Raw genomic sequence first — 72,089 nt, forward strand, 5'->3', positions numbered from 1 at the left:
CAGGCGGTTGGTCTAGATAGGACACGTAATCGGCACAGGCTTGAAGGGCCAAAGGGCTTGTTCTTGTGCTGTATGGTTCTTTGTTCTTTATATGCCCTCAACAACTGAAACATAACCGCCCTACTTTTGTAATAATTATTCCTCACAATAAATAATAACATTCTATTAGCTTTCCTAATTACTTGCTGTCTCTGTATACTGACCTTTTGAGATTCATGCACGAGAACATCCAGATCCCTTTGAATCTCAGAGCTCTGCAATCTCTCACCATTTAGATAATAAGCTTCTTTCTATTCTTCCTGCCAAAATGGACAAAATCGCATTTGCCCACATTTTACTCCATTTGCCATATTTTGGCCCACTCACTTAACCTATATATGCCCTTTTGTAGCCTCCTTACGTCCTCTCAACAATTTACCATCCTAATGAATAAGAGCATCCAGAATGAGACTTTGATGCTCTAACTGCTTTCCCTGAATTTCTGATAGATTATTCAATCCTGCACTGCAACGGGAGTATTTAATCTCACCCTATGTTGTTTTACGATCCAGGATTCTCCATTCTGGAGACAAAATGCTCCTGCCATGTTCCTGACATCGCTGCTGCTAGGGCGTGGCCCTGTATGTGAGTCTCTCATCTTCACCATGCTAGATTATGCATGGGAGAGAGCACCCCGGATTCTGTCAGATATCCGGTACCAGTCTGCCATTTTGATTGGGGCATCGTGCCCATTAATTAAACTGAAATGGATGCAAATAGGTGCACCCCCACCCACCACCACTCCCGGCGTGAGGCGCCGGAACATCACAAGGCGCTTTTTTCGGGGAACGCGCCATTCTCCGCCCAATTGGGATTCCTGATCGCAGCGGTGGAGAAAGGATAATCCCGGCCATGATGTTTTATCCTGTACAAGAATGACTGTATAAGTGAACGTAGTGAGTAAGTGAGATGGGGAAAAAAAAATAAAAATAGTGCTAGCCCTAATGTTGGTGAAGAACTCAGTTTCATCTTTCCCTAGGCCCTGCTATGCTCTCTATCCTATGCATTTGAGAGTGATCATGATTAAAAAAAACTGAAGAGCTTACAGTCTCTGTCCTTTGGAGACGTTCTCGGGGATACTGAATAAATCCAATTCTTCTCTCGCCCATTAATTGACTGGTGCTTCTTTAAATGGCTGCTGCAAACCCCTTTAAATTCTTCTCCAAATTGAGTGATGTTCCTTGAGCAGAGGGTGGGGTGAGGAGAGCTGGAGCTCATCATAAATGTTCAATGGAAATGTGGTGGTATGATTAGCATAGCTGCCTGCCGTTGGTGCAGAACACCGGCCTACCATTGGCCCTGGTCATGTGCCTCTCGACCGGTTGGTTGAGACCAGTCATGTGATGGTTCCCCGATTGGTCGAGAGGCTGAGTTAACCCCGCCTCTAGGGCAGGGTATAAATACCCAGTACTCCCGGCGGTCGTCATTCTACTGTAATCGACCACAGGGCTAACATCTAGTAGATTAAAGCCATACTTTTGTTCAGCAACTCGTCTCGCGTTCAATTGATGGTACATCAGGAACTGATGTCAAAATTTCTGCCAGGTGGGCTGCGGATGGGGAGGCTTGAATATTATGGAGCCAATAGGAGTGTGACAGGAGGCAGGATGGTAAATTAAGAGGGAGGTTGTGTTCTTACCCTCTATGGCATTTTATCAGCAGTGGATGGGCCCTCCACCACATGGGGGGACTCCCTGTTGGCTCAAGGAGGGACCCTCTTAATTGACCTCCCACCCCCAGCCCTCAACGGCAATGACTGATCCTGGACAATGCATGCCATTGCCATCGGCAACCACCCCTCCACAAACCCACAGTGGCACTGCTGGGACTGAAGAGCAGCCAGTCGTCTTGGCCAGCAGCTCTTGGAGGTGAGATGACCTCTCTTTCAGGGGCAGGAACACTGATGCACCTTGTTATGAGCTCTAAGAGTACAGCGCTTCCCGTACAATGGGCGGAATTTTACCCGAAAAGTAACAAGGTGTCATTTCCGGTGAGAACATAGATGCCATTCCCATTGGCACGGCAGTGCATTCTGGATCTCGATCTTAAGTCGCTTAGTCAAATATCTTTCTGCCCAGATGTTTGATTCGCCCACCCGGGGATCAGCTGAGAACTGCAATATAAATGGATTCTCTGCACTCACTCTCATTCAAGGCCGGAGATGGCAGCTTAAACCATTGCTGAGGGGCTTCAGAGCTTTGTCCAGACACAGAGATCCATCGCTGAGGGCTTTGCGCATACAATGGCAGTCCTCCACGACTGGCAGCATCAGATAACGTTGAGGCTTCTGGAGCTCACTCCAGCTGCCCCTCCATCCCATGGAGTCACCCAGGGGCCCATGAGCACAACGAAGGAGGAGGAGGTGCTGGGCCTTTTCCCAGGGCCTTCCACCAAGGAGATTCTGGCAGTCTTCAGCCCTTCTGAATCTGCCCTTCCTGACACCAGTGCATCCCAAGGGCAGCGGGTTGAACAGGGTGCTGCCGCAACACAATGACACCCGAAAGTTAGCCGGGTCGCTTCAGGTCTTGGCCCTCCAGAGGATACCCGCCAAGGGCATCTCAAACTACGGGGCGTGAAGGCAGCAGGCTGCCTCCATCTCTGATGTGCACCCTGATCGCACACCTAGACATGGTGCTCAACGTCATAAGATCAAGGAGTTCCAGGTGCACAAAGTGGGCACGGGGAATTACGGTTAAAATTGTGTGCCACTAGCCCTGGTCACCTAATTTAAAACATTTCTTCTTCAAAGCCTTAACACCACACCATCTTTGATCCCTCTCCCACAGGGAAAGGTCATCACCCCATCTGAACTCAGCCACTCTAACAGGGCCTCCAAGCAAGCCAATGGTGAGACCAAATGAAAGGACCAGTGACAGACATCTTGGAATGACAATGCCATCACTCATTGAACCCTTCACTTTGCCCTATTTCCTCTTTTGGAGCTGTAGAACAAATGAATGTGCCTCTGACACTCACTCAGATCCTCACTTAGAACCTGGGAGTCAGTGTGCAGTCAGCAAACAAACAGGAGTCAGACATAAGTAGAAACAGAGGAGCATTATAGCTTCCCTCACGATGAGCCATCATTAACCTCCTCCCTTGACAAGTGACTCCAGCACATGGACAACCCAGGCTCAGATGTAAATTAACCCTTTGGTGGGGGCAAGAGAGAGGCACGAATGTCTGGGGAGGGGGTTTCGTGGAGTTGCCGGACATCAAGCTGCCTGGTGGGAGAACCTGGAAGCGATGACGGCATTCCTGGTCCTCCTGCCCATGCCCACTCTGGCCTCCACCTGTCCTCCTTCCTCAGGGCCCTCCTCTGGCCCTCCCTCCACTCCCAACTGGTCCTCCTCCTCATCAGAGGGAGTGACCCATTCCTCATTGTCCGCCTCCAACATGTTGCCCAGTTACTGCGCCAAGTTGTGGAGGACACAACACACCACGACAATGTGGGAGACCTTCTGGGGACTGTACTAAAGGGCCCCACTGTACTGGTTGAGGCAGCAGTAGTGCATCTCCAGAACACTGGAGAACTGCTTGATAACCTACTGGGTGACACTGTGAGCTCTATCATAACGGAACTTTACATTGATCTCAGATCTCCGCACTGGCTTCATCAACCATGACCTCAACAGATACCCCTTGTCCTCCACGAGCCATCCTGGCAGCCGGGATGCTCCTCGAAGACCCCAGCGATCTGTGAGTGCCTCAGCACAAAGCTGCCATGCCATGAACTTGTGGTGATTACATATGAGCTGTACATTAAGGGAGTGGAAACCTTCCTGCACCTGTGGCAGTCCAGCGATGGGTGTAAATCCTGCAGTCCTCTCATCTTGATGGACCTGGTTGAGGTTAAAGTTTATGTAATCTGAGTCACGGGCATAGAGAGCATCGGTGACCTCATGGATACATTTGTGGGCTGATGACTGAGATATCGCACTGAGGTCACCGGTTGGGTCCTGGAATGAACCAGTCGTTGTAAAGATTCAGGGCTGCCATGATCTTAACGGCCACAGGGAGATGGTACCCTCCTCCTCCATGTGGTGTGAGACATGGGAAAATGTAGTATAGGTGCCACACTGTCTCCTTAATGAGGCGGAGTCCTCTGCAGCACATAGTGTCCGGCAACTCCATGTAGGTCACCTGGGTCATGTAACCCTAGGTCTCCTTCTCTGATGTTCCTCTTCGGCCTGTTGGGCGGCTGGCGATTGAGCCTTCCCAGTGGCTCCCTAGCCTCTTGGCATTGGGTCCTCCCTGGGTTGGGTATCCCTGAGCCGCTGGATCTGTCCTCCTCCAGTTCTGTCATGAGAATGATTGGGGGCTAGGGGTTTAGCTCAATGGGCTAGACAGCTGGTTTGTGATGCAAAATAAGGCCAGAAGCACAGATTCAATTCCAATACCAGCTGAGAATTCTGAATTCTCCCTCTGTGTACCCGAATAGGTGCCGGAATGCGGCGACTAGGGGCTTTTCACAATAACTTCATTGCAGTGTTAATGTAAGCCTACTTGTTACAATAAAAAGACACCGACACCAACGGCCAGCGCTAATTCAAATGTCTGCTTCTGAACCAAAATCATTGCTTGACTAGCCACGGTCACTGCCCTCTCCCTTCAGAATTGCCTATCAGCTCACGTTCTCTCCCTTAATATCAACAACACTGCAGCTGGCCAGTGGAAAATGTCCCCTTGTGAACCGTGTGGTACAAGGTGGAGACAGATATTCATGTGCTTCCCTGATCTCGGAGCCCATGGCACTTGGGCCCCACTTTTAAACAGCAAAAGCAATTCATGTCCGAGAGAAAGTCACCGGGTGGGCGGATTTGGTGATTCCTTTCCGCCTCAGTCTTTTCCATTTGACTGGCGATCATGTGTGTCCCCGTGTGTGCGTGGGTTTCCTCCGGGTGCTCCAGTTTCTTCCCACAGTCCAAAGATGTGCGGGTTAGGTGGATTGGCCTTGATAAATTGCCAGTAGTGTCCAAGTAGTGTCCGTAGGGGGGGTTTTTGGGTTACGGGTATAGGTGGATACGTGGGTTTGAGTAGGGTGATCATTGCTCGGCACAACATCGAGGGCCGAAGGGCCTGTTCTGTGCTGTACTGTTCTATGTTCTATGTTCTATGTGGAGATGATGTATCGTGTTGAACTTACCAATCTTTTGTGAAGCACCTAAATGTTTCACTTGTGAACTAAGGGCAATTGTCATTGATCACAATGTCTGGAATGCCGTAATGAGTGAAGTGTGCTTTCAAGCATAATAAAATCCATCCAGTAGCCATTGAAGTCAGCTGGTCTATCTTCCAGTAATCAGAATAGTGATCTACAGATCCTGCTGTAGTAAAGAGGTCTACTCCCAGCTTCATCCATAGTCTGTCTGGATGTCATGCATCATCAGCAGCTCTCTAGCTTGTTTAGCATGGTTCTCATTACAAGCACCGCACTGGCAGATGTGGGGCAGGATTCTCTGTTGGCTGATGCCGGAATCACGAGATGAGATTGGGCGGAGAATTGGTTCCGACTCCAAAATAATGGCAAACGACGATTTCAAGCCAAATCGCAATTCTACATCACCTCGACAATGGCGTCAATGTGTTCCAGAACGCATGGACAGTAAACATCATTTGCATATCATTAGCGGGCTCGACCCGGTATTCTCCGGGGCCTCCGTGATTCTCCGCCTCTGATGGGCCGAGTTCCCGACGCCAGGGATCATTTGTGCTTTTAAAAATTGTGAAACCATCGTCGTGGCTGATGAGGGGTAGAGAGGTGGTACAGAAAGTGTTCAGCATTGTCATAGTTTGCTGACAGTTGTGCCACTGGTCAGGGGGCTTCTGTCAGGGCCGGGGAGAGTTGCGGGCGTAGCTAGGAGATGGCCTGCTGGGTTGTGGTGGACGGGCACAGAGCACTATTGCTGCGGCCTGCAAGGCAGCCATGCCGCTGCGCATGCTGCTGAATACCCACTTTGAACTTAGCAGCACATGTCATCTAGGTGTTCCCTCCCCCAGAGCACCCTTCCTAGGTGCTCTCGGGCCCCAGCTGACCCATCAGTGGTATGGGCGTGCTCCAGTGCAACCAGTGCCATCTTGTTGGCTGGGATAGTGTGTGTGGGGAGTGCTGTATGTATATGCGGGGCGGGATTCTCCCGTACCCAGCGGGGCGGGAGGGGTCCCTGCGGGGCGGAGTGGCATGAACCACTCCGGCGACGGACCGCCCCAAAGGTGCGGAATCCTCTGTAGGGGCTAGGCTCGCCCCTGAGTGGTTGGCGCCCTGCAGGCTGGCATGGAAAGCCTTTGGCGCTGCTGACGTCAGCCCCGCGCATGCATGGGGGGGGTTCACCTACACGTTGGCCATGGTGGAGGCTGACGGCTGGCGCGTAGGAAAAGAGTGCCCCCACGGCACAGGTCCGCCCGCAGATCGGTGGGCCCCGATCGCGGGCCAGGCCACCATGGGGGCACCCCCCCGGGGCCAGATCGCCCCCCCCAGGACCCCGGAGCCCTCCTGCGCCGACAGGTCCCGCCGGTGAGGGGTGACCCGGCGGGGGGGTCGGAGAATCCCGCCCGCGGTTGCAGCTTGTCAGCCTCCCGAGTGTCAATCACGGACCCAGAGAACCTGCACCGTTTTTCATTGGAATCTATTATGTTCCACGTGGCGCCGGTGCTAGCCCCTCCACAATCACTGAATCGGTCCAGGTTCAGCTCCAGTTTTGTTGTCGTGGAGGTCCACAAATCCTGCCCCGGCGTCTTCTGTTGGTTGGTTCTGCAGAGCCATTCTTTAAAAACAAACACCATTAGCTGACAGATTTCAGTCAGCTATTTTTGGAACCTAAGAGGTTGAGTTTCTTTGGGGATGAGACAGATAATTTAATATAACCATATTGGATTTGTGAGTAAGCATCTTTTTTATTATTTGTTTGAATATCCAACAGGGTTTACTGATAAGGTGGATTTAGAAATGTAATATATTTAGACTACATTATTGACATATTATGATTAGCTTTAGTTATCATGTGTAAATATATAAGCTATAACCTATAAGGAGCTTCAATAAAATGCATATATTTTTGAAGCATATAGGTCGTGTAGTCTGAATTATTTATCATCTCAAAAATCCACATAAACATTTTACTCTCGAAGTGTAAGTAAGATTTCTAAGAGCTGATATTGGTAAACACCCAAAGAAATTCATCGAGTCAATGTATGTCCAATCCTAGAATAATTTTATGGGCTTAGAAACTCCTGGAAGAGAGTACTTTTATTTGAGGACCCAATCTAAGATAATGAGGTAATTTTTCCGGTCCCGCCCACTGTGGGAATCTTCACGAGATGGAAAATGTTCATAATTTTCTCAGATATTCAATTGTGGCATTGTGATGTGCTCTTGTCTCCCCAACCAGAAGACACACCATTGCAGTCACTTAATGGAGAATGTAGCTCTTGCTGCACTGGCAGCCGATTCCCTCCCACTGAATGTGCCTCCATGTCGTCGCTGACACACAGACTCCTGGCCCCTCTGCAGCAACCACACTGCAAGAAACTCTGTGGTTCTTTGTGTTGCTAAATTCAGGATGGTTGGCATAGTGTTCGCAAAGACCACAAATAGCTTTAAATTGAACAAAGCTATAAATTTATTTACACTACTAATTTTGATTCGACACTTACTCCTAGATAATACACAGTTGATAATGAACATATAATATATACTCATCTACTTCTAATCTCTACACTATTACATCAACTATGATCTTCTCTCACTCACACCATTTTCCTTCAGTCTGTTCTCTAGCTTTATCCTCAACCTCCCCCCCCCCCCCCCAACAAGGCTCAGTATCAATGTCTTATATACTTGTACATCTAGCTCCCTCTCGTGGTTAATTTAGACATTTCATTACCACTTGCAGTTCTTACATTTATGATAATGTCACACTCTGCAGAAGATTTTCAAGCTGTTTGTCTGCATGGCGACATCACAGACATACACACACAGGAGTTCCCTGTCCAGGTTTGTGCTCAATCACCAAGGGCTCTGACATACTCTGACTGTCAGATCTGCTGAGCTTGGCAGTGAGTTCTCGGATGGTCTTCTTTTGTTTCATGATGGCCTCTTTCTGCTGCAGGATGGTCTCTCAGAGAGGGGTATGGTCTGCTGTTGACATCGACTGGACCACTGTTCTGCATCCGGGCAGAGCACATGGGGTCCATATCCATGGGGGGGGGTGAAAGTGCAGATGGACCACGTCTGGACAAATTCTTGGGCCGCAGCTTTGGCCAGGAGAGGTGAGAAATCCCCCAAATGTTTCACGGCACATGATTTTCGAAGCAGAGTCACCGCCAGGACGTGGTTGGTTGTGGTGGGTTGGGGGGAACCGTATGACTTACAGGAAATCCGTCAAATAACTGCTCCCTCTGGAGAACTGAATTGACATTGTAGGCAGGATTTTCCCTGCAGGCCTCTGAATGCTGACCTTGTCAAATTCTGCATTAGCGGCTGATGGATTCAGAACACCATGACCCTTAGCTCCGCGACCCTTCTGACACCTACTCAGGACCCACCCACAAATCGTGACCCTGATTTATCACATAGAGACATGGTGGAGTCAACCTGTTGTAGGGTGTACAGTGATTCATCAGACTCCTCAGCTGATATCTCTCCAGTGGCCATCTGTATAGGCTTGTTTTGCTTCTTTCTTTCTAACCAAACACTTGTTTGCAAAATATTTTAGCTTCTTGCATTTTAAACGTTACTTTCTCCGCGCTGGACAAGCCTTTTTTTCCTTTGTGTGATGACCTCTACAGTATTTGCATCATGCCCTTTGTCTACGAGCCTTCTGCATTTTCAGCCTGGAGTGTCAATCAGCATGATGTAACTCCTGGTCTGTTCTGAAAAAGGGGCTGGTTTAGCACAGGGCTAAAGAGCTGATTTTAAAGCAGACCAAGGCAGGCCAGCAGCACGGTTCAATTCCCGTACCAGCCTCCCCGAACAGGCGCCGGAATGTGGCGACTAGGGGCTTTTCACAGTAACTTCATTTGAAGCCTACTTGTGACAATAAGCGATTTTCATTTCATTCATTCAAACATAGTCTCCAGCTGACATTTTACAACCTCTGCAATTCTGAACATGTCTATCGCTGTCTTGAGAGTAACTTTCTGATCTCACTGCAGAGTCTCTTATGTTTGAGACAATCCTATATTTGATGAAGTTGACCAGATTCACAGGATTCTGAGTGCTGTGTTACTGCAGTCACCTACCAATAAATAGACGTTTTGTCACCTTGACCCTTGTTGTTGAACATATATCATTCCTAAGTTACGTTCACTTGGGGTTCAAAGTGTGCTTTCAAGGCTTTCAAAATTTCTGCTGTCTGTTTTTACTGTTCTTCAGAGAGATTTAGGGTGGAATAAAATTTGTAGATGTCTCTCCCCAACAGTGTTAAAAGTGTTGCTCATATTGGCTCAAACTTGTTCATTAAATCCATTTCAACCTTATCGTTTTGCCATTGCAAGTGGAAAAACTGCCGGGAACTGGGAGAGGAAAATTAACAGCCATTTAGACTCACCCAGTTTGTTTGATTTCCTTTTCAATTACTTTCAGTGGCTTTTAGTTTTAGTAGCTTGCTGAGGCTCTGAACAGTCTGTGTTCCTCTTCCAGTGTCTGTGGCTTCATTCCAGCTCTTCAAAACTCAATCCCGCTCCACTTCTGACACCATGGGCGAAATTCTCCAACCCCACGCAGGGTCGGAGAATCGGCCGGCGGCGTCGATATTGCCGCTCCCGCCATGTTAAAAATTCTCCCACCCGCCATAAAACGGCGTTCTTCAAATCCCGCCGGCCGCCTCGGACAACGGCTGGCGCCGGCGGGATGCCATTGTTTTTTTAAGCTTTTTTATTCACCGGCCCGGATGGGCTGAAGTCCCGCCGACGTGGCCACGGGTCACGTCAGCGAAAATCAAAGTAGGTTTATAACGGCGTCGAGTGCGGGGGGGGGGGGGGGGGGGGGGGGTAGGGGGAGGGTGGAGGGGTAGGGGGGGTGGAGGGGATAGGGGGGATTGGGGTATGGCGGGGTGGGGGAGTGGGGGTAGGGGGTAGGGGCGTTAGGGGTGGGGGGTAGGGGTGGGGGGGTGGGGGGAGGGGTGGGGGTAGAGGTAGGGGGGTGGGGATAGGGGTAGGGGGTAGGGGTAGGGGTGGGGAGGGTGGGGGTAGGGGTGGGGGTAGAGGTAGGGGGTGGGAGTAGGGGTAGGGGGGTCGGGGTAGGGGTAGGGGTAGAGATAGGGGAGTAGGGGTGGGGGTAGGGGTAGGGGGCAGCGGCGTGCAGGGGGGGGGGCTGACGGTGCGTTGGCCCCGGGCATCCATTGGATGGGGGCATCAGCAGATCTTCCTCAAGGCTCCCCTTCCTCCCAGCTGCCTTGTCTTTGTTTGTTTGAGAGAGAGAGGGAGATTGTGGGGATAGACAGAGAGAGAGAGACAGAGAGAGGGAGTCCCGTCCGTCCTCTGGCTGAGAGCAGGGCTTTGGTGAGTATATTGCAATCTGCCTAAACCCAGGAATATTGCCTGGTTAGAATGCAGAGGGAAATGCTGGGATCCCGGGGTGGGAGATGTGTCTGGATTTGTCTATTTCTGCTTCAGCCTCTGCGATTTCAGGTCAGTTTCACAACAACAGGAAAAACGCGCGGAGAGAGAGGGAAAAACTTTTGGCAAAGTTTCTGGGTTCTGCCTTTATAATTCACAGCGCAGAACCCTGAATTATAAAGGCACCTTTTCTAATCCTGGGGAGAAACAACCTTTTGAAGAGTCTGAGGAAATAAGCAGGAATTTGGATTAATTCTGCCTCCCCACCCCCTGGGCCTCTTTCTCCTCCCTCCCCCTTTCTCCTCCCTCCCCCTTTCTCCTCTCTCTCTCTCTCCCATTCTCTTCATCCTGCCCTTTGTTCCAGAGCTATGTGATCCCCCTGTGCACTGGCACAGATTTACAGTGCGGTTTAGGTTCTGTGTTTACCCCAGGTGTGGGGGCGGGGAAAAGAGGGAGGGTTTGGCATTCCTCAGGGACACTGCATTGAACCACCCCCACCCCCCTCCCAAATCATCCTCCATCTAACCTCATCCACGTGGAGGGGAGGGGGTGATCTTCTATAATGCACCAATATAATTGTTCTTACGTTTGGGTCTGGGCATCAGGTACTAGCTAGTTGCCTTGGGAGGCATCACATCAGAGCCCCCCCCCCCCAACCCCCCACCCCCCCCCCCCCCCCCCCCCCCCGGCCCGCAAGTTTCTCCTTCCTGGAGTTTCCAGCCGGAGATGTCTTTGAGTTTGTCCACACCAGGTTTTAATAAAAGTTTAACGGTCTCTGACCAAATTGATTTTGTGGAGTTATCCATGTCACAAGGAAACACGTTTGCCGGTGTAACTGCCTGAAGGATTTTGCTGTCCCTTGGCCCCAGTGAGAGCGTTGTGAAATGCATTCAAAAGTGTGGCATCGGAGGAACTATAATGACACAATGCAAGACTGACCTTGCTTTAAGACGAGTGCTATTGCCATGCGCATAAAGTGGGGGGGGCTGCCTCTTCAGTCTTTGGGCATACAATCAAGATTTTCCCCGGGCATCACCAGACCTCTGCATGCCACTGGGTGGGGGTGCTTCAATGCAGTGCCCCTGAGGAATGCCAAACCCTCCCTCTTTTCCCCGCCCCCACACCTGGGGTAAACACAGAACCTAAACCGCACTGTAAATCTGTGCCAGTGCACAGGGGGATCACATAGCTCTGGAACAAAGGGCAGGATGAAGAGAATGTGAGAGAGAGAAAGAGGAGAAAGGGGGAGGGAGGAGAAAGGGGAAGGTAGGAGAAAGAGGTCCAGGGGGTGGGGAGGCAGAATTAATCCAAATTCCTGCTTATTTCCTCACTCTTCAAAAGGTTGTTTCTCCCCAGGATTAGAAAAGGTGCCTTTATAATTCACAGCACAGAACCCTTTCTGCGCTGTGAATTATAAAGGCAGAACCCAGAAACTTTGTCAAAAGTTTTTCCCCCTCTCTCCGCGCGTTTTCCTGTTGTTGTGAAACTGACCTGAAATTGCAGAGGCTGAAGCTGAAATAGACAAATCCAGACATATCTCCCACCCCGGGATCCCAGGATTTCCCTCTGCATTCTAACCAGACAATATTCCTGGGTTTAGGCAGATTGCAATATACTCACCAAAGCCCTGCTCTCAGCCAGAGGACGGACGGGACTCCCTCTCTCTGTCTCTCTCTCTCTGTCTGTCCCCACAATCTCCCTCTCTCTCTCTCTCAAACAAAGACAAGGCAGCTGGGAGGAAGGGGAGCCTTGAGGAAGATCTGCTGATGCCCTCATCCAATGGATGCCCGGGGCCAACGCACCGTCGCCCCCCGCCCCGCTTCTGCACGCCGCTGCCCCCTACCCCTACCCCCCTACCTCTACCCCTACCCCTACTCCCCTACCTCTACCCCTACCCCTACCCCGACCCCCCCTACCCCCCTACCTCTACCCCCACCCCTACCCCCCACCCCTACCACCCCCACCCTCCCCCACCCCTACCCCCCCCACCCCCCCACCCCTACCCCCCCCCCACCCCCTCCACCCCTACCCCCCTCCCCACCCCCCCTCCCCCCCACCCTTACCCCCTCCAACGCTGGGCGGCATTGGTGATGTCGCCCGATGTCAACCGACGCGCCACTTCCGCAGCGGGTGAAACTGACGCGTACAGCGTCACTCCGCTGCTGGCCCTTTCGGGACGGGAGATTTAGGCCTTATAAGCGGGCCCCGACGCCGGAGTCACCAGCGCCGTTTTTGCCCGCCGGTCAAGGGCGTCACGAAGGTCTTCGGTGAATTTCGCCCCATGTTACAAGCTCGAGGAGTACAATGCTTCACGTACAATGGGCGGGATTCTCTATCCTGCCAGCCAGTTTTCCGATGCAGCATGCCCACGCCGGCAGCTGGATCCTCTGTTCGGGCAGCCAGCCAATGAGGTTTCTCATTGTGGCCATCCCACGCCGTCGGGAAACCCACGGGCGTGGGCGAGCTGCCAGCGAAGGGGAGGATCCGCCGTCGGAGAATTCCGCAGAATGTCTTTATTAGAACTGAATGTGAAATGGCAGACTAGAGCCTGTGCCTCATGGCAGAGGCTACATGAATACGGCAAGTCAAGTAGGACCTTTTATACTTGATTGCATTTCTATCCCAATCAGGCTGGGGCTCCCAAACAGGCAAGATGGGAATCTTTCTGGCTGGAACCACCCTGTTTAAATACAATCTAGAATAGCTGCAAAATCTGACACTCTAAACTATACTTTGAAAAAGCCAAAATCAGAAAAATTCCCGTATTTGGGACCAATAGTATGTTCCAAAGCACAAGCACCTTTAGTCACACTCTGGCATTCAGCATTTTAGCTTTTCTAAGGTTTTGCTCAATAAATGTTGGTGCCGGGTGTCTATCCCAATATTTACTGTTATATCTTATGTTCCTAGATATTTCAAATAATCACACTTTTTGACTAAAATACTTGAACTTCATCGAATGTATTTATCAGATTGCACTGTGTGCTGCAGACTGATTCATCGGGTGGGATTCTCTAGTCCCCTGTTTCTCGGCGGTGCACCATTTGGTGGTGACAGGATTCACTCTTCCCGTTGCTTGTCCATGGGATTTCCCTTTGAAGTCAGCCCACACTGCTGGGAAACCCACAGGCGTGTGTACGCTGCCGGCGGGAACAGGGGGCAGGATTCTCCAATCGGCAACGCCAAAATCATGTTCGGTGATCGGCCAGAGAATCTCCATTTTTGCAGAAACCAGGCAGCAGCACCGGTTTTGCGAGGCTCCGCCCTCTCCAAAACGGCGTACTTGAGGAGTATGCCGCATGCCATCGGAACGTTCTCAGGACGTCACCTGAGGCCCTACCCTGATTCTCCGCGCCCGATGGACCGTGTTCCCGAAGGCACGGAACACTTAAGGTATATTTTTTCATGGACCCCGCATGGTGGCTGCGGACTGGCGAGGGGGGTTACTGGGGATTGTTGTTTGGCAGGCCGAATCCGCGCGCGGCCAGGCCATGTTGCATGGCGCCGTGCGCATGCGCGGCCACAGACCCGGCCATTCTCCAGCCGCTTTTGGTGTGGGAGGCTGGAGCTTTACCTGACACGGCTGCAAGCCCTCCAACGGTCCCGGAATCAGTGCAGCTGTTGCACCGTTTCTTCTGCCGTAAAAAGCCACTGTTCCCACGCCGGCACCAGCACTTAGTCTGGAAATCGGAAAATCCAGCTCAGAGATTTCCAGCCATTTTTAGTTCAATTCCCGGACTGTAGTGCAGTAGTGAATGATGTGGCAACCTGGATATTTCTGTATGAACATATCGTTCTAAAGTCATTTTGAAATAATATGACAGTATTGCATCCGTCATTCTTTAAACAATGACTCTATATATATCAATATAACTGCTCCAATCTTGAACTTATGTTTTTTATTTTATGTGGAAACTAAAGATTGACTTTGAGAATTAAATTGAACAACTATGCCCAGATTTTACCCCCGTGTTCGCCCTGAGTACAAATGAAGGCGTGTGCACAAAATATCATGAGAGTTGGAAAGCAGGAATCTTGAGGAACATGATTTAAATAAATTAAAATGTAATTGAGGTGTTTCCCAGCTGTATGTTCTTCCCACATTGGGAGCTTTTCAGAACAGGAAACAGGCAGAGGGAACTCGCCTGTGGCACACAGGTAAGTATAGCCCCTGGGGGGAGAGGATAATGGCCGGTCTCTACCCTGCCACTGCCCCAAGAACTTCTCCTGGCATTGCCTCTTGGCATCGTGGCACTGCACCCTGGTACTGCCCCCAACACTTCCCGCGGTACTCTGGTGCTAAACCCTGGCACTGCCCAACACTTCCCCGGCACCTTTGCACTTCCTTCGATAGCCAAGCACTGCCCAACACTGCCCCAGCATTGCCCCCTGGAACTGCCCTCTGGTACCCTGGCACTGCCCCTTTGTCAGTGGGTGTTCCCTGCGTTCATGCGAGGGGTACCCCATTTCCTTTAGGGGAACGGTTCCCCCTGTATGTGTGTAGAGGAGTCTCTGTGTTCTTTCAGGGGGATGTGGACAGAGATTTTGTTTTATATTGGAGATTAGGTGCCCTTTAAAAGGGGCGCCCAGTCTCAGGATTCCCGGCATTGCCGATTGTTCAAGCCCTGCCTCCGTCTGCATGCCGGCATGAGCCATGCCGGCAATTGTTTTGCCATCGTCTTTTATAGCTCCTTTTCTTTTCTCAAAACATTATTCACCATATCGCTTATGTGGTAAAATGTTGCCTCTTTGAGCTAAGCAGCAGACCACAGTCAGACTGTGGCCTGGCAGTACTTCTTGTCAAGCTCTGCATGATGATTCTGCAGCTTATATTTCTCTACCAACCATAGCCTTGCATCAGTTTCTCAGCTCCTTTAGCTGTGAGAGGATGTAGAGATGCTTCAGTGGGATTTGGATCGGTTGAGTGAGTGAGCACGTGTATGGCAGATGCTGTATAATGTAGATAAATGTGAGGTTATCCACCTTGGTAGCAATAATAGGAAGGCAGATTATTATTTGAATGGGTATAAATTGAGAGATGAATACTCAGCAAGACCTTGGTGTCCTCGTGCACCAGTCGCTGAAAGTAAGCTCGCAGGTACAGCAGGCAGTAATAAAGGCAAATAGTATGTTGGCCTTCATAACATGAGGATTTGAGTATCAGAATAGGTGTTTACTACAATTGTATAGGGCATTGGTGAGGCCACACCTGGAGTATTGTGTGATGTCCTTATCAGAGGAAGGATGTTCTTGCTATGGAGGGAGTGCAGCAAAGGTTTGATTAATGGCTTGGTGGGATTGTCACATAAAGAGAGACTCAGTCGGTTAGGATTATATTCATTGGCGTTTTGAAGAGTGAAAGGGATCTCATAGAAACTTATAAAATTCTATCTGGATTAGACAGATAGATTCAGAAAGAATGTTCCCAATAGTGGGGGGTCCAGAACTAGGGGTCATAGTTTGAGGATAAGGGGTAAAGATTTTTGGACTGAGGTGAGAGGAGGTTTCCTCACCCAGAGGAATTCACTATTGCAAAAAGTAGTTGAGGTGAAAACGTCGTTTAATTTCAGGAAGGAATTAGATATAGCTCTTGGGGCTAAAGGGATATGGGGGAAAGGCGGGATCAGGGTGTTGAATTTGCATGATCAGCCATGATCATAATGAATGGCGGAGCAGGCTCGAAGGGCTGAATGGCCTACTCCAGCTTCTATTTTCCATGTTTCTTTGGAAACACTCCAGCATTTCTCACCATTTTGTTATTGGTCTCCAGTAATTCATTCTGTGACTGATATTGTGTTAAGCTGCATCTACAGTTCACCAATTTACTTTGTCAACTCAGTGCTGTCATTAATTTAGTTTTGAAGTTCTTCTAAACACGTGCTGTTAAGGTTTTGAGCTGAGGTTTAGGTTCTCTCTCTTGGACGCCCCCTCAGCTAATTGTACAGCTTGCAAAATTGCTTTTCCATGTGTTTCTTTTTCAACATGCCATGTTATGTCCAGCTCAGCCTCCAGTCTTTCCAGGTCAGTAAATTTATTCACTCATTCTAATTTTTCATCTTGGAGTGCTGTAAGTTCCTGGAAATGTTCTTCTTTGTCTGCCTGATCTTTCCAAATTAGGACTCTTTCCTCGCCTGTCAAGAGCTCTTCATATCTTTCAATACTGACCTTGAGAATTTCAATGTCTGACTGTAACCCATTCATTTGGCTTTGCACATTATTTCCGTTAATTATGGAATTTATCCAATTTGTGACTCTGACAATCACTTTTAATGAGTTTACACTTGCTGGCTACATTCCTCAAACTCATTAAGAAATTATGATCAGCCTCAAGCTTTGAAATTCATATTGGTGGATCCAATGGTTTGAATTTCGCTGGAGATGCGTGCTGAATTTCTCAAAGAATTGTTTCGGGGCTGGAGTCGCCATTTGGGAGGTTATGTTCTCCTGCCAGAGGAGAATTGGACCTGATTTACGCGCCCCTTGGGAGTGTAAATCGGTAAGCAATTCTGCATTCCTTGCCATGAAAATTTATGCTCTCTAGTTTCCACAGTAAGAAGTCTTACAACACCAGGTTAAAGTCCAACAGGTTTGTTTCAAACACGAGCTTTCGGAGCACGGCTCCTTCTTCAGGTGAAGAAGGAGCTCATTCACCTGAAGAAGGAGCAGTGCTCCAAAAGCTCGTGTTTGAAACAAACCTGTTGGACTTTAACCTGGTGTTGTAAGACTTCTTACTGTGCTCACCCCAGTCCAACGCCGGCATCTCCACATCATCTCTAGTTTCCAGACAGGGGTCTTTTTTCTGGGGGTAGGGGGATCTGTGGAGGGAGGATCTGTTAGAGGATCCCTTTAGTCGGGTAGGGTTCCTTTAATCAGGGGGTCTCTGTGGGTGGACCCTTTAGTCAGGGAGACTCTATGTGGGTCCCTTTGTCAGGGGGACACTGTGTGGGTCCCTTTAGTTTGGGATCTCTGTGGGGGTCCCATCAGTTAGGGGGTTTCGGCAGGGGGCTCCATATTAAAGGGGTCCCTGGGGGGGGGGGGATCTCCCTATTAAAGGAGTCCCTGGGTGAGTTTCCCTATTAAAGATGTTCATGGGTGGGGGGGGGGTGGGTGAAGTCTGGCAGAGGAGGGGTGGGCAGGTAGTGCATTGTAGGGTGGAGGGTGGCCCTCGAGTGGGCTTTGGAGGCATCTCCCCAAAGGAGTAACCCCTTCGGCCAACCGTGAGGTCCACTACGTCAGGGCCACGCTGGTAAATACCAGAAGTGATCCGCACCCACATGATTCTTGGCCCAGGAGCCCGGAGAATCATGGAGCGCCAGAGAATAGGGTGCTGGACCCGTTAATTAAGACCCATTTGCATTCATTTACATCCTTTCCCCCAACGTCCAATTCTCCATCTCATCGGCAAACACACTCGGGCGTCGCAGGATTGAGAATCCAGCCCTTGGTTTTTACTGTCATCCTGAGCTATTAAACTAATCTAAACCTTTCTCTCTTGCCCATACAAAGATGTAGCCCACCCTTTTGTCTTCACTAGAGCCGTTTAGAAAACTACGAAAAGTCAATCTGCACTTTTGTTTCAGCTTCTCAAATGCTTCTACATCACCAGCCCTAGCCGGAGATGTGCATTCACTACTGTGAGCGAGGCCATTTCATTTTCATGCAACTTGCTCAGTTCTTGTCTCTCTCAAACCAAATAAGTAATTTCTCTCAATATGGCTCAACATATAATGTGTTAAGAAATCCATTTGTTCTGCCTCTCAGTGTAAGCTTGTAGTCTGTGGAGATTATAACATTTAAGATCGAGGATATTCCACTGTGATTGCATTTGTTCCTGCCTAGTAACAAGGGTGGGACCCGCTTTGAGAGTTGTGATAGATCACCAGATCAGTTCAAGGATCGGTGAGCAGTCAGTTTTTAGTCAGTCAGCCAACAAGTGATGCAACTGAGGGACAAAGACAAAAGTCCCAGTAAAGTTAAAAGAAGCAGAGAAACATGCTCCAATTAGAGAAAGGGCTGGGGGGAGCAGACTTTCAGTGAAGTAGGCTCAGGAAAAGTCCAGAAGCTCCATAAAGGCAGCTGAAGGTTGGTGACTTTGTGCTGTCAGTCATTAGGGCAAAGGTACCTCTTTTGGGCACTGCTGTTCTGCTTAGCACAGCCGAAGATCTGAATTATAAGTTGATGCTTGATTATACTGGGGAATACTGATCTTGGAAGTGAGATTGAAACCTGCCGTTTCAATCTTTGAAGCTGCCCAAGTTGGACTAATCTTTGGAGAGTATTCCCGGGTGAAATCTTCAAATGTGGATATTGACAGCCCTCGTGAGTAAGACAAAAGTTTCAGTGAGATTGTTTAGTTCACAATGTGACAAAGATGTGTGTGGGTTGTTGAGAAATCCATGAAGTTGGGTTTGGTTGGATTTGGAATTTATTCTGTCGTGTGGTGTGTTCGACCACAATTTTCCAGTCAATTCACATGTATCACATACTTACTCTAAATGCTAGAGTATAAGATAGATATTGGGCGGGATTAGCCTTCCCCTCCTCAGCAAGTTCTGCAGCGGCAGAGAATGGCTTTCCAGTGGCCAGTGGCAGGATCTTCTGCTCCCGCCATTATCACAGGGTTTTCTGTTGAATACGCACTGTGAAACCCACGGTGGGGGTGCACCTTCAGCAGGAGAGTAAGACCCAACCCCCATGAACGGCCAGAAAGTCTCATCTGTTGTAAATTGTTTTTTTCTTAACTGGTAGAATAAAGTCTTTTTTTATTAAAACTCGTGAAATCTTGCAACTTTATTCACTTGTTAAGCATCTTGAATCTCAAACTTTGTCTACTTTAAACAAAACTTTATTCATTCCTAACCGGGTCTCAGGAGCAACTTGGGGTCTGGCCAAGGATCGTAACAAATATTTGGGTTTTACTCATAGATACCTGTTGCAACCATGGATGGGATTCTCCGAGTCTGCACCGGGTCGGAGAATCGCCGGGGGGGGGGAGGTGGGGGAAGGCACGAGAATCCCGCCATGCTGCTCCGATGCCAGGCCGCCGATTCTCCGCCGACCGGAAAATCAGCGGCAATCGTGCCCACGGCGTCAGTCGGGGGCCGCTGAAATAGTCCCGCGCGGTGATTCTCTGTGGGCGACAAGCCGAAATCCCGCCGAGTTCCACCGAGTCCTGCCGGCGTGTTTCAAACCTGGTACCACCCGGCGGGAGCCCGGACCCACGGCCTCCTGGTGGGGGGAGGGATCTGACTCCAGCAAGGGAGGGGGGGGGGTGCTCACGTGGTCCAGGCCCACGATCGGGGGCTTCCAATCGGCGGACAGCCGCGATCTGGATGGGGCCTACTTCTTTCCGCATGGGCCCGCTGTTCGGTTGCTGACATGTTGCTCCTCACCGGCTCGGAGACGGCATCGAAGTGCATGCGCCGTCGCGGATACGGCCGTTGCGCGCATGCACAGACCCCGTGCCAGCCGTCACGCGCATGCGTGGACCTGCAGCGCACAGCATTCCGGCTATGTTCTAAACCCCGAAGAACAGGAGAATTACTGGGCCTGGAAGCCCGTTGATGCTGGTGTCGCTTGTGCCAGTTTTGACGCCGGTGTCAACACTTGCCCGCGATATCGGAGAATCCCGGTCAATATGTCTTGTGGTTCCCAGAAGTACTAAACAACCATACTTTTTGATGAAATTGTTGCAACTCTGTTTAATGTATTTCTTGGATTTCGCCCTGTGTCACTGATACATTGAGTTCAACACACAGACCGTATTGCAGTTGTGAGTGATGTGGCACTCTGGGTAAATTTGGATACATACACATGAACATATAGTGCTGAATGTTTCGACCATCAGGCACACAATGGTGGGTCCAGAAGGGCCGTGAAACACGCTTCCAGCCTCAGAATGTGATTTCACACAGGCGGACCAATTAACGGACAGCCTGCATGAAACACACGCTGTGAAAGGCTGAGTGTTTCCGAGGAGGGTGGGGAAAGGGTGAACGAGAAAAGGGAGGGTGCGGGCTGTGTTGTTCCTCGTGTCTTAATAAAGCTTGCAGTCTCAAATGTGGAGAAGATGCTTTATTGTGGGTTCGTTCAGTTTCCAGAGCTCAACCTAGAACTACCTTCCAGTGCTAACTACCAGCTTTGCTTGCTGTGTCCTGCTTACCAGCCCGCCTGCTGTGAAGAGTGTGTCCTCACTTCTTGTCCTGATCTATTTATATGGCTCTCCCGTGCTCCCTCTAGTGGTCGCTCAGTTGTGTTGCATCTGGTTAACTTGTGATCACCACACGGGCTAGTGTTTCGAATGGGCTCTCTCAGGGAGACAGCACTGCAGAGTTGCCTCAGGGAGGTACAGGCCTGAGAAACGATGAATAGTGACAGAAAAACTATGCAAAAGAGTATCTTGGCAGAAAATTCAAATACAAACGTCAGTCCCCAGCCAAGTTTCTAAAAATTTTATTTCTCCCCTAACGTTTCATCCCACCTTGGACTGAAGTTGCAGTGCGAAAGTAAAGTCTGCCTGGCCAATCGACCCGCACAGCAACAATAAGAGCAGACGAACATGTAAAATTACATTTGGTTTGCCCTTTAATGGGCTAAATTGCTGTTTGATTGTCAGCGGCCGCATTACCGACTCCCACGCGCACCCACTGATTGAAATATTGCTCAAGTGCGCGATAACGTCGGGACACGCACCTGACATCTTCCCGCACGATTTCATGCACCTCCGAGTCGGGCGCGCGCCCACCCAAGCAACGTAGAACTCCTAAATCACATTGGAATAATACAACAATATAACATTTACCACAGTACATATAAAACAATTGGCAGATTTAGACGCTATTAAAGTACAATATTGGAAACAAGAGGATTTTAAGATGTCATAAATTGCACAAAAAATTATTCCATAGTGTATACTTGTTTCCTGAACATCACCAATTTATTGCGGTTGTTAACAGCTTCTTACCTGTATGTCAGTTTTTTTGAATAGTGCATACACAACTTTATTATCCGTGAAAGTGGAAATTCCATGTAAATTATTTTGTTCTAAGCTGTTTCACAACATCATGAAGTCATCTGCATTGATTGTAATCAACTGATGTCAGTCTTGTTGCTGGAAAGCGAACACCATGATTCATAACCCACAAATGTTGTGTGCGCAAATAAATTCCAGTGGTTGTTTGCACAACTGAAAGGGCACATGAGACTGGCATGTGTCATTGTGGGAAGACCCGTTGATGCAATCAAAGGCAACCTTTGAATTTAATTAGCTGCAGGGTGTTGTGCTAAAATACCATGGCAGGATTCTCTCAGCCCGGGGCCGGGCCGGAGAATCCCCATGACCTGTGCGAAACGCGCCACGCCGCCCCGATGCCGGCACGCGATTCTCCACAGGTGGAGAATCGGCGCCATTGGCGCTGGCGTGGTTGGCATGGCGGTGGTCGCGGGCCGCTCTATGCGGCCTGCCCGCTGATTCTCGGGCCGGGATCGGCCAAGCAACCATCGTGGAAACGCAGAGTCCTGCCGGCGGAGTCCACACCTGCTCAGCGTTGAAGGGTTGGGTGGCGGCCTGTAGGGGAGGAGGGGGAATCCGATGTGGCTTGGCCCGCAATCGGGGCCCTCCGATTGGCGGACTGGCCTCTATGTCTCCCGGCCTCCTTTCTTCCGCGCCGGCCCCAACTCCTGCGCCATGTGGCGTTGGGGCTGGCGCAGACAAGGGAAACACCGCGCATGCGCGGAAATCGTGCCTGTGGGACTGCGCGTCCGTGGGTTCGTGCCGGACCCACTGCGCATGCGCGCATCCCTGAGTGGCCGGATCAGCAGTCGGAACAGCGTGAACCACTCCAGTGCCGTGCTGGCCCCCTGTACGGGTCAGAATTGCTGATCCTGGGGCCAGCGTGACGCGTTTCCGACGGCGTCAACACTTAGCCTCAGGATCAGAGAATCACATGTCAGGTGTGAACTCATGTGCGGTATTCTTTTTTGTTTTTCAGATGATCTATCATCACTCTATTAGACAAGCAAATGAGCACCTTTGACTTGTGAAGTAAAATAAAAAAATATATTTAATTCGGAGCTTACATTTTTCCATAACATAATTTTGCCTATGAGAATGTGTGACGCATATCTAACGGCTATCTTTACGTTCTTTTATTCGTCCATGGACTCTGCCAGCATTTATTGCCCATCTCTAATTACCATTGAGTTAATCACATTGCTGTGGGTCTTGGGTCACATATAGGCCTTGGGGTATCCCGGTGATGGTGGAGAATCCTGCAGCTCGGGCATATTGGTGGGCTTGGTCCAGTTCAAAGTTGATTAAGTCTCTTGCCCGGGTATACAGGGCATCTGTGACCTCACGGATGCACTTGTGGGTTGTATCTTGGGAAATGCCGCACAGGTCCCCACTCAAGCCCTGGAATGAATCCGTTGCATGAAGGTTCAAGGATGTGGTGACCTTCATGGCCATCGGGAGCAGGTGTCCTCCTATTCCACTGGGTGCCATGTCGGTGAGGACATGACACAGGTGCCATACTATCTCTTTGTTGAGACGGAGTCTCCTGCAGTACATGCCGTCCATCAGCTCCTCGAAAGACCAACACCGCCTGCGCACCGTGGGCCATTGCTGATGTCCCCCTCTGGGTTCCTCTCAGCCTGAAGGGTGGTCAGGTCTTCAGGGTGTGCAGCAGACCCTTGTGCATGGAGTGCTGCCACCAGCTCGCGGTGACACTGCTGCCTTCTCCAGTTTCTGACCACCTGGGCTGCCACCAGCTCGCGGTGATGCTGCTGCCTTCTCCAGTTTCTGACCACCTGGGCTGCCACCAGCTCGCGGTGATGCTGCTGCCTTCTCCAGTTTCTGACCACCTGGGCTGCCACCAGCTCGCGGTGATGCTGCTGCCTTCTCCAGTTTCTGACCACCTGGGCTGCCACCAGCACCACGAGGGCATTGTCTGCGGACCAACAGCACAATCCATTTTGCTGCCTGTAAAGAATTGGAGAAGGAGAGAGACCAACAATCAGTTCAGGCTTCCACCCCATGACCCTCAAATTCCCCAAGCCTCTCCCATCAGAACGCCATCCAACAAGCCAGCAGTGCTGGAAACCATACTCTACGTACTCACCCCCAGCCACATCAGAAGCCCCTAGACCCCAGACATCAGCCGGGAATATTAGGGAAACCATGCATAGGTTACTTCCCCTGGTACACACACTCACACTTTGCAAGAATATCCCCAGTGCTGAAACCCAGCTCTTGAGCGTTTGATTGTTGTTTGCTGTCTCAGTGGTGCTGATGCTTACAGGGGTCAGGCAAACTGTTCAGGCTTCAAACTTTGATTGAAATATGATGCAATAACCATCGTCTGAGACATGGCGCGTGTACCCACGAGAAGCCACTTGAGAGCTTGAAGTGCCCTCATCACTAACAAGGCAAATTCCTTCTTAGCAATAGCCTTCAACTGTGAAGCTAGAGGCTGCTCACTGTCAAAGTATATAACCAAGTATATAATAAAGTATATAACAGCATATAACCAAGAACAGGACTCTGTCCTGGACGATTTTGGTAAGACAGAAAGGCAGCAGCTGTAGATTCCCCTGTTATGGGTCTCCACAATATTTAAAGATGACTTGAAGGCCTAATGGATGAAAAGGGTAGACCCTCGACCTGGAACGCTTCAGCACCCCAACCAAGCTCAACCCCCCTGAGCGGTCCCCCACCCCCCAGAGCACCGGATGTGCAATTCCAGTGCCCTTGAGCTGCATGCCCAAAAATGGAAATGGCTGCTCACCTCCTCAGTTCCCCTCAGCAGCCATTTTCCAGATTCATGTTTTTAAAAAGGAGACTAAACGTCGCCCGTGTGATTTCTTGCTGGCGAGCCGGTTAATTCCTGGGAGGCCGTTGCATTCAACTTCAGTCTCGTTAATGAGATTGAAATTAATGCAAATTAGGGTTAATGATATATGCACCATATTTGGGCGAGTTCTGGAACTCTCCATCGAGAGCCAGTCGGTTAAATAGCAAACTGATTCGCGCCTGTCGCCATTCTCATTTTTGGCCTTTTGCGCTATTTAATCGGCGCGCTCAGACCCGCGCCAGGTGCAACATGGTGGTTAAATTGCGGCCAGTATGTGAGATGTCCACACTTCAATAAGGGCATGCTCCCTGAGATATGCCACCACCAGCTGCAGTCATAACTGCAACCTGAAAGCAAGGCAAGGACCACATTGTCAGTGGCTGTGACGGTGTTATGTCCATGAATCTTGGTGCTTGGCACATTCAGGCTGCAGCTGGGGATATTTGCAACATCTCTCAGCTTGTCATTCAAACAAAGAACAAAAAAAAGTACAGCACAGCAACAGGCCCTTCGGCCCTCCAAGCCTGTGCCGACCATGCTGCCCATCTAAACTAAAACCTTCTACACTTCCTGGGTCCGTATCCCTCTATTCCCATCCTATTCATGTATTTGTCAAGAATTGTGGTCTTCTGCATGTTACACACCCTTGCCATTATGAGGACACAGCCCTTGCTCCCAGCTGTACAGAGACCGCCTGAGGAGGATCAGGAGGGGGAAGAGGAAGATAAAAGATGAAGCCAACTTCGACAGTTCCTTTGTGCTTCCTCTGCTCATGAAAAACTCATCCAACAGCGATGTAACCAGTAACTGTAACCTTGGTTCCCCAATCACCACAGTCCCCTCCCTAGCTTGCCTTCCCCCTGTCACTGACCAGCACAGTGTCCATTTGGCCACAATGCAAAAATAAATGTCGCAACCAAATAAACAGTCCAAATCAATTTAATAAATGCCATACTGCTTACAAATGTCAATAAATCACCCTTGCACAATCCCTTTATACCTGCCTCCCGCACACTTTCACCTGTCCTAGTGTATCTACTCAATGTTACCTCAGTGGCTGCAGCATGGTTGGTGGAAGATTGCTGACTTTCACTGGGGGTGACTGCAGATGGCCTTGCAGGATGATCTCAAAGAGCTTTGATGCAAGAATGCCTCGCACGGGTGACAGCAGTCTGGGCTGGCTTGCTGACAGTCAATAGCAAGGACACTGGCAGAGTGGGAGTGGTGGATGGATAAGAATGCTCTCATCTTGAAACAGGATAGAAAGCTCATGCTCCACTTGAGGCACCGCCACTCCTCAATCATGGATTTTCAATAAGTCTAGTAATCCAGTGGAGGTCAAATCACTAGGCTTTCCTGGTAGCCCCTTTGAGCAGTGGTGGTGGACGCCATGGACACAGCAGTCTGTACCCGCATGGCTTCCATGAGCCTGAGCATAACAACACTGAGTGCAAAGGCTTTTGTTTTAACTGCAATGAAGCTGAGATATCTGCTACCAACCTCTCCATCAGGTTTGAGTCCACTAATATGTTAATGGAGTTCCCCTCCTTGCTGGAAAGCATGGGCTCCAAGCTCTGGACAAAGCCCTGCGCTAAATTGGAGTCAGGTTCCTCTATGCTCCTTGATATTACACACGGGCTTTCTGTAAGTCTTCGCAGTGCACCCTGCATTTAATTGTGCATACCCATCAGCTTTCTCCTGTAACTCTTCCCATCGAAGTGTTCACCTGTCCTGTGGGAAAATCCATTTGCAACCTTGCCATTGAAGTACCTGGCACTCGCTCCAACCTTCCTTCCTGTCCTGACTGCAGGCCACTTGCACCTGGTGTCTCACTACATGCAAGTCCCACCTCTTTGCTATCCTCTAATGTTGTAAACTTTGGCAGCATCTGAGCTGGTGACTATGAAGATCAGATTGAGTTGTGCTGTTTCTTCATCATCACCATCTTCTTGAACTTACATTTGTTGCTCTTCTACTCCTAGGTGCCCAGGTTCTTCAGTATCTGAAAAGAGAAAGGCACAAGAGTCGGGATGTGGGGGTGGGCTGCGGGAAAATCTAAATTGCATGTTTACATCATCTACAGCTCGGAAATCTGAAGAGTTTGTGCATATGAGGGAGAAATTGGATACGGGAAGGATAAGTAGAAACAAGGATAGCATCATCTTTTATTTCAGCTTTACCATTGACCATGGCCTCAGTAATAGTTGCTCCAATGATGAAGAGCACGACCTCCTCCTTAGGGGTAAGGTACATGCAGCAATACCTGTCACTTGTCGGTTAGTACCTGCTGCCTGCAGCTCTGCATCACGTTGTCCTGCGAGAGAGAGGGAAATGTGTTAGTGAGTGTGCTGCTGTTTGAGTGATGCAGCTGTCACGGTTGAATAGCTGGCATTGTGTGCAAGCTGTTAAGTGTTTGTGTGAGGATAAGGTGAGACTATTGGTATGTGTTGTGGCCAATAGAAATTAATGGTGGATGGGTGATTTGGTATATTGAGCAGTGTGTAAGGCTAGTGATGTGGTCAATGGGGTTTAATAATGTATTTATCGGTCTTCACCTCTTTTATAAGATTATTGAACCTCTTGTGGCACTGCATTAAGGTTCCCGGATTTTCGCTCTTGCCATTTCCCTTAACAGCTATCTCATACCACTGCCTTCTGAGAATGTCTCAGGGCCTCCTGTACCCCAGGGCTACTCTCTTTCTATGTACCTGCTTCATTAAGGTCTAAATGCACTGCATAAAATTTATCATTCAGTCCTTCCTGTGTTGAGCTATTATTATGTCTTCAACAACTCACTAACTGTTCCAGTCACAATTCATCTCCCCCTTATGAGGTGTAGGTGAGTTTGAGGTAATCCAGGTTTATTTAAAGGCATGTTACCCTCTGTGATTTTGGGCCACTTGATGAAGTTGCAACCATTCAACAGCGTGGCTGGCACTGGCTGAACAGTGCAACCATGTTAACTAGCAGGCAGCAGGAAGTTGGCCTACTGCCTTCATTGGGAGCAATGGGTGGTGATTAATTCCACATCACAGTCCCCAGCCTCATTTCAAGGGCTATTGAATTTAGCACCGAAGGTCCTGCAAATGCTTAAATATTCTGTCAGAATTGTGACAGGTATGATGAGTCTGTTCAGGGTAATACTAAAAGTGCAGAATGTGACAACAGTCCAGAAAAAAAGCAGCCAGAATAGTTCATACGAAGCAATGCACTTAATAGTTTTAAGAGATTAATAAATTGTGTTCAGAAGTAACATGAGGCATCTCTGCCACCTGGTGTGGCAGAACTCAAACTGCAGCATTGAATCTTCGGACATCCAGACTCCCTCTTGTGGAAGAATATCATGGAAAAGTGCCATTTTTCCATTTGAAAAAAAAATCTCTGTGATTTATTAGTTTAATCTAGTTAGCTATGCATTCCACTTTAAAGAACATGGTTAGTAATGTACTCTGCAAAAGCTTATCGCAAATCTGTATTTCATCAAAAATCATCTTTGCTATAATTTTTGCCTGTCGACAGTATTATCCCTGCAATATTTAACATCAGTATTTAAGTACCATTTTTGGATGGCTTGCTTTTCTCTGTGGAAATGCAGTTTACTTTTATTCTGTGTTCCACTGTTCAATTTGCAGGAAAAGATAGTGTATTACTGTGATTCTATTTGTACCCCATTAGAAGATTTTACTCATTTTCTGTGGTGAGATTTTTATAGAAAAGCTTTCTGTGTGAGAATGGTAGATTGCAAACTATCGAAAAGCATGACAAACACGGAGAATTTTCAATTCCCCCTGCCCTCCTTCATACTGTTGTTTCCATCTAGAATGTAGGGCTCATCCGTGAGAAATTCCGGATGAAAAGATACATTGTGTACTAGAGGAAATATCAGGAGAAAAGTGGATTTTATGGCTGATTAATGAATCTACCCTACAGCATTGTCGACTGCAATTCGCAGCCTATGTCTGTCAGTGCAGAAACTTGCAGAGTAGTGTTGGAATGCGGTAATTGAGCATCCCATCAGTCAGAAGCTGGATACAATAACAAAACAACAAAGGTTTTAACTCCTGTAATTAACTGCCCATTTTCTGTTCCATCTGTACAGATCAGCAGAGTCCTTCATCTGAAGGGAAGAATATCAGCTCCTCAAAAAAGCTTTCGAAATTCACTTAAACTGCTGTGTAACTGACTTTGTTGCGTTTCTTTCAATTGGAAAACTACATAGCTCAGTGTCAAAATTAAATTGATTAATGTTTGGTTTTTTTTCTCTCTGTTAACTGGGTATCATCAAAAAAAAAATCTCGCTTATATCCAAGCAGGGAAATCGGACTGCAAACATCTTCGGAAAACCATTTTATATAAATGAAATGAAATTGCCATCCTTATAATAATCTGGAACAGGCACAGGATGCTAATAAAATCATAAAATGCACAAGCAACCTGAGAATACGTTTTATTTCCTAGCTGCGTTCAGTGAATTCTATCCTTACCGAAAATAAGTGAATCTTTATCAATCTCCTTTATCAATCCTTTAAAGTGTATTATACATCAGTCGACAGAAGCTGTGATTAACTTCATGAGTGAGAAAAACTGTAGAAGCATAAATGAAATAAAATCTCTGTTGTGTTCCTGGGTATATGGTTAATCCTATGAACACAAGAGCAAAAGAAAATAAATGGAGTTGCACCTATATTTAATATTTTAAAAGTGCTGCTGGTTTTGACTACTTGGAGAATTCAGTGACATTTAATCGGGTATTTCCATGTTATACCACTGTAATACTTTGAAAATATCAATATTCCAACTTATACCAGTTTGAAAGCCAATAATAAAGTCACTGTGAAAGATACATTCTGAAGATGGTAGCCTACTATCTGATAAATGCAGTTCACGTTTCACTGGAGTGAATTCTGAACTGCATTCATTAAATATCATACGAAGAATCCCAGCAGTTGCCATATATTACGAGTTTAAATGTTTTTTTTTGGGGGGGGGTAATATTCCACTATTGACAATTCAATAAAGGAGATTGATAAAGATTCACTTATTTTCGGTGAGGCTCGATTACATCTTGTTAAAGACCATATTCTCACTCCTGTGAAAGTCACATGAGACCTATTCAAATGGACTATAGACAGTCTTAGACTTTTGCTCATAAAATCCTGCCCCTTATCAGGGATAAAATCCGATTCACACAGAGCTAAAGACAGAGTTAAGCAGTCACAAGCATGAGGGACCTTTAGGATTTACAGGCAAGTATGATCATACTAGTAATGAATATGGCAGGGTTTAGGATGTGGACTGTGATGCACGAGACGTTTGACAGCGTTTGTTAAGATATATTTATTAGAGGAGTTGTCGTTGTTGAAATAATTTGTTTTTTTACAGTATGATATTTTCAAAATCCTATCCTGATGATATGAATTCTGCAGCCACATTCCGCAATCTCTGGAACACTGCCTGCACAAAGTTCACAGTGACCATGATCCTAAAGAATCCACAAAACGTTGCAAATTGTCTGTATATGGGAAAGTGACTAGCAGGGATAGAATTCACCACAAACCCTGTGGGAAAGGAAAGCAAACATTAAAATAAAATGTGTTCACGCTCTTGCTGATTACAAGATAAGTGTATATATCAATAATATAAATAAATGCATGTTTTTTTACTTTCAACCATGAACAATGTCGGGAAAGCGGCTATTGATTTGTTTTCTTTAAAATTGTGCCTCCAGAAAACATTTTTTAGTCCTTTGAAAGGGCCGGTTCTAACTGGCTGAGAATTGAGCAGCAGTGACTGGAAAATTACTGTGCTGTACTCGTTGCCTTGATCCTGCTGTCCTCCCATGAGCACCATCTTCCTGGCAGTTCCGAGCACTCCCCCCCCCCCCCCCACCCCCCACCCCCCACCCACGCCCCGCTCTGTTTCAGGCAGGAATCTTATTCCAGTATGTTACTCATTGTCCTATGAAATCAGAATTTAACATTGGTGTTTTTGTATACAATCATCAGTGCATAATTTGTTAAAATGATCTAACCACCAGTAAATTATGAGCTCAAATGGCATGTTTTGGCCATCAATTCCCTCCCCTTTTCTGCTGCCCTGATCTCTTCTGAAGGTATCCAAACTCACCTGATTCAGTGAGAATTGTTATCCTAAATGGTTTCTCTGTTTGACATTGCTGATGTACAGTGCTCAGGAATCAATTGCAAACAGAGATTACTTGGGACTAGGTCAGTCACTTTTAAGATGTTAATGGGTGTGCGTTTTCAGACTAGGGAATCAGATGAATTTATTATTGTTAATCTGATCTATTAAAATTGCCTCACAGGCGGGGTAGCATTTGCAAAGTATCTGCACCATCAGTGAGGCCTCAGCAGCAGTTATCTTATCACCAAATCATGGGACCAAGCACCTAGAATATTTTGCTAAATCTCTCACGGTGTGAGAGGCCCCACTAGTGGTGTGGCTATCTGAAAATGTCTTCCTTAATATCACACTATCTGCAACAATAATGTTTCTTCTGACTCAAAGGCACTGTGATTACCAACGCCAACCACGGCAGCACCAACCACGCCGGCGCCAATGGCGCCGATTCTCCGCTCTGCGGAGAACCGCGTCTCGGCATAGCCAGTCACGCGGATTCTCCGGCCCGGCCCTGGGCTGAGAGAATCCCACCCTGGGTTCTCCAAAAGTTTTGTCTTCTTTACAAAACATGCGACTGTTTAGTTATTTGGCAGCTTTTGATGAAACATAAACATTATTTTCTGTTTACAGGTCCCAGGTATTCACAGCAACAGACGTCATTTGAGATTGCAAGAAATGATAACATCTTGTCACTTTATTTCACACTAAGTTAGACTGTAAAACCGTCATGCTTCCTGCGTACATACTGAAAGATAGTTTCAGCTATTGGCACCTTTCCAAGATTAACAGATAATTGTTGAGAGAACGGCACCCACAATTTTAGATATTGTACTCATTGATACAACAGAAGCGGTTTGACCACTTTGAGCCTATTTAATATCTCAATACCAAAGTCCAAATGAGACCAGATCCTATAAATGCAAGCTAATTTGATATAAGATATAAGCAATGCACATAAAGAGAACTATAAACTGAAATTCATATTTATTTTAAAATTATACATGAAATAAATTTAGAGTTTAAAATTAGCCACAGTACTGGATTTTAAGGGCACATTAAATAAAAAATTAATGATTAAAATCAGCATTTCTACAGAATTCACAAATACCCCCAAAACAACATCTTACTTCAAGTTAGCAACACAAGAAGCACAATCAGCTGAAATTCAATCTCCAAGAAATGATGGGTTTGAGAAGGGTAGAAATCGAAGAACCCAAGCCTAATTCGTTTAAGATGCACCTTGGTGGATAGTGGATAGCACAATCGCTTCACAGCTCCAGGGTCCCAGGTTCGATTCCGGCTTGGGTCACTGTCTGTGCGGAGTCTGCACATCCTCCCCGTGTGTGTGTGGGTTTCCTCCGGGTACTCCAGTTTCCTCCCACAGTCCAAAGATGTGCAGGTTAGGTGGATTGGCCATGCTAAATTGCCCTTAGTGTCCAAAATTGCCCTTAGTGTTGGGTGGGGTTACTGGTTATGGGGATAGGGTGGAGGTGTTGACCTTGGGTAGGATGCTCTTTCCAAGAGCCGGTGCAGACTCGATGGGCTGAATGGCCTCCTTCTGCACTGTAAATTCTATGTAAATGGATCTTCCATAACTGCCCTATATGGCAGTGCTTTGTTTGAGAGTTTCCACATTACCGTGGACAGTTTCATCCGTCCCTCTCTCTCTTAGGATCTCTCGGAATGCGTGCTGCCTGAGAAAAGTACGGAAGCTCAGGAGTAAGCAATCAGTTACAGAGCAGAAGACGCGGAGAGGATTTTTGTCTGGCCCTTCCAGGGTTCTCTCTTTACCATGGGGGCAGCCAATCAAACCAGTGATTCTGGACAGGCACTGCTGAATCTCCCCTGCAGGCATGATGTAACCGCACATATCTGGGCAATGGAACATGGGTGGTGAAGGGGTCCACTCCACCACACTTACACTCGTGGAACTCCAGTGACTTCAAGACCTCAGTGTTTTTCCACAAAATGTGCTATCAAAGCAGATTTGCCACCATATAGATGTTAATCTAAAGGCATTGGATGGATTTTAAAAACAACTTGTCCACCGACACCAAATATTTTACAGTGACTGGAAGAATAATGGTGACCAGAAATACATAGGGCATAATTCCCCCAAAGGGAGACAAACAGCCGATGCCGGAGTGAATCCCGGAGTGTTTCACTCAGGCGTCGGAGACCGCTCCTCGCCCCCTAATCCCCCCCCCCCCGGGGGCGCGAGGAGCGGCGGTGCATGAATTCCGAGCGCCCGGCCTTGACGCTTGCGTCAAAGCGGCGCGCCGGGAATGACGCGGCCGGCGGCGCCGAAGTGATGTCAGCCGCGCATGCGCAGGTTGGCCGGTGCCAACTCGCACATGCGCGGTTGCCGTCTTCCCCTCCGCTGCCCCGCAAGACATGGCGGCTTGAGCTTGCGAGGCGGCGGAGGCAAAAGAATGCGTCTTTTAGAGACGCCGGCCCGACGATCAGTGGGCACCGATCGCGAGCCAGACATCTGCTGAGCACGCCCGTGGTGCTCGATCCTCCCTCCGCCCCCCACAGGCCCCACACTCACCGGTCGCTCTCTCTTCACGTCGGCAACGACCAGGTGTGGTTGGCGCCGGCGTGAACCGGTCGGGTTCGGCAGGCCGCTCGGCCCATCCGGGCCAGAGAATTGCCGGTCGCCGTGAGAAACAGGGAGCGGCGATTCTCTGAGCGGCCTGTCGCAAAACGCGACACGCCATTTGGGGGGGGGGGGTGGGAGAATCGCGGGGGGTGCCAGGGCGGCGTGGCGTGATTCGCCCGGCCCTCCGCGATTCTCCCACCCAGCGTGGAGCGTGGAGAATCGCGCCCATAGTGTGAGATGCTGGGGAAATTTGTTTGAACATGCAAGAGCTCGGACAACCAATGATTCTCACTGAAACAAGGCCACCTGAAATTCTCCACGTGTGGTGTAATTGAACATGATACAAGCCATTGGCAATCCGTTCAATTATTAAACGGAGATCGAATTGCCTGGCCTGCTCAAGCATTTGATTGTTTGGCAACCAATAAGCTTCTGTACTGAGTAATAGGATTGTTTGTCACTCTGATAGCAGTGTGGCTGCCTATCAGTTTAAAATAGAAATGAAAATGCTGGAAAAACTCAGCAGATCTGGTAGCATCTATGGAGAGAGAAAAACAGAGTTAACGTTTTGAGTCCAATAGGATTCTTCTTTGGAATCACCCTAATCCTGTTATGCTACAGCAACATGGGGCTGAACGCAGGTCACTGTATGTGTAAATTTAGCATCAAATCACGAGGATCATATCATGGTGTCCAATCCCTCAAATCCCCGTGTGTTTATACTTCAGCCAGAGCCAAGCACACATTTCCAACATTTCAGGACTGATATAACACCTGGAACCAACTTCAAGTGTTTGAAAAGTAGTCAATCATCAATAGTGTGAATCTGAACATCACAAGCACAGCCAGAATTACACTTTGTACCCATTAAATAACCCAGTCTCATAAGAAACTTGGTACCGAACATTGTACTGTGATATCTCTCGTTCCAGACAAATCCACGAGCTTGTTGAACTAAAGTGAAGTAGCATTTCTTTAGTGTGTTTCTTCATTCGCCTGAATTACAACAGCACCACAAGCTTCCTTCAACTAAACTAAGCTCTGTCATTTCTCACCTGGGCCAGTAGATGGAGTGCCATAACAGTCAGGGAAGCTTTTGGGAGAAAGGGAAAAGCAACGGTGTTTAATCACAATTGACTGATCTGTTCTCCAAACATGGCTGACAGGATTTCTTTTTAAATGGAGCCAAATCCAAGTAATGATGGTAGAGTGCAGTTGTAAATTCAAAAAACTGCGAAGAAAATATCAAAAACAAACCATACCGATGTAATATGTGGTGTGGATATTTTTGTACGTTACTTGTTGTATTGGCTTCAAACAGGATGAGTGTATTAAACCTACCCTTGGAGCAAAACTAGTTAGGTGGGCAGTTAAGTCCTCGGAAGTTAACCACAAAGGTCCTGTGGGTCTTAAACCACTCTTCTGAGCAAGGATTAAACAGACCAGGCTGGAAGCCTGAGGGGATCTGTAAATATTGGGATCTGAAGTCGGCATTGGGACCGAACTGCAATTGTAACCTGATGTTTGTGCAGAAGGTAATTGTGCCCTCCTCCCCCCACCACCACCACCACGACTGCCTCATGCTAATCTAGCAAAATGAGGAGTCAAGGACAGAAGAGGCCTAAAAAACAAAGTTAATTTGATTTTTTTAAACATACGTTGAGGGGCCATCGTTGCACAAGAAAAGCCTTGTCCTGCCCTGCTGCATAATTCCTCCTCCTTCTCAACCACTTATTTGACCTTTTGGATCCCCAGGAAAGATCTCCTGCTCCCCGACACTCTGCTCCTGCCAGCTGTCCCAATATCATTTCACCAGGCCTCTGGCCCTTTACACCATCCACTGACTCCTGCTCCGAGATAAAAATCACTTCAGTCACATCACTTCTTTCCACAGAATATTCTACAGGAAATCTACACAGAATAGACCTTTTGGGCATATGTTTGAATACGTCTGAAGTGATATTGAAGCTTTTAGCTGACCTTCAGCAATGTGAACATGGTACTACAAGCAGCAGTGGCAAAATATGATGACAGTTTTATTAGGAATAATACATTTATATCAAAAAACCTCATGAATTTACATGATTTTAAAATTTTAAGATCAAGTCACCTATCATAAACCACTATGTACGGTAATCATTACACCAGGTTAGATCTCTATCTGGTAGAGCAATAAAGCACCTTAATAAGGCAATCTAAAATATTCTCTAAAGGACTCTCATTTTACATCGGCCCAATTCAGTTCACTTTTTTGAACTTCGCAGTTTAAATGAGAGTCCTAAATTTATATATAATTAATTCTCAGTGCTGTCCTCATGTAGTTTAGAAACCTTCTTTCATTTACCATTATGCTTAATGTGCTAATACTCTTTCAATCGCCAGTAGAAGCAATTTCTTCATCACTAAGAAAAAAGAAATAGCAGATCCTGTCATAGACCATTACATGTGAAACATTTTTACTGAGAATTGACTTTGTGACTAACACAAATGTCAAAAATCTTCTTGTCTGCCACTGCTTCCTTCAGCCATAATTCATACCAGGTGACATACATGTTACAGATGTTAGACATAGTCTACAAGAATGAAATTCGTGCCAGGAAAATGTGAATGGCTGTGATAAAAATCAAGCATTACAGGATTAAGATCAGGCAAAATATTTTATGAAGAATGTGAGAGTCCAGCCAAATCTAGGGCAGCAACCCATTTATCTCCTGATAATTGTGTGAGATTAAATTTTCACAAGAATCACAAATGCTTTTCAATACAAAGGGTCGTGTAGCAAATGGGCTGTCAGGAAAAGCAGGTGATATTTATGGATGTATACGATAGAATATGTGTACAGTCAGTAGAATCCTACCAATGAGGACGCCATTGTGGTGAGTAATTATCCCTTATATCTGAATAAGCAAACAAATAATTGATGCTTGAGCAATGTGTATGCCATCGCCATATACACTTAAATCTTATTTGAAATTTTATAGCTGCATGCACTTCCTGACTATACAACTTAACTTTCTGTTGTCACATTTTGTTATAGTTTTTGTGTCAAGTTTTTCCACAATAAAATCCTTTATCCACATTTTTAGTGGTCTTTGCCAAAAATGTCTTCGGTCTAATTGCACAACCTGGTCCAGTGGCTTCCCACAAAAAATGATTTTTGCAAAGAGTTTAACTGGCATTTTTATGTTAGCTAAGCAACCAAAATATCTGAAATTCCTCATAAAAATTCAAAAAAATACATTATTATCAGTAATAATGATATTATCACTAATTATTCTATAAATACATATATATCATTAATATTGGTTAGATGTTGTCCATTTTAATCCCTTCATTAAAATTTTACCTGAAGCCTCAGCCTCTCCCAAAAACTCAGGCTTAGACTTGATCATTTTGCTCTGAGCTGGGATTTGGAGCTGGCTTTGAATTATGTAGTTTGAACATGTACAAACTTCCAACTTTCCTAATTTTCCCAAATTGCATGAATACTATTCAGTCAGACGTGCAAATGGAACACCTTTCTTCCCCTTTTACTACACTTTGCTCAGTACGTTTTCTTCAAATAATTTTGAAAATCAGAAAATTAAATTCAAGAGCAGTGCGGTCAAATTTATACATTTCCAAAGAAAGTGTTTATAACTACGCAGGAGCGGGGGTGAGAAAAAGGAAAATTCTGATTGCATATGTGTTACAGCTTTTGTTTTGTATTCTATAAACTTTAGAAAGTGTATTAAGCTGAGGGTATCACTGAATATGAGTAAGAGGTTATGAGGTTCAGAGGGGGATAGAGAGAGGGAGTAAATGAAGGTCTACAAGACAATATAGGAGTGAGGGGTGAAGGGAAGCAAAGGGTACTGGGGGAGGAGACAAATGAGAATTACCAAGGAGCAAATTTTTGCCACAATACCACATTTTTTTTCAGTCTGCTGCTATTAGATCCTTCCTCAGCCACCATCTGCCAGCCAAACAGTACGAAGAAAAATACAAAGTGAGGGGTTAAAAGAGATAAGTGAGCTAAGTGGAAGAGAAGAGAAGTTGAGAGAGTTGTCATTTTTCTGAGCTTCCATGTGTAATAGTAACAGGTACATAATATTTTGTAGGCATTGACAAACTAATTCAGCAATCATTTATCCTTGTTGTATAACTCTAATTCTATCTCGTTTTTATTATCCATCATGACCTGAATGCAGTTTCTTGACTACGTTATTGGTCCATGCCTGCCTTTGTCAACTAATGCATTGGGGGGTGGGGGGTGCCAATAGAAAGAACAAACTTGACTTCCGGTGGCGGCCACAGAGTGAGTGGTCGCACACAAGGCAGCTCTGGCTCAAAGGCATTGGTTTGACACTTTGTACCTGTTAGTGAGGTAACAGGAAAGTGGTTCAGAAGGTGTAGAGGGAGAGATTCTCCCCAAAATTGGTGTGTCTATTGGCATACTGTCCAGACCCGGCAAAAAACAGTCAAAGACCTGGCTAAGGAATTGGAGGGGACCTGTGGCGCAGAAACAATTAAGAAAATGGCAGAGGGGGAAGGATCGTGCCAGTGGGAAAAACTCGTAGAACAGTTGATGTTCACCGCCAAGGCGGTGTTGTATCAAAGGCAGACCCGGTTTGGGTTGCTGTACTTGCCAAAACTGTGGGTCACGTTTGAAGGCCGTGAGTACCATTTTGAAATGCCAGAAGAGGTAAATGAGAACCATAAGCTGGGGAGAACTGAGTGTTGATCTGAGATGGAGGAGCTGCAACTGTAAAGGTTGGAGGTTATGGCCAGAGTGTGTGTGTGGAGGGGGGGTTTGTTTCTTTTGTTTGTTGATGTTAATGAACTTTGGGGAGTTCTAAGTTTGAAAGTTTGTATGGGGTAGCTAGCCTCCCTCCCGCCCCTCCCCCACCATCTGTGGTGTTTTTCATTTGGAGGGAATGGGTTATGCCTTTGGTTGTTTTTTATCTACGGGTGGGGAGGAGTGAAGGGGTGGCCTTCGAGCGAGAGCTGCCACATTGGCTGGTAATGCTGGTGAATGGAGGTGAGGTGGGGGAGGAGGCCCGAGAGGTGGCCAGGTGCACGAAGGGGGAGATGGGGGGAGGGGCAAGGGGGGATTGTGACATGGCAGTGTTGGAGAATAAGCGTGGTCCTGGGCGGAGAGGGGGGCCATCTTGAACGGGCCCAATTTAGTATAGTGTGAGGGTAAATTCAACCTCCTTTTGCGCGAGGATGAGCTTGATTCAGTTCAAGGTAGAGCATAGGGTACATATGATGCAGGCGAGGATGAATGTGTTTTTTCAAGGGGTGGCCGACGAGTACGAGAAGTGTGGGCACGGGCCGCGAATCATACGCATATGTTCTGGGGTTGTGAGAAGTTGGAGAGGTACTGGGAAGTGGTGTTTGGGACATTGTCTAAAGTTGTGGGGGTCGAGGTCAGGCTGGAAGCAAAGGGGGCGATTTTTGCAGTATCGGAATAGCTGGAGTTATGTTGTAGCCTTCCCTTCTCTAATTGCCCGACGAAGGAACTTGCTGAATTGGAGGGCGGATACGTCTCCGGGGCTGGTGGTCTGGCTGGGGGATCTGTACAACTTCCTCAAGTTGGAAAAAAAATCAAATTTGAGTTGAGGGGGACGGAGGAGGGCTTAGAGACGCAGCAGGTGTTGTTCATGGCAACGTTTGAGGAACTGTTCGTTGTGGGGGATGGGGAGGCGGGAGGATAGGGGTATAAAGGGGAAAGATTGTACACACTGTGGATTGTGAGGTTGTTAAGTGTGTTGTTGCATTTGTTACTGTTTTTGCACATGTTTGCAATAAAATACACTTAAAAAAGAACAAACTTGTATTGATATAAAAGCAAATGACTGCGGATGCTGGAAACTAAAACACAAGTAGAAAATGCTGGACAATCTCAGCAGGTCTGACGGCAGCTGCTGTATTCTCCAGCGCCGGTTTTCGGGTGGGGGCGGGGATCACGCCATGCCGGTCGGGGGCCGTTGGCAGCAGCCCCTTCGGCAATTCTCTGGGCCCCGATGGGCTGAGCTGCCATTGGTTTCTGGCCAGTCTTGCCAGGGTAGATTAGACATGGTTCCACATGGCGGGACTTGGCAGTTAAGTTGGCTGGGGGGGTCTTCGGGGGGGGGGGGGGGGGGGGGGGTGGTGGGCTCCGACCCCGGTGGGGGGGCTCACAGTGGCCTGGCCGGCGATTGGGGCCCACCGATTTGCGGGCGGGCCAGTGCTGTGGGGGCACTCCTTCCTTCCACGCAGGCCCCTGTAGGGCTCCACCATGGCCGGCGCAGATAACACACCCCCTGCGCATCAGAATACGCCAGCCGGTCTGAGAATGCGCTGAACCACGCTGGGCAGTCTGCGCATGCGCTAACTCGTGGAATCCCTTCAGCGCCGGCTGGTGGAGCGCCAACCCCTCCGTTGCTGACCTAGCACTCGGAACTGCGGAGAATTCCGCAAATTCTGATCGGCCCAATGCCGCAGTGGTTTGTGCCGTTTTGTACGCCAGTATCGGGCCAACGCACCGATTTGGGAGAATCCCGCCGAACATCTTTTGTATTGGCAGGATGTCCCAGAACATTCCATAGCCAATGACTTCTTCTGAAGTAGAGCGCTAGTTAGTACTGGTCTCCACAAATTGTGGGGGGGGGGGGGTCTCCCAGGGGACCAGGCTGGGTTCTGGGGAAGTACCCTGGTACCTCTGATGCCACCATGCCAGGGTGACCAAATGGCACTGCCAGCGTGCCAGGTTGACAGCCTCTGGGTGCCATTTTGCCTGCGCTGGGAATCGGGCCTGAGGGTGCACTGCCCATATTAGGTGGGCTGTGGGGGCTTGATGACCCCCTTATAGGTGAGATGGGGCTTTGGGGTGGTCGGGTTGGGGGAATCCCAGATCAGTTCCTGCACTGACGAGCCAGGAAACACCCGACGAAACACGCTCGACACGAGACTCTGTTTCACTTCCGTTAAATCGCGCCCTGTAACATTGACAACCTCTGACAATGTCGCCCTGATGTAAGGTTACTAATCCCGATGAAGGAGGTGGCACAATTCACCACCTTTTTGGATTGGAGTGACCTCAAGCATTGCGGCTGTCTGAGACGGGGAAAAGACAAACAGCAGTCGATAGGGCCTTCTGTAGAGGGCCTCCTTGTTGTTTGGAGAGCTTCAAGTTTCATTATGCAGTCAGATTGCAGTCCTAACCACAGCCCATAATGGGTGGCCAAATCCTCTGCCACTCTGAATGGATCAATCAGCTTACCTACAAACCTCCAAAATCAACCACAGTTTTCCCAAAAACCTCTCCAAACCAGCAATCACTCAGAAGCACCTCACCTACAACTTAAATACAACAACTTTTAAATAATTCTGAAGTAGAGAAGGGTTTGGGGGGGCTCCTCAGGCAGCTGTGCACATTTTCACTGGGGAATGGTTAGAACAAGCATTCAACTGATCCACACAGTTCAAGTTTAAAAAACATGTGTCGAATCAGCAGGAGTATCTGACTGCAGCAAGAATCCAATCACTCCTGATGCCATGACTCATGGATGGTACACCGGCACTCACATTCTTCCCAGCATGGGCCCGGACAATATTCCGACAATAGTACTGAAGACTTGTGCTCTGTAACTTGCTGCGCCCCTAGCCAAGCCGTTCCAGTACGGTTATAACACTAGCATGTACTCAATAATATGGAAAATTACCCAGGTGCACCCTGCACACAAAAAAACAAGACAAATGCAACTCGGTCAATTACCACCCTATCAGTCCACTCACGATAATTAGTAAAATGATGGACAGCGGTATTAAACAGCACTTACTCAGCAGTAACTTGCTCACTGAAGCTCATTTGGGTTCCTCCAGGGTCACTCAGCTCCTGACCTCATTACAGCCTTGGTTCAAACATGGACAAAAATGCTGAACCCCAATGGTGAGATGAGAGTGAGATGAGAGTGTCTGCCCTGACATCAAGGCAGCATTTGACCAAGTATGGCATAAAGGGGCATAATAGGAATACTATGGGCAGATCCACAAGAGATGAAAGACCATAGGACCATAAGACATAGGAGCAGAATTAGGCCACTCGGTTCATCGAGTCTGCTCTGCCATTCAATCATGGCTGAGAGGTCCTAAATGAATATTTCTCATCAGTATTTATTGTTGAGAAAGGCAACAATGTTAGGGAAATTGGGGAAATAAAAAGTGATGTCTTGAGGAGTGTAGATATTACAGAGAAGGAGTTGCTGGAGGTATTAAAGCGCATCAAGGTAGGCAAATCACCAGGACCTGATGAAATGAACCCCAGGACATTGTGGGAGGCTACGGAGGAAATTGCCGGCCCCCTGGCTGAGATATTTAAATCATCCGCAGGAGAGGTGCCTGAAGATTAGAGGGTAACAAATGTTGTGTCCTTGTTTAAGAAGGGCTGTAGGAATAAGCCTGGGAACTAGCGACCGGTGAGTCTTACTTCTGTAGTGGGTAAGTTGTTCGAAGGTATTCTGAGGGACAGGATCTACAGGCATTTAGACAGGCAAGAGCTAATTAGGGAAAGTCAGAATGTCTTTGTAAGGGGAAAGTCATGTCTCACCAATTTGATTGAGTTCTTTGAAGGGGTAACCAAGATGGTAGATGAGGGCAGTACGGTCGACGTTCTCTACATGGACTTTAGCAAGACCTTGACAAGGTACCGCATGGTAGGTTGTTGCAAAAGATTAAATTGCACGGAATCCAGGGCAAGGTAGCCAATTGGATACAAAATTGGCTTGGCGACCGAAGTCAAAGGGTGGTTGTGGAGGGTTGTTTTTCAAACTGGAGGCCTGTGACCAGCGGTATGCCTCAGGGATCGGTGCTGGGTCCACTGTTATTTGTGATATATATAAATGATTTGGATGAGAATGTAGGAGGCATGGTTAGTAAGTTTTCAGATGACAACAAGATTGGTGGCATAGTGGATAGTGAAGAAGGTTACATAAGATTGCAACAGGATCTTGACCAATTGGGCTGATGAATGGCAGATGGAGTTTAATTTGGATAAATGTGAGATGATGCATTTTGGTAGATCAAATCAGGGCAGGACCTATTTGGTTAATGGTAGGGAGGTGGGGACAGTTATAGAATAAAGAGATCAGGAATACAGGTTCATCGCTCCTTGAAGGTGGAGTCGCAGGTGGACAGGGTGGTGAAGAAGGCATTCAGCATGCTAGGTTTTATTGGTCAGAATATTCAATCCAGGAGTTGGAACGTCTTGTTGAAGTTGTACAAGACATTAGTAAGACCATACATGGAATATTGTGTTCAGTTCTGGCCACCCTATTATGGGAAGGATATTGTTAAACTGGAAAGAATGCAGAAGAGATTTACGAGGATGCTACCAGGACTTGATGGTCTGAGTTATAAGCAGAGGCCGGATAGGCGGGGACTTTTTCCCCTGGAGCGTAGGAGGCTTAGGTGTGATCTTATAGAGGTCTATAAAATAATGAGCAGCATCGATAAGGTAGATAGTCAACATCTTTTCCCAAAGGTAGAGGAGTCTAGAACTAGAGGGCATAGGTTTAAGGTGAGAGGAGAGAGATACAAGAGAGACCAGGGGGGTAATTTCTTCTCACAGAGGATGGTGAGCATCTGGAATGGGCTGCCAGATGCAGTGATAGAGGTGGGTACAATTTTGTCCTTTAAAAGGCAGTGAGACAGTTACATGGGCAGGGTGGGTATAGAGGGATATGGGCCAAATGCAGGCAAGTGGGACTAGATAGAAACTGGGTGACATGGACCAGCTGGGCCCAAGGGCCTGTGTCTATGTTGTAAACATCTATGACTCTATGAATCAGGGGGAAACTCTCCACTGGTTGGAATCATGACTTATACAAAGGAAGATGGTTGCGGTGGTTGGAGGTCAATCATCTCAGCCTTGGGTTATCACTGCAGGAGTTCCTTTAGCGAGTGTCACAGGCCCAACCAACTTCAACTGCATCATCAATGCCCTTCCTTCTATAATATGGCCAGAAGTAGGGATGTTCGCTCCTGCTTGCACAATGTTCAGCATCATTCACAACTCTTCAGATACTGAAGCAGTCCATGTCCAAATTCAGCAGGTCCTGGACAATATCCAAGATTGGGCTGACAAGTGTCAAGTAACATTTGTGCCACACAGGGGGCAGGCAATGGCCATCTCCGACAAGAGAGGATCAAACCATCGCCCCTTGACGTTCAATGGCATTACCATCACTGTATCACCCACTAACAACATCCCTGGAGTTACCATTGACCAGAAACTGAACTGGACCAGCCTTATGTGGCTACAAGAGCAGGTCAGAGGCTATGGGCATGATCTAATGGAAATAAAATTAAGCAGAGTCCCGTGTCGAGCGCGTTTAGCCGGGTGTTTCCCGGCACCGGCAGTACCGTGAATGACCCTGCTATCGATCGGGACTCTGCTTCATTTTGGAGGCTCAGCGCGGGACGCTCCACTGAGGCTGCACTCAGTCAAGAGATTTTTAATTGCCACCCCTACCTCAAGACCCCCCATCATGGCCTCTGACCCCCACAATGCCCCAACTCACCTATAAAGGGGGGTCATCATGCCCACCCCCCACCCCCGCACTCCACGTCATATGGGCAGGGCACCCCCAGGCCTATCCACAGTGCAGGCAAAATGCCACCCAGGCACCGCAATTGGAAAAAATGAATTGGGTACTCTAAATTTCAAAAAAAATCTCATGAAGCATAGCAAGACGGGTAAATCTCATGCGTGGCCTCTAGCGAGATTTACTGGCCTCGTCGTATCCCGAGTCAGGCACGGTCATTAGATTTCGCCCAGGTGTCCCACAGCAAGTATCTCATTCCTGACTTCCCAAAGCCTGCCCACAATCTACAAGGCACAAGTCAGGAGTGTGATGGAATATTCCCCACTTGCCTGGATGAATGCAGTTCCAACAAGACTCAAGAAGCTTGACACCATTGAGGACAAAGCAACACGCTTATTTGGTATACCACCCACAAACATTCATTCCCTCCAAAACTGGCATACAATAGCAGCAGTGTGCACCATCTACAAGATGCGCTGCAGGAACCCACCAAGGCTTCTTAGGCAGCACCATCCAAACACTTGACTACTACCATCCAGAAGGACAAGGACAGCAGATACATGGAAATGCCATCACCTGCAAGCTCCCCTCCAAGTCACTCACCATCCGGACTTGGACATATATCACCATTCCTTCACTGTCACTGCGTCAAAATCCTGGAACTTACTCCCCAACAGCATTATAGGTGTACCTACATAACATGCACTGTAGCAGTTCAAGAAAGAAGCTCACTACCACCTTCTCAAGAGCAATTAGGGATGGGCAATAAATGCTGGCCATGCCAGCGATGCCTATACCCCATAATTTTTATTTTAAATGGGGCACCGCACAGTCAGTGTTGGAAGTGGCTTGCAGATGTTATTCTTTTTACGCGTAACATAACTGAGTTTGGGACCAATTTGTCTTCAAGACATTGGCTGAGGGATAATTGTTGGCCGGGACACTAGAAATACTCTCCAACTCTTCCTCAAATAATGCCAGTGGGATCTTTTCATCGGCCTGTACAGGCAGGTGAAGTCTTGCCTCATCTTAAAGGCAGTTATTTCTGGCATTGCATGACTGATATTATTAAATTCTGCCTAAACTTTCTGCCCAAATCCTGGAGCAGAACCTGAGTTCATAACTCTCTCCTTCAAATAAGTGAGTGCTACTGAGCCAAGCTGAAACTTTAACGCAACTTTAAGAGTGTTTATTTCATGGTCTCCAACCACCAGATAATATTCACTAAATATGACTTGCGGTGAAGTATTCTTAATCCTTCTCTCTGGGCACATCAATCCATGTCAACAATTTCAGCTGGAACAGCTTTTTGTAAAACCATCATTGAGTGCATAAATCATATACTACAGAGCAAATATTGTCAACATATTCCAACAAACCCAGCAAAAATGTTAAATAGAAGGAGCCTCTGAGAAGTTTTGCAATTTTAAAACTCCATGTTATGGTTGTGACATAAACGAAAGAAAAAGCATGTTGGTTAGTTGTTTAGTCCAATGTGACCTACAACAAGTCGATTGCATTAATTTTGCATTAATCAGAAAGGCCAACCCACTGAATAAACATTAGATACAACAGCTGCCTGCCATGTATCCTCTACTTCTTACAATATCTTAAAACTGTGAACCATCTGTTTGTAGTTACAGAAAAATCCTACAATGCGACGTAAAATGAACTCGCACATAAATAGAATGTATTTTGAAAGCTGGCGTGTGTTATATTTGAAGCATATTGAATTTTCCAATTGCATCCTTCCTAATTTTAATATTCATTTAAACTCTTACCCTTAATTTACTCTCTATTCCCTCTGTAGTTTTTTGTTTTCTTTGATCAGCACACTGAACATATGCCTCCTCATTCAATGTTCTTGCTCTGTCACGGTCAAAACCACGGACCGTGGCTTTTTCGGATCTAGTCCCATTGCTGATGATGGTCATGTTTGTTTCAGCTTTGTTCTCTGTGGTCTACTAACAGCTTTCTTTCCATTCCCATCTGTGATTTAATCCCTGTGTGGTGTTGTGCTTCCCTATGGTCTAATCCTATTCTTTGTGAGTGTTGTTCTGTGATCTAGTTCCAGTTTCGTTTTTCTACATTCTGGACCCATCTCTGACTACTCCGGTTTCAAAACTGTCACCATTTGAATAATTTCTAAGATTGTATTTTATTTTGATAAAAGTAGGTTTCATTTAAGGCTGAAATTATATGGCAGGTGCTTTTTCCAATGAAAGTGAGAGATGGGGAGGGGGGTTACTGGAAGTTGGCAGGAGATTAGGGAGATGTCTTTCAATCAACCTCAACAGAAGATTAGCAGAATCCCCATAAGTATATCCTGGGGTTTCTGTTGATCTTCAGCCAAAGATACGACGACTAGTCAGGGAAATCACTGAATACATGTCTAGCATGTTACTCATAGTGAATGGGGTGAAAAGTAAAGAATGGATGTCCAGGTGCCAATATATGTTGGACAGTACAGGAATTCACGATTCGGAACACATTACAAATTGCTATGTCTGTCCCAAAATGTTTTCAAATGGTAATACGTCGGGTTGGCAATAGGAACTTTAGAGTCCAATGCCTTTTAAACAGAGGTAAACAGAACACCATCATCAATACAAGGTCAGTATCTTTCTTTGCAGGGCATGGAACCCGTAATCATAACAAATCTCCAAACTGGTATCTAACTAGAGTGAGCGACCAGATCTAAGACCAGTGGGGGAACTGGAAAATAAGGTTAGCCCCTTGCTAATCAAAGATTGGGACTGCCTGCTCAGGGAATTGGCACAGATACAATTCTGGAGAAAAAGAGTGAGTGTTCAAGGTGGCTACAACAGTGGACATTTGTAAGAGTTCAAATTAAATGAAACTAGACCAGTTCACTCATACATGTAATTGTGCAATTTGGCCTCATAAATCCTGCAAGTCCAGTTTGATGGTCATGGTTGCACAAGCTCAAATTGGAGATCCTGTGCCGAATCACCCTGCTGGTGTCATTGGCACTGCCAGGCAGGTACATCCACGGGATTGACCTGAACCGCCCCAAGGTTCATGCCCATGAACCATGAGCACCTCATTTTAATGGATTGAAATAAATTTTAACATCATTAGCCAATGCCCACCATATGATTTTCCCCTCGCTGAATATTCAAACATGTCAGCAGAGTTTACAACAGGGTTTGAAAGATAAAAGGGCTGGATTCCCCACCGTGGGGATTCTCCATTGCGCCTGCAGTGCACTCATGCCTTGGGATTTCCCGACGGAAAGCCTCATTAGGTGGCTGGCAGGACGGAGAATCCCACTGCCGGCGGGCTCACGCCACACCAGAAAACTGGTGCGGTGGGGCAGGGAATCCCGCCCAAGAATCAGTCAAAGGGATTCATCCGGGAGCACAAAGCTTAATTATAGCACCCTCGGGGAGAAAGAGATGCCCGTGAAGTGCCCCGGCACTGCCCCCTGGTGCTACTACTCCCTGACACTGCCATATTGGCACAGTGCCAACCTGGCAGTGCCAACCTGTGTAAAAGACCACGGGCTGGATTCCCGGCCCCGCGCGCCACATTTCTATTTCACCCTGCCAGCAGGATGCTCCGTTACGCCGGCCGGTCAATGGGGTTTCCCATTCTGGGGCAGCCCCATGCCGTCAGGAAACCCCCAGACTGCCGGTAAAACGGAGCAACCCGCCGGCGGAGGATCCAGCCCCACAGTTTTCATGACCAGCCAGTAGTTCCAGAAACGGAGAATCCAGCGCTAGAATTCCCATGAATATCCCAGAAATTGTTGGATGTGCACTCTGTACGTGGGAGGGTTGATGGAAGATCCACCAACGGCTTTGCCTTACCAGAATGTAAAAAGCCAGAGTGTAATTGGAGTGAAACTCAGTTGGCCCCTTCTAACCCCAGTTGGAAATGGAGCTTTCTGCCTTCTTCAGCCCCAGGAACTTTGGGGCCTTTCCGACTAATTTGAACCATGATTAAAATTACATCTTTACTCTGAATAGCATGCCTGATGTTCACTACACGACAATAGTAGTAAGGAACAGGAGATTATTGAACCTATCCAGCTTTTTTAAGGGAACACAATTGCACTCAGGCTGATTTAACCAAAAGTTGGTTTTGGGCTGACAACTACTTACTGCACAGAGCGAAAATCTATCCAAATATCCAATTCATATTTGAAACAGAAAAACACAAATAACAGTGTGAGTATTATTTTTTTATTGCTGATGAGGGTAAAATTATTTCGTGAAACAAAATTAGCCCCTAACTAGTGGATGAATTCAAATGTTCCAAGTTGAAAATAAGGTCAGGTTCAGAATTGTAAGAGCTGTTACCCCTCATCAGCCACAAACTAATACAATTAAATCTGTTAGAGGCTAATATTTATTTCCTTTTCGCCATATAACAAGATTGGAAAATCTAAATTATGTAATACAAAAAAAAGATCAGCACAGATTTTAAAAATTAATGGACAATAACATCGACTGGATTGCAATGTTCGAGTCACATGGTTAGTTAATAAAGATTTAATGCAGCCAGGTTATTCAATAGTCTTGAAATACTGTCCGAGTAGACTTATGAGCAGAGATGTTGCATCTTTAAAGATGACATTAATATAAACAAATACTCTGATGTATGGAAGTTATCTTCAAACCTTAGGCCATAGTCAGCTATCGCTTGCACTGACTATTTATAAGTCTTGACATTTGTTACATATTATAAATGATGTAATTATACATCCTTTTTACGAAGACATCAACAGATGTTAGTAATTGTACAGGTCCTGCAGAGTCCCAACAGTTTTTCTGACAGGACTCTCAAATCATTTTGAATTAACTTAAGGTGAGAGCTAATATACATAACAAACTCTACAAAGGTGTAAGGGATATTTCGGAAAAGATGGTCAGCAAAATCTGTCTACAGACATTTAAAACAACACACATATTGCCCCAGAACAGGGTATGATGGGTGCAAAATTGCTCTCTCATATCATTATTCCTCTGCCCCAAAAAGTGATCAAGGTCCTGAGAGCTGAATAGTCCCATTTTGTGTAATCAGGCTCCTGTTAAACTTGATTGCTGAATTATTCCAAATTAAAGACATATGTCTGAGATTGGTTCTCTGTCTATTATTTCAAACTAGTGCCATTAAGAAACCTGAATGGGAAAGCTATCTGTCTCCACTACCAATCAACCCCTTATCCGTTAAAAGACATTGAGCCAAATTAATCAGCGGTGTTTAGAAATAATATTCAAAGGCGTAGCAGTGATCTATATTAAGATTTTAAATTGCAAGCAATAGTGACAATGTACTGTGCAAAGAAGTGCCTCTAAATCACTTTCTTTTCAGCCATGTAATGCTAATCAAATTGAGCGCATCACCATACCCTTGGTATTTTACTCTTCCCAGTGATATGATGTAAAGTAGAATCACAAAATCCAAAGAAAGGAAGTACAAAATGAGCACAGATTACAAGTCAGAAGAACGTTGTCCTTTTCCTGCATTGACTGCCTATACGATTTGGCTGCCAATAGCAAAGTTACTTTTGTGTTAACTAACTCAGCTAAAATAGGACTGGATATATATCCCATTAAGAACTGAAAGTAAGATTGTAGGGATAATATAGAACACTATGTGGGTGATTTTGCATGTAGGTTCTCCCAGTGGGCAATCAGGAGAATCCTCATGGAAATTTACCCGCTATGGCTTCCGTCCTTTTGGAGTCATAGATGGGAATGTTAGCTGTGGAATGCAACCAGTCAGTGTTGAATAATCTGAAGGATAGTGTTAGACTTAGATGCTGCAGTTCTCAGTTCATTATCTTTGGGGTTCAAAGGAAAAATAAGACACTTTTATGTGGTGCAAGTGTTACCTGTGTTTATTCACCTCCCTCGGGATAGGAGGATGCTGTACAGGCCAAACATTGGACATTGTTGTCTCAATGAGTGGGATCATCTTTTCTCCTTATACTCTACTTTCCAAAGATAGTTCTTAAATTTAAATAACCATCCTGTAACATACATCTATTATTGTAAATTGATGTCCAGTTACATGAAAAATAATTGGTATATTCAACTATTAGAACTATGGCTGTATGGATTTCTCAATTATTGGGCAATTTCTAAACAATATCATATAACAATCTTAAATACACAATTATTCCATGTAGTAGCACATAGCTAATCTTACTTACATATTTAAAAATTAGAGCTTATTTCTACCATTATGCCGAAGATATTTTGGCAGCTTAAATTAAGAGCACCTGTTGACTATGTAACAAAACCACAGGAATTAAGGATTTTTATTTTGTTTTTGAAAAACTGTTTTGGGAATTAAGTAAAAGAAATACAATCTAATTGGTAGCAACGATAAACTACTGAAATAGGCTCCTTCAAAGAATTTGATGAAGACAGCATCAACGTTCACGAGTAGTGAGCACCTCAGTCCAAGCACCTATGTTTAATGGTGTCAAAAATTGGAACAAGGACATAAGAATGCCCAGAACTAGCTTTATCACATGTTTCAATATGTTCCAACAACTATTTCCAACATTAGAAACAGATTGTCCAGTTTGTTTCTGTCATCAGCTTGTCAGACGAGGAAGAGGAGAAATAGGAAGTGAGAGAATGCAAGTGCAAATATGTTTCTAGTGGGAGAGGACTCTCAGACAGCTTGACCACAGAACCATAATATATTGTATCTGAGATTGACTGCCTTCAAAGAAAGGTAAGGCCCGCCAGTGAGGCAATTCTAAAATGGTCACGGAGTATTTCCAAACACTTTCATGACCATGTCTAATATGTCTTTTCCCAAAAACCATGATGGACCTATCAAAGATGAGGAGCAGTGCCATACTGTTAGGTGGAAGTCTAGGGAGTCCTCAGCATTAACTCTGGAACACATGGAAATCTTCAAATTTCAGGTGAGATAAAGGCCCCACCGCCTGTGATATACCTTCAATTGACAGTGAGGCAGAGAGAGCGAATTAACAGTAGGCTTTATTAGTCATGAACTTGTCTAGCCAGAGTCAGTAGTACAGATGGATGCCGCCCACAGGCAGCCGGCCGATATATGGCCCCGGTGAGGGCGGAGCCAGAGGCGGAGACATACCAGGGTTACAGTACAGTACCTGGAAGCAGTTCATATCACCACTTCCAGGCCATAGGTCACAGGTTACAGTATCATGCATGCATTATGGTGAATACATTCACCACAACCTGCTAAACACTACTACCGTTGGTTAGCCCCACCCTCACAGCTAACCATTCAGTACTTCATACTAATTGGAGGAAACACAAAAGGGAAGAAAGGGTACAGAACATACAGGTGCTGGAGGTAGGATTCAATGTCCACAACTACAACCAACTTGTTAATGCTACCACTGACCAAGTTAGTTAAGTCTTGAAGGAAGGATCTGCCCTAGCTAGTGAGAGGGCCAATAATTGGACGCAACTTACTCGACAAAACCTCACCAATCTAGCTATTGGAGAAATATATGTAGAAGATAGTTCCATTGAAAGAAACCACTGCATAGTTCTTGTGAAGAGTCTTATCTGAGAACACCCTGCATTGCGTAATGTGGAAGTTTGACTATGCTAATTGGGACAGATGAAGGACAGTTGGGCTGCACGTCCAAGAGGTGCCGCAGGCCATCATCAGGATTAGAATTTGAAGCAACCGCAATCTGTAATTTATTAAGCATCCATCTGTGCCCTCTTAAGTTTGGAGATCACCTCTAGTTCAATATAGAGTGTAGAGAGGTTATGAGAAGCAGTACCAGGATACTTTAGAATGAGGTACAAAGTTGATCGAATTATAGACAGGAACACTGGCACAATAAACACCAAGAGCAACAGGTTATAGACAGAGCTAAGTATCCCCATGTACAATGGGTTAGTTCATAATCTGTAGCCCTACCACATCTAATTGAAAGTGTTAGTAAATAATTGGGGAGCAGGGCGGCACAATGCTGCAGTGGTTAGCACTGCTGCCTTACGGAGCTGAGGACCCAGGTTCGATCCCGGCCCCAGGTCACCAGCCATGTGGAATTTGCACATTCTCCCCATGTCTGCATGGGTCTTACCCCCACAACCCAAAGATGTACAGGGTAGGTGGATTGGCCACGCTAAATTGCTCCTTAATTGGAAAAAATAAATAATCGGAGAGCCAATTAGTCAAGGAGGGGACTCTTTCATCCTCAATGAAGGCGGAGCCCTGCATTAAGTGCAAAAGACAATGGCCGGAATTCTCCGGTCATTGGGATTCACCTTTTCTGATGGCAGCGCACCCCCCGTGAGTAGGCTTCGCAGTGGCATGGGGTGGTTTCAATGGGAAATCCCATTGACAAGCGGCAGGAAGATAGAATGGCACGGCACCGAGAAAGAAGCAGCTGGGGATCCAGAGAATCCAGCATTGTTTCTTCAGCTAAAACTGCTTGTGGAAAATCCTACTTGACCTCCTCCCAAGGTCCCCGCCATTATAAATGCTAGTATTTACCTAACTGGGGATTCTTCATGGCATTAAGAAGTGGTTGAATACACTTAACGCATCTAAGGCTATGGGCCCTGATAACATTCTGGCTGTAATGCTGAAGACATCTGCACCACAGCTGGCTACTACTTGGCCAAGTTATTTTCCCAACCAAGTGAACAATTGTCCACTTATGTTTCGGGATAAATTTAATCCAGGCATTTACTGCTCTATAACACCCATGGCTAAACAAAGAGGTCAAGGACGTTATAAAGACAAAAACTAAATTATATAATTTGGAAAGGCCAGTGGCAAGCTGGAAGATTGGGAAACTTTCAAACATTAATTTCAATAGAATTTTTAAAAAGTAATAAAAAAAGGTAAGGTAAACTAGTACAGAATATCAAAAAGGAAAGCAAAAGCTTCTGCAGGTATATAAAAGGGAAGAGTCGCTAAGGTGAATGTTGGCCCCTTGGAAGATGGAACTGGTGAGTTAATAGTGGGGAACACAGAAATGGCAGAGACGCTAAACCGGCAGAGATGCTTGGCCTCAGTTTTCATGGTGGAGGACACTAGTACCATTCCTATTGGATCGGGAATTTCAAAGGTAATAGAAAGGGTGGAACTTGGAAAAATCCGCAGCAATCAGGAAACGGTGCTCAACAGACTCTTGGGATTGAGGGCAGACAAGTCCCCAGGGCCTGATGGCCTACATCCTGGGTGTTAAAGGAAGTGGCAGCAGAGATAGTGGGTCCATTGGTTATGATATTCCAAAATTCCATGGACGCAGGAAAGGTTCCAGTGGATTGGAAAAATGCTAACGTACCACCCTTATTCAAAAATGGAGGCAGAATATGGGAAATTACAGACCAGTTAGTTTAACATGTGTTGTTGGAAAATTGTTAGAATCAATTATCAAGGACGTAATATCAGGACTTTTGGAAAGCCAAAGCGCTATCCATCAGAGTCAGCATGGTTTTATGCAAGGCAAATCATGTTTGACTAAGTTGCTTGTGTTCTTCGAAGATGTAACAAGCAAATTGGGTAATGGGGATCCTGTAGATGTAGTATATATGGAGTACTGGAAGGCATTTGATAATAGAATTTACAGTGCAGAAGGAGGCCATTCGGCCCATCGATTCTGCACCGGCTCTTGGAAAGAGCACCCTACCCAAGGTCAACACCTCCACCCTATCCCCACAACCAGTAACCCCACCCAACACTAAGGGCAATTTTGGACACAAAGGGAAATTTATCATGGCCAATCCACCTGCCCTGCACATCTTTGGACTGTGGGAGGAAACCGGAGCACCCGGAGGAAACCCACGCACACACGGGGAGGATGTGCAGACTCCGCACAGACAGTAACCCAAGCCGGAATCGAACCTGGGACCCTGGAGCTGTGAAGCCATTGTGCTATCCACAATGCTACCGTGCTGCCACATAGGTTAATTCACAGGTTAAAATAACATGGATTAGTGGTAATTTATTAGCTTGGATAGAAGACCGGCTGACAGACTGGAGACAGCGAGTTGGGATGAATGGTTCTTTTTCTGGATGGGTGCCACAGGGTTTGGTCCTTGGGCCCCAGCTATTTATAGGGCGCGATTCTCCGCAAATGCGGCGAGTCGTAAAGGCTGCCGTGAAACTGGCCGTGTTTCATGGCAGCCTCCGCACCCCCTCCCGGGACCCGATTCTCCCCCCCCCGGGCGGGGCTAGCAGCGGGGCCCCGTGAAGCACGGCATCGCGGGCTCAGCGACCGTCGCTAAGTCCGCGTGCCAAGCGTCACGCCGGCTGACGTGCACGATGATGTCAGCCGCGCATGCGCGGATTGGACGTCTCCAACCCGCGCATGCGCGGGGCCGTCATCTCCCTCGGCCGCCCCGCGGACTGATCCTGCGGGGCGGCGGAGGGAGAAAGAGTGTGTCCGTTACGGACGCACTGCCCGCAATCAGTGGGCACCGATCGCGGGCCCATGCCCCCCTTGGCACGGCCGTGGTACTGCCGTGCCAATCGGGGGCCCTGGATGCCCAGAACGGGCATGTTGCTGCCGTTTTTACGACAGCAGCAAGCAGGTGTGTTTGCTACCGTAAAAACGGCCGTAAAGGCCTGGGAACTCGGCCCATCGGCCTGGGGAGAATCACTGTTCGTCGTAAAAAACAGCGAGCAGCGATTCGTGTCGTGGGGCGGCCGTGGGGGGGGGGGGGGAGAATAGCGGGAGGGCGTGAAAAATGTCGGGGCGCCCTCCCGCTATTCTCCGACCCGTCGTGGGCAGCGGAGAATCGCACCCATAGTCTATATTAAAGACTTGGATACAGGGATAGAAGGTTCTATCGCCAAATTTGCAGATGACACAAAAATAGGTGGGACAGTAAGCTTCAATGAGGAAATAAGAACCTTACAAATGGATATAGATAGGCGAAGAGAGTGGGCCAAAATGTGGCAGATGGAGTTTAATGTGGATAAGTGTGAGGTCATGCATTTTGGTAGAAAAATAGGAAAGACAACTTATTATCTAAATAGGGAGAGACTTTGGGGTGCTCCAATGCAGAGCGATCTGGGTGTCTTTGTGCATGAGTCACAGAAAACGAGCATGCAGGTGCAACAGATAATAAGGAAAGCAAATGGAATGTTGGCATTTACAGCAAAAGGAATTGAATATAAAGGTAAGGAAGTGCTGTTGCAACTATACAATGCATTGTTCAGACCTCACCTGGAGTATTGTGTACAGTTTTGGTCTCCTTATTCGAGAAAAGATGTATTGGCATTGGAGGCAGTTCAGAGGAGATTCACTAGATTGATTCCAGAGATGAGGGGCGCGATTCTCCGCTGCCCACGACGGGTCGGAGAATAGCGGGAGGGCCTTCCCGACATTTTTCCCGCCCTCCCGCTATTCTCCCCCCCCCCCCCCCCCCCCCCCCCCCCACGGCCGCCCCACGACACGAATCGCTGCTTGCCGTTTTTTACGGCGAACAGCGATTCTCCCCAAGCCGATGGGCCGAGTTCCCAGGCCTTTACGGCCGTTTTCACGAATGCAATCACACCTGCTCTCACCGTTCGTGAAAACGGCCGCAAAGTGCCGTCCCGGACAACCATGGCACCGATTGGCAAGGCCGCACCACGGCCGTGCCAAGGGTGGCATGGGCCTGCGATCGGTGGGTACCGATCGCGGGCAGCGGGTCCGATACCCGCGCACTATTTGTTCCTCCGCCGCCCCGCAGGATCAGTCCGCGGGGCGGCTGAGGGGCATGACGGCCCGCGCATGCGCGGGTTTGACGCACATGCGTGATGACGTCATCCGCGTCAGCCGCCGTGATGCTTGGTACTGATGCCGTGATACTGTGCTTCACGGGGCCGCCCGGGGGGGAGAATCGGGTCCCGGGGCGCGGAGGCTGCTGTGAAACACGGCAAGTTTCACGGCAGCCTTTACGACTTGCCGCATTTGCGGAGAATCGCGCCCGAGGGGTTTGTCGTATGAGGAGAAATTGAACAATTCAGGCCTATACTCTAGAGTTTAGAAGAATGAAGGGGAGATCTAATTGAGGTATGCAAGATGTTGAAAGATATGGATAAAGTAGACGTGGAGCTGATGCTTCCTCTTGTGGGGCATTCTAAAAGGAGACGGGATAATCTTAGAATAAGAGGTAGCAAATTTAAAACAGATTTGAGGGAAAACTACTTCTCCCAAAAGGTTGTGAATCTATGGAATTCGCTGCCCCAGAGTGTGGTGGATGCTGAGCCCTGTCCCCTCAGCCCTTTCCCCTCAGCCCTCTTCCCTCAGCCCTCTCCCCTCAGCCCTGTCCCCTCAGCCCTTTCCCCTCAGCCCTCTTCCCTCAGTCCTCTACCCTCAGCACTCTCCCCTCAGCCCTCCCCCCTCAGCCCTCTCCCCTCAGCCCTCCCCCCTCAGCCCTTTCCCCACAGCCCTTTCCCCTCAGCCCTGTCCCCTCAGCCCTCTCCCCTCAGCCCTTTCCCCACAGCCCTCTCCCCTCAGCCCTTTCCCCACAGCCCGCTCCCCTCAGCTCTTTCCCCACAGCCCTCTCCCCTCACCACTCTCCCCTCACCCCGTACCGCGAACCACATCCCCCTCCACCTGCCTAATCCTGATGGTGTATTGTGTGTCGCAGGGCCACGTGTTGACCGACCTGGAGAACCCGGCAGACACCGCCCACATCCAGCACCTGGACGGCCAGCCGGCGCAGACCAAGCAGGTGCACCTGGCGGACACCGCCCACATCCAGCACCTGGACGGCCAGCTGGCGCAGACCAAGCAGGCGCACCTGGCGGACACCGACTGCATCCAGCACCTGGACGGCCAGCCGGCGCAGACCAAGCAGGCGCACCTGGCAGACACCGCCCACATCCAGCACCTGGACGGCCAGCTGGCGCAGGCAAACTGGGCGCATCAGGCTTACACCGCCCCCAGCCAGCGCCTGAACGGCCAGCCCACAGAGACTCCAGCAGCGATGGGGAGGGCAGCTCCAACAACAGCCCCCTGGCCCAGTCCAGTAACCACAGAAGGACCCAGGACACCAGCACACAGGGGGCAGACAGACATGAAAGGACACAACAGAACACCAACTTGGAGGGGACGGACAGACAGGACACGGCACCCCAGGGGAACCCCGACCACAGGTCCGATGAAGACACTGAGGTTGTGTCACAGCTGTCCCCTGCACCCCCCGCCATCGCAGAGATACAACCTCTGTTGGCCATGTTAGTTGTGAGGTTTCTGGGACACTAACTGGTGCGCACCACACAGCCGATCCGGTACAGCAGGCGGAGGTAGGAGCAGCCAAGGGGCCGGACGGTCGGAGGGCAGCCCGGCCCCGGCAAACATCTGCCGCCCGGACCTGTCCCCCGCCCACCCATAGACCAGATGCAGTCAGGGACCCAGGGGTGTGAGAATGTGATGGCCGGTTTCCAGCTGCAGACGCAAGTGCCGGAGTCCATCCGCGTCCAGTAGCAGGAAATGATGCCGGTCATGAATACCACACAGGCCAACACCGCACAGGTGGCGTCCGCGGTGGAGACAACGGTGGCGACGGTGTCGGGCATGGGACTGAGTTTGCAGGGCCTGGGGCTATCTGTGCACACGTCCTCCGTGGTCCAGGACAGGGCTGCCGGGCTCACAGGCAGCCATGAGCCAGGGCCAGCTGAACATCGCAGAGGAGCTCAACAACCTGGCATGGTCTCAGCAGTACATGGCCCAGTCTCTGCAGGCCATCGCTGACAGCATCGCCGCCATTGGCCGGGTGATGGACTGCGTTGTACAGAGCCAGACACGGATGGTGCACTCCCTGAGCTCCATGGCCGTGAACATCCAGACCCTGTTCGATACCAGCACTGGCCTCCAGGACTGGCAGTGTAAGGTGATGCCGGTGCCCCAGGTGCTGGATCCGTTCACACCCCCATCCCATAGAGAGCCCCGGGAGTCACCGGGCACCCCGGGGGAGGAGGTGCTGGGGCCCGTCCCGGGTTACGCTGCAGGGGGGTACCGGTACACCGCACCCCTTCCGGCGGCAGCGCCGGGCAGCCTCGTGTTCCTGTCCATCCCCCATGTGCATCAGCTCTCCCCTCACCATCCCCCTCACCTAGGGAGGAGTTCCCCTCATCCTGACCGTCCTCCTCCTCCTCCAGCACATCGCCCCTCTGCTGGGCTATGTTGTGCAGGACGCAGCAGACCACGACGATGTGACCGACCCTCTCCGACGGGTAAAGGGCCCCTCCTGAGCGGTCGAGGCATCTGAAGCGTATCTTGAGCAGCCCAAAGCACCTCTCGACCACACCCCTGTCGTCCAGCAACCAGCCCAGCAGCCGGGAGCGGGTGTCCCTTGAACATGGCAGGGATGAACGATTGAGCCAGTATAAGGTAGTCATGCACACTGCCAGGGTACCTGACGCAGACATGCAGGATTATCATCCTGTGGTCGTAGACAACCTGCACATTCATTTAATGTGTACCCTTCCTGTTTAGGCAAATGGTCCTTTCCTCCGAGGTGGGCCGCATGGCGTTGTGCACTGCATCGATCGCCCCCTGCACTATGGGTACCCAGGCAACAGCGGTGAAACCCGCTGTGCGGGCACCTTGGTGGGGACGGTCAACAGGGAACTGTATGTACCGGTCCGCGATGTCATACAGGGCGTCGGTGACAGCCCGGATGGCTGGGAGACGCCGGACAGGTCCCCACTCAGCGACTGGAACGGCCCGAACGACTTGAATGTCGTGAAGAAGTTGAGTGTGAGCGTCACCTTGACAGCCACCGGGATGGCATGTCTACCCCCGATCCCGCGTGGTGCCAGCTGTGCCATCAGGTGGCAGATGTGGGCGACGGTCTCGCAACTCATCCGCACTCTCCTCCTGCACGTCCTGTCCAGGAGGTCCTCGAAGGACATGTGGGGCCGGTACACACAGTGTCGCATCGGACGCCTCCATGTCCGTGGCACACCCTCCTCCTCCTCCTCCCCTTCGGCATCCCCGTGCTCTGGCTCTTGCATGGCGTGGTGCCCCTCCTGTGCCTCTCGGGCGTGCGGCACTGCGGCCTGGGTGGCTTGCACATGCCCCACTGCAGCCCGCTGCTCTAAAACAGGCTCCCCCACCTCCCTCTCACGCCTGTGCTCCAGCTCCCACTGGGCCTCCTGCAGGGCAGCAGCCCGCATCATGGCGGCCACCAACGCTGGAAGATGGCTGAACATTGAACGATCTGTAGGGGGTGGAAGTAGACAGGGTTTCATCATTGGTAGACCTCCCTCCACGACCAGGTTCATGGCAGACCCGGTTGCCAGCACGTGCCCCACCCCCGCTCCCTTGGTGCCCTGGCACCTGTCGGCTATCTCCCCAGCCAGGGCAACCCTCCGCTGGCACTGCCCTCACGGGGGGGGGGGGGGGGGGGCTGCCGTGTGTGCCACCCTGGAGCCACCCGCCGATGGGTGCAGCCGGTCTGGGCGGGGGTCTGGCATACGTCAGGACGGCCGGGCCCCATGGGCCGCGACAGCGGACGGGCTGGGTGGACGACCAGGTGTCCGCCGTTATGGCGGGCCGTGGCCCCCTGCGGCCTTCCATGCCCCCACTGCCCCCACCACCACCCCCACCTCCCCCCACCCTCGGCAACGCATGTGTGGGGCCACCCTCCTCCCCGGGGCCTCCCCCAATGCCATCGCAGACCACCCGCCCCACCCAGGGGGGCTTTCCCACGCCGTCACCCACCTCCTCCTGCAGCGTCAGACAGCACGACTGGCTGACACTGCTTTATAGCAAGTTGGAACGGCGCCGGCGTGACATCCGGTCGCGCCGGCGCGTCTTCGGCCTATCCGGCCCGGAGAATCGCTGGCCCACCAGAGAATCACCGCTGCGGCTGTTTGTGGCGATTCTCCGGCGCCATTCACACGTGGCTGTTTTCACAGGGGTGGGAGAATCACATCCCGGCGTCAGGGCAGCATGGCACGATTCCAACTGGCGGGGTGTTGAGAATCCCGCCCCTTATCTGCTCCTCCCAATCAGAGTAAAGTGTGAAAGATGTCTTCAATGGCTTCACAAGCGACACCTTCTTAGTGGTTACCTGTTAACCTATTTGGATAATACAACTGCCATATCCATTCAACTAGAAGCGCATCACAGCATTGATCCATGTGTGGGCATAATAACTGAATACAAGAGAAAAGATATGTGCAACTGCAGTTGGCAGGAAGGAAGAATTCTACTAAATAATCCAGCCTGCAGCTCCTGACAAAACTGAGGTAATTTGAGGTCAAACAGAACCCCCCCCCCCCAATGACAGAAATACATTGACAGAAAGGATGATAGTGTTGGCTTTGGAAGCTCTTTGTTACAACCTTGCAGAATTTAAGGCCAACCATCTTATCACTCATTATCACTCCATTATAAGATAAGTAGTGAGACCATTCACTGGTGATCCCATAATGTTCAGCAACAGTCACAATAAAGAGCAGCCCACTCCCACCCACAGCAGAACCGGGATAATATTTGAGCTTGAATAGGTAACAGTTGTGCGACATAAATATCCAGTAACGTCTATCTTAAACAAGAGGAAGCCTGCCATCCACTTTGATCTTCAAAGTTACTCCCCTTCAGTCAAACCCCCAGGAGAAAGATCTTGATGTTACCATTGGCCAGCAGCTTAGCTAGTCTGGCCATAGCGACACAGTAGCTGCATGGGCAAAGCAGCAGGTCGTCGGCTATCAATAACTCATCTCCTGATCCCTCAGAGTTCGAGTGTAACCACGACAACGCTCAAGAAACATGACACCATCCAGGACAGAGTAGTCTGCTTGATTCCTGCTGCTGCTGCTGCCACCAAGCGCAATAGCCAACGTTCCATTACCAGCACACTATTTCTGTTATTTGCACAATCTACGGGCTGTACGGCAGCGACTAAAGGCATCACCCTGCATTGTGATTGCTACCACTGTGAAGATTAAAGAAGTAACATCATGGGTACGCTTTCACTTTCAAGATCCTGGCTTGGAAATATATTGCCATAACATCATCACTGGTAACATGAGGATAAAGACACTTCGTGGAGGCACAGACAGATACTTCATAGAAATTTCTGGCACATCCTCAAGACAGATAATTTGACAATAGTTTATTTTTCTCGATTCAACTCACTGATATGATGTAACGAGGCATTGGTGAAACATGTTTCATGACTTATTTTTTAGCTAAGGCTCTGAAATTTCCTTTCAGCACATCTGCATTAGAGAATATTTTGTTTGTTATAGGGATCAAGAGGCTCAGTTGCTGCTTGTTAAGGTGCTAAACTGTGATAATTGCGTGTCAGCTTTGATTTGTTCTATAATGTTTGCAAACAGCTGAGAACACAGGGATACTGGAAAAAAATGTAAGTGTTCCCGTATGTTCATTTATCCTTCTCATGGTATGATGCACGGCTCTGTCAGAGGTCCTGATGGATGATGCCCAGAAGTTCAATCCCATTATCAATGAATAAACCCTGGTTGTTCTTAGTATTTCTTTTGAAGCCATTCTTTTTGGGAACCTTCACATTAACAAGTTTATTTTGTGACTGTACCTCCAATTTTTCAATTACTCTCGTAAAACTAGCATATTTATGAATTGTTGCTTTGTTACTCAGCTTTAATATAATTGATATAATTTGATGGAATTGTGTTTCTGCCTCATTCATTTTTGAATCTTTTAGTATCTAACACAGTGGAAACTGTAATAGTCTTAATTTTGCATCAGCTTTGTTTGTATAAAATCAACTATGCTATAATATTGACAAGATAACTATTCAGAGAGTAATCAATATAATTTCTTGTTCACAATATTTCACAGGAGTGTCCCTGTACATTTATACTTTTGATATAAGGCCATAAGACGAGGGGAGCGATCGAACAAAAAAAAGAGTCGAGGGGTCATTCCCGGCACGACAAGCACCGTACAACCTGCTATCGAACGGGACTCTGGCCACCCGAGGCCACAGTAGGTCGCATTTCCAGGGCTGAGGAACTCCGGTCGCCGGAAGGCCGCAGTGCAGGAGGAGCTCGGACACCATTTTTAAATGACACCCTGATCTCGCAACTCCCCAACGTGAGCCGGACCCCTCAAAGCCCCAACTCATCTATAAGGGCACCCCCAGGCCCGATCCCCGGCACAGGCAAAATGCCAGCCTGACACAGTAGCATGGCACACTGGCAGTGCCTCCTGGGCACCCTGGTAGTGCCAGTCTGTAGTCAAGATGGCACTGCCAGAGTGCCCAGGTGGCACTGCCAGGGTGCCAAGCGGGCAGTGCCAAGATGCCACCCTGGCTGAGGCCAACCACCCAAGGGCCACGATTCCCTGGGAGACCCTCAAATGTGCTGTCCCTCCTGATCCCCATTTGTGGGGACCAGTATTGAATGGCACTTCTATGGTCTCCAAGGCAAAGGGGCGCAATCCCAAAACCTCGAGTATATCAGGCGAGCGCATATTAGAGTGAAACTAGCTACTGAGCCCCCTCTCCTTTCCCACACATCCCCGGTCCACCTCTGTCCCCCCCCCCCCCCACCGAACCATTCCCTCCCACCTCCCGATCACCCTGCCTCATCATGCACACTTCCTGGGAAGGAAGCGCACATATGCATGATCCGGAGGTCGTGGTTGCACACAAGTTGAATGTTCAGGGAGTGGAACCGCTTCCTGTTAATGAAGGGCGTGTCATCTATTATCTCTGGTTCTGAATTTAACTTCTAAATTGCCTGCTAAATCTTGAACCCCATTGCTGGACCCAAGTTCCTCATATCTCCCTATCATGACACTGGGCATCTTGTTGGACTTGGTGCAAGTCAACGTTTATGTAGTCAGCTGCCCTGGCAAACAGGGCATCCCCACCAGAGACCCCCTAATTAGAGAGACCCCTGCCTGGAACCCTCCCAGAAGAGATCCCTGCCTGGAAGTCCCCCAGAAGACCCCTGTCTGGAAGCCCCTCAGAGGAGTGTTCCCACTTGGATCCTAAAGCAACAGCCAACCTCGACAGGCTTTGCAGAAGCTAAATGTGCAGCGAGGCTTTCCTAATCGGGCGGGCACCTTGATAGACTTTGGCACACAAAATCTAGAAACCTTTGGTGTTTACGAATTAGTGCTCTCAGTGGCAGGCATAAAGTACAAAATACTCATTCATATTGTATATTTGGATGTGAAGTCAGTAATCGATCTAAATCTCCAAGGCTGTAGCTGGTCACCTGAACACAGTGAATCACTAATGCAAGGCATTACGGTGTGTGCGGTGTATGTGGAGGACGACAAACCAGACAAGAGTTCGGAGCTGCCGGTGAGCATTCCGCAATTCTGATTGACAGTTTTGAAGAACCTGCACATGCTCAATGGCATGATACACGTACAAGATTAACCCATGTTCAAGCATCTACAAGATGTGAGTGTTAAATGGACAGAGAATGAAAAGCCGTGGAACTTCATTCTGGACTTTACTTTTGGGCCTAATGAGTATTTCATGACTGAGGTGATCACTAAAGTGTTTCAGTTGGACTCACAGTCGCTGAAATTGTGCGCGGATGAGTCACAGATCATCGGCTCCACAGGCTGCACACTCGGCTGGAGGGAGGGAAAAAATATAATAGTACGAACAATTCGAACAAAACCAAAGTACAGGGTCGGAGTACTCCACGAACAGTGACAAGAACCATATCCAAGGAATCATTCTTCAACTTCTTCAGTCCCACTGAAGTTCCACAGGGTGGAATTTTGAGCCAAGATTTGGAGGTCAAACAAAGGGCTGGTTTTGAACTTGCCAAGCTATTTCGAAAACAAATAATTCCGTATGCAAAGTTATATTTTCCAGGTGAAAATACTGATGATCTTGTTGAATCCAAGGCCGAAGATCATGAAATTATCATCGTCATCATCGTCAGTAACCTCAAACAGAAGGTGAGACGGATGATGAACACTATGAGCTGCTTGCATATCTCTTCTCCAGCAGCACAGATGAGGCTCCAGGGATGAGACTCTGGTGATCTGCGAGCCATGATGGGGTGGTCACAGGGGACGGCCGGACCGTGCTGGACTCTGTGGAGAGCGGGAGTTTGGAGATGGCACTTGCAGAATTGAAGGCCACCGATATTACTGACGATTGGCCATTGAGAGAACCAGGGGTACAAGAAATCATACTGATCTTGGAAAAGCTGGATTCGGAGATACATGATGTTCCGCTGCAAGTTCTGGAAATGGCTCCAATGCCGTACTCCCAAGCAGTTGGCGACACCGATGAAGAGTGGGAGGACATTGATGAAGATGCTGATTGCAGTGATGTGGAGGTCGAACTATTCGGCGATTCTGACACTGATTCTGAAGGTGACCTAATGCCCATATCATTTTGCAGCTCCATTGACCACGCGTTTGGTCGAGAAGAGTCAGTGCTTGGATCAGCTAAGCCAGAAACTATAGTCATCTCCAGTGATGACGAACAAGTCACTGATGCTCCAGCGAGCCGAGAAGAGGTGAGACCGCCAACCACGGCTCCATCCTCCATGCTGGCACTATCCAGATTGATAGACTGATCCAGCATGTTGATGAGGCTGCAGAAATGGACCAGAGATGAGGACATGTCTAGACCTCTTTGGACACCTCACCACATAACGACAACCACGCCACGGCAGAGGCTGCTATAAAGAGTGCAACCAAGAGACACATCAGAGCACTTCACCGTGTCCAGAGAATAAAAAGGAAAAAGAAGAAAAGGCTGGGAGAACTCCGTATCCCGCCAGCCAACCAGTATCAAAAGCGCCTGCAAGTAACAAGCAACAACGAGCCATGAAACGAAAGCGAAAGTGAAAGCTGGCACAGATATGGCGGTTTGGACACAGGCCTTTCAAAGACACAGGGCGAAGAACAAGACAAGCAAGAAGCCGGCAAATGAGCCAGATTCTGCAAAAGTGGGCACCGAATTGAAACAATGATTTCTGCACAGAATGCAAATGGACTCTTTTTTGTAAAACGTGTTCACTGTATCAGTGATACGTCGTATCTGTATAAAAATGTAATGTATAACGTTGCAAGTTAAAAGAATTTTATATTGATATTTTGTGAGGAAGGGGGATGTGGTGATATGTCTATGGGCCATACCATAGCTGGGTGGTATGAGACCTCCAAACAGCAGATGGCAGTAGAGACACACCATGTGGTCCCTCTCTCTCTCTGAGCCTCCATTCCCCTTCACTCTCTGAGCCCCATTCCCCGTCTCTCTCTCTCTCTCTATGCCTCCATTCCCCTTCACTCTCTCTCTCTCTCTCTCTGAGCCCCATTCCCCGTCACTTTCTCTCTGAGCCTCCATTCCTTCTCTTTCTCTCTCTGAGCCTCCATTCCACGTCTCTCCCTCTGTCTTTGAGCCTCCATTCCCTTCTCTCTCTCTCTCTTTCTCTCTCTCAGCCTCCATTCCCTGCACTCTCTCTCTCTTTCTCTCTCTGAGCCTCCATTCCCTGTCTCTCTCTCTCTCTCTCTCTGAGCCTCCATTCCCCGTCTCTCTCTCTCTCTCTCTGAGCCTCCATTCCCTGTCTCTCTCTCTCTCTCTCTCTGAGCCTCCGTTCCCCTTCACTCTCTCTCTCTGAGCCTCCGTTCCCCATTCTCACTCTCTCTGTCTGAGCCTCCGTTCCCCTTCATCTCTCTCTCTGAGCCTCCGTTCCCCATTCTCACTCTCTCTCTCTGAGCCTCCGTTCCCCTTCACCCTCTCTCTCTGAGCCTCTGTTCCCCATTCTCACTCTCTCTGTCTGAGCCTCTGTTCCCCTTCACTCTCTCTCTCTTTCTCTCTCTGAGCCTCTGTTCCCCATTCTCACTCTCTCTCTCTGAGCCTCCATTCCCCTTCACACTCTCATCTCTGAGCCTCCGTTCCCCATTCTCACTCTCTCTGTCTGAGCCTCCGTTCCCCTGCACTCTCTCTCTCTTTCTCTCTCTCAGCCTCCATTCCCTGCACTCTCTCTCTCGTTTGCGCGCTCTCTCTCTCTCGCTTTCTGAGCCTCCATTCCCTCTCGCTCTCTCTCTCTCTCTCTCTATTTGAGCCACCTTTTCCCTGCATTTTCTCTTTCTCTCCCTCGGTCTACCACGGCCTTTAACTCAGGTTAAAATCCATTGAACTGCACGATTAGTGGGGTGTTTCTTAGTGGCACTTTGTTTTAATTTTAGCCTTTGGGAGTTCTACCTGCCGAGGCGGTATTTAATGAGATTTCCTGCTGGCGAGCTGAACAGCTCCTCTCAGGTCACGGTGCCATTTTGTTCAGCTGCCCCGATCTTTGGCTCCTTTCAGCTCCAACCCTTGCATTCTTGACCCCACAATCTTGGGGATGCCCTGGAACCCCGCTTTCACCCCCCCCCCCCCCCCAACCTGGCAGGGTCTCCCTGGCCACGACCGCTGGCAGTGCCGGCCTGGTACTTGGACACACTGGTACTGCAAGCCTAACACCCTGGCAGTGACACCTAGTGTGCCAGGCTGGCAGTACCAATGTGCCTGGGTGCCAGGGTGAATGCCAGGGTGCCACACTGCCCTGTCCCCAACCACCCGAGGAGGTTCTAATGACCTGGGGGACCCTACGCCCCCTACCCCCCCTACCCCCTCCCCCTCCATGCCAGGTGCCATTACGACTGGTCCAGATGTGTGAGTTCCGGGCATCGGGTGAATCCTGCATCCGGGTAATGAAATGAACCGTTCAGCTCATTAAATATTCAGAACTGGATCTTGCACAGCGAGGGTGAAATTCAGATCGCTCCGGGCGGAATGAGTCGGGTGACTTGCGATCGGCCCACCACTCGACACGGAGCCCAATTTGGGGCTTGCGCGCTGTGATGAACGATATTAATAACTGCCGTAAACGGTACCTGACCTTTAATACCTTGCCCCTTTAAGAGGCTTGGACCCCTGGGAGACTCCGCCTCTGGCTACGCCCCCAGGAAACGGTATATAGGATAAGGCTCCATGTGGTGAGCACACTTCTCTCGGATGCTGTTCAGTTCTCTGTAGAATAAAGCCTTTTGATTACCGACCTCGCTCTCGCGTCGTAATTGAGGGTGCCTCACGCACAATTCACATTGCGCCTGGATACATGCCAGGTCACTGAATTGTGCCCCTGGTCTCCCAGGGGTTTCGAGAGTTGGCACTCAAGGCGGTAGATACCCTTGATTCCTGTAGATTTCCAATTGCTCTGCAGAGTTAGGATCCGTACCACACACACATTCTGTCACTTTGCGAGGCCTCTTTTTGGTGGGGGCAGCCCAGATGTTACATCGACACACAAATTTCGTAGTTGCTCAAACCTCAGCTGGACCTGTCCTGGCAGCTGTCAGTGTGCTGACACCAATGTCTGGTCGCTGCCATCCAGACATTTGTAGGTCTGTTGTATGATGCTGAATAGTTACCAAGGCCTTTTCGTCCTGCATTCTTGTGAGTTCATTCCCTGTGGTTCAGCCACACTCTGGCCAGCTCCTACCCTCTGGGACTGCCACTCAGAACTACATCAATGTCAATGCGCTCAGACTCAAGCCTCTTGCTGCTTTCTAACCTAATGTTATTTACTTGTAAAATTATGACTCATTATGAGCCAGTCATCCCTTCCTGCTCCTTTCACTTTCCTCTCTACTCTCCCTTCCCTCCTCCATATTCACCCTTTTCCCTCTCCCTTTCCTCTTCCCTATTCCTCCCCCACCCTATGCCCTGTAATCCTCCTCAACTTCTCATTTGCCAGTAACCTATAACTGTGCCCGACCTCTTCCTTGGCATCTAACCCTCTTCCAGGCTCCTCAACTGCCAGATACTCCATTGTGTTTAGTCAATCGAAGGCTGTTGTACCATGCTGGAGTTGATAACGACCGTTTAAAATGACAGACTGTAACAAAATCCTACATTAAATAGTCCATCTGTCCACCTGAATATCATAATAACGGATTGGTTGAAGTCATCGCTGAACTTAATGACTATTCTCTATCAAGGGTGAAATAACTTGCACTAATGTGAAAGATTTTAACGAACTGACTGATGTATTTTGAACAGATAAAACATTCTTTTTATCGGTAATATGTGTTGTATATATGTTGCAAGTAATTCTAGTCCACAATCCTGTATCTTCATGATATTTTCTTATGCATTTTTAAATAAGCAGACTACTGAAACTGAGTGTGTTGGCTTTGAGCTTTCATTGAGGTATATGACTTTCTGTTGGTCCCCTTCATCACCTCGGACCGAAATGTTTGAAAAATTGTCATAACTTTGCAATAAGTACAGAGTTGCAAAATCTGTCTCATGTAATGAAGGCTGATTGCTCCTGGCCTTGATGTCGGAAACCCCAGAAATATTTGTGGTTTTATGTCAAGGTTGTATGTGGGCCAACACTGCAGTTATAGAACTGACCTTTCATCCCTGGAACACGGAGTTGAACATAGTCCAGGCTGGTGGACCGACACTCCCCTCCCTTGGATGGCTCTAAGGGTCCAAAATGAAATTAAAAGGTTTCAATTCCATAATTCAGGAAGCAAGGCCACTGCACAGAATTGACTGTCATTCAACATGATTACTACAAAATACTGCTGGAGCTGGAAATCTGAAATAAAAACTGCAAATGCTGGAAATGCTAAGCAGGAAAGGCAGCATCTGTGGACAGGGAATATCCAAATTAGCGGGCTGGATTTGTGTAGAGTCAGGGAGGCTCCATGAAGGGCCATAAGGCACTGGGAACCGATTCCGGGATTGCTGACTCCATTCCCGGAGTGTAGTGAATGTATTATGCCAATAATCCACCAGTGTATTTGTATCTGTGCTGTTGCCCTTGTATTTTTATCTGTACTATGCTGTTGCCCTTGTGGGCTTCTCCTATGGGCCATTATATGGCATTAGCCATAGGGGAACATGTTGGGGCATGTATGGGCTCTGCCCATGGCTCCTCCCCTTGAAGGGAGGTATAAAGAACAGTCGACCTGTAGGCGGTTCTCAGTATTGGATCAGTCGCAGGCAGGCACTGTTCTAAGTTGATTAAAGCCACGGTTTACTTCTACTCTTGTCTCGAGTGAATTGATGGTCGCATCATGGGGTTTCCGATTTTCCTAAGTGCCTTCGAAGGGTGCAGGGTGGTTCATGTTGAGAACGTGCGCCCTGCACTCCCAGCTTGACTGGCTCCATTGCAGAGGTACATATGTCCGAGATCTGCACAATTTTCAGTGAGTTCAGGCCAGAGTTTCAAAGAGTCATGGATAATGGCATCGCTGAGATTTTGTGAACCTTAGTATGCATTAGGGATAAGTTGAAACGTTGAAAGAAAAGTTCAAAATATTTTCCTCATGCTCCCCATGCCAAGGTACATTCCACCCAACCCTATGGCCCTTCATGCCTCCATGTCAATGTATCACCCCCCATCCACCCCATATGGCCCTTTATGCACCCATGCCAAGTTATTCCCCTACCCATCCTCTGTGGTCTTTCATGAGCTCCAACTCCATACCAAGCTATAGCACCTCAATGCCCATTCACCCATCTTACACTGTATAGAACCAATTATTCCATGGTAGCAAGAATGTGTAAGTAAAACATTTTTAAAGTCATCCATTGATTACTTTTCACTTATAAAAAAATACCTCCAATTAAAGTGTAATCATCCAGACCCTTTTAAAGTATTAATAGCTGAAACTGCAAGCACTTGAAATCTCTTTATCTTGTGTAAATAAACATTGCATAATTGATGGAGAACCTGAGTAGTCCATAAAGCAGTGTGTTCCCTGGAACGCAGTTGTTTCACTATTCTAATGGATGTCTTGGCTCTCAGCTAAGCTTCATTATACGTTCTTGGCTATTGGTATTTTAATGGGTCTCCATGATTGACAGTTTTATTGGCGCAATAAAAGGGAGCTCTTTTCCTAAAGAAATGCCAAGTTATCAGTGAATGGCTGTTCTTTTAAAATATTTCTTACACATCCTGTCCTCACTAGAAGGTTAATTAGTTCTATACAGTACACAGTGGTTGAATGGACATGGAAGTGCCATAACTTGGCATGGAGGATATGAGGAGCCATAGGTTGTTTGTGAGGTGCATATATTAACTTGGGAGGTCATAGGGATGTGTGGTGAGTATACCTTGACAAGTAGGGACGTAAGAAACTATATGGGGTGTGTGGGAAGGCATGGGGTGGCATAGATTGGGCATGGGGAGTGTGTGGGGCAGACCTTGCAGTATCTTGTACATTTCAAAAAGATCCCCCCTCATCCTTCTAAACTCCAACGAGTACAGATCCAGAGTCCTCAACTGTTCCAATATAGTTGCACTGGAAACGTATGGATCTATCTCAGTCACAATCTTGAGAATTCCTTCTAGAAAGAAAACAGCAGGAAAGTTGTAGGTTCAACTCAATAAAAATTGTATGGTTATCCAACTCAAAGCCAGAGAGCTGGAATGGTCTTTTCACTCTGTACCTTTTCCAACAATGAACGAAGAAAAGTACAGCTCAGGATTAGGCCCTTCGGCCCTCCAAGCCTGCGCCGGCTATGCTGCCCATCTAAACTAAAATCTTCTACACTTCCGGGGTCTGTATCCCTCTATTCCCATCCTATCATGTATTTGTCAAGATGCCCCTTAAACGTCACTGCTGTCCCTGCTTCCACCACCTCCTCCGGCAGCGAGTTCCAGGCACCCACTACCCTCTGTGTAAAAAACTTGCCTCGTACATCTCCTCTAAACCTTGCCCCTCGCACCTTAAACCTATGCCCCCTAGTAATTTATCCCTCTACCCTGGGAATAAGTCTCTGACTATCCACTCTGTCTATGCCCCTTATAATTTTGTAGACCTCTATCAGGTCGCCCCTCAACCTCCATTGTTCCAGTGAGAACCAACCGAGTTTATTCAACCTCTCCTCATAGCTAATGCCCTCCATGCCAGGCAACATCCTGGTAAATCTCTTCTGCACCCTCTCTAAAGCCTCCACATCCTTCTGGTAGTGGTGACCAGAATTGAACACTATACTTTATATAAATAAAAATTATAACTTTGATTTTGTGACAGAGAGCTGCTCTGTTTTGGTTCCAATCACCTAGAAATTGGGTGAGGCTCCTTGGTGACACTACCCAGAGAAAAATGGCTAATGCTTATGGGATTTCTCTGCCATTTATAGTTGGAGATTGACAGAACCCAATGGAATTTTGGGATCAATGAGTTTTTTTTTATCCTGCAGCTGAAATCTTCAAGGTAGGAGTTTCCAATCCTGCCCACCATTGTGACCATCTATTCCTGCTGAATGTCAATGGACTTCTGGCTGGGCTGCCACATCTCCCGCGGTGGATGCTGCCATGGTGGGACTGGAAAACCCCAGCCATTGTTGTTCAAAAATATTCGAGTTTCCTTCACACTGGTAATAATCCCCATGAGAGTTAGGTAAAAAATATATAACTGCAAACATGTATTCATGTTTATTACATATAAAACACACAACCATAGGTGAATCACTGTCATGCAGACAGGAATTATTTTTCAGACACAAAAGCAGTGAAAGTAGAGGTATCACCATTAATCCAGGACAAGGGGTATACATAACTATGATTTACCTGATGTAATTTACGTGTGTTTACAAAGTTTGGAAGAAATACTTACAGCTGTTTCTTTCTGAAAAGTGAATTCGTTATTTGTTTTTGTTACAGAATGTTCCAGTTAATTATGTCCTCATGTCCCCTTTTCCCTTGTGAGTTATTAAGTAAATCATGTCGAAGTGTTTGTAGGTTGCATCTGATTGCAATTGTTGCTAAACACTGGAAAATTCCTATTCTATATCTATCTATACGAAGGCTGGTTCAGTCAGCCAAGCACAATGAAAGAGTTGCAACAGAGTTTGAGACTGGCATTACTGTGACTTGGACCTGGGAGGACAAAGTGGCTCAGGGAGGAATCATGGATGAGGGCATTAAGGCGATTATGTGGTAAATGTGTGCAAGTAGAGAGTAATCATCACTGAGGCAATACTACAATATCATCTGTAAATCCCCCACAGTAATTAACTACTGTTTAGAAATTAAACTGACAGTGCACAAAATGATTTCCGCAGCTGCTCAAAAGTTGCATCAGAAGGGCAGCACGGTGGCCTAGTGGTTAGCACAGCTGCCTCACGGCGCTGAGGTCCCAGGTTCGATCCCGGCTCTGGGTCACTGTCCGTGTGGAGTTTGCACATTCTCCCCGTGTCTGCGTGGGTTTCGCCCCCACAACCCAAAAATGTGCAGAGTAGGTGGATTGGCCACACTAAATTGACCCTTAATTAGAAAAAATAATTGGGTATTCTAAATTTATTAAAAAAAAGTTGCATCAGAGCCCTTTCCTCCATGTGACTATGCAGTGTGACTGACATATCACAAATCATTAAACTTAAGAAAAGACAAGAAAATTACAAA

At 47.9% G+C, this 72,089-nt stretch overlaps 1 long non-coding RNA gene across 1 annotated transcript; it reads right to left on the bottom strand.

Moving 5' to 3' along the window:
• Nucleotides 1–23,472: 23,472 nt before the first annotated feature.
• LOC119966056 lies at nt 23,473–45,731 on the bottom strand. The gene is made up of 4 exons (XR_005460664.1): nt 45,539–45,731; nt 26,627–26,760; nt 26,406–26,448; nt 23,473–23,575 (listed from the first exon to the last, which is right to left on the bottom strand). It is a non-coding gene; the product is annotated as an uncharacterized LOC119966056 (long non-coding RNA).
• Between the last annotated feature and the right edge of the window lie 26,358 nt (nt 45,732–72,089).

The sequence above is a fragment of the Scyliorhinus canicula genome, chromosome 5, assembly GCF_902713615.1.
Source record: "Scyliorhinus canicula chromosome 5, sScyCan1.1, whole genome shotgun sequence".
Classification (NCBI taxonomy): domain Eukaryota; kingdom Metazoa; phylum Chordata; class Chondrichthyes; order Carcharhiniformes; family Scyliorhinidae; genus Scyliorhinus; species Scyliorhinus canicula.